The following is a 60,948-nucleotide window of genomic DNA, read 5'->3' on the forward strand; positions in this document are numbered from 1 at the left end:
TTTTATATTTAAACTAGAGTTTATCTATGCCTACCCGCACAAGCATCCTTTCTATCTTTAGGACTAGGGGGATAGAAGGAAAAAAAGAAATAATAAAGTTGTACGTATGTTATTTAAAAATAAAGGACTAAAGAAGTAAAAGAGAAAATATAATAAAATCAAAAGTATTTTATTGAAAGAAAAAAAAGGAGAAGAGAAAAGACAATATATAAAATTGAAATTTGAGAGAGTATTCTTAAAAAGAATAGAAGAGGAAAGATAATAAACTTGGAGGTGCATTCTTAGAAAGGGGGAGAGAATAGAAAGTAAAATTGAAAAGTATCATTGAGATTTATTGTAAGATTAAATCTCAATCTCTCTTTATGAGATGATAGATATTTAGATTTGAAACAATGAGGAACAATCATCTTGTTTTATTATACAGATTATTATGGTGCTCAACAGGCATATCTCCAAATAACTGCATTATTCATTGAATTGATGTTGTATTGAAGAGTCACATCACTAAAAGGAAGAAAAAAAAAAATCATTAGATCAGCTAAACAAAACCCATGATCAAACCGCATACTTATGCGACAAGGAATTTCGCTACTTTACGACGGTTAGAGTTATTGCCGTCATTTACCAGGGCTTCCAGCCTTCTCTTCTCAAGAGGGAAGAAGGTGAGTCCTCACGACCGCGTTAAATCTGCAGCAGCATATACCACCACGGTTGGTCCCAAGCTTTTCCTTATTGTAAAATTCCCATGGGCAACATCATTGGACACGAATTTTAAGGAAATTTGTAACGAATATCATCCCATGTCAGCTGGTTTGTTTGATGCATCCTATACATGCCATTTTTTTACTATCGTGGACCCAACCTTATGATAGGTGGTCCTGAAGCCCATGATTAGAAAAGAGGGACAAAACAAGAGGACATCCTTGACACCATTCAATTTGTAAGGAGGATTCCCTTTTTATTTCTATTTAGATATAGGATTTCTTGATTTAGTTTCCTTTTTATTATTTGTTATTTAGCTCTTTGGATCTCTCCTATACTGTAACCAGTGTTGCTTAAAATAGAAAGGCACATTTTCAATTGGCCTTAGTCCTATCTCACTACATTAGAGACAGCAGTAGATGAGAAAGAGAGGTTGATACTCATAGTTGCTTTAAGATAACAAAGAATATAATGCGTTTTATAACTTGAAGTTGGATAGTGATAGTTGCATGCACGAGTTGATGCACATGATTGACAATAAAACTGATGTTAGGACATACACTACGTGAAAAAGGGATAAATTCAATGCTAAAGTCTGTCGAATAACATCAAATTTGCTTGTATTTAATCAAATTTAACGAATCTTGATGTCAAATTTACCCTTTCTTTCACGTAGTGATATCATGGTTAAGGATTGTAAGCCCCCAACAACACTATGGTGCGAATTAAACACCCAAGTTGAGGGGAAGAGATCCTCAATGGTATTCATTTCCTATTGTACCTTGTGGTACTTTTTAGATGGTTGTGAGGGTGCTACATCTAAAAAATAGTAAAATCTAACCGTTTAAATAAGAAAGTTCATTGTCTATCCATGTTCAAAGTCTTTGATCAAGTCAAAGAAATTTATTTTCATTTATGGTCTTGTTCGGCAACCAACATTAGAGACTCAATGCCTTTGTCCTATATGAGTTAGAAGTTTCGGAATGGGTTGATTTTTTGTAAGGATGATCTCTATAATGAGGATATCATCTTCACAAAAAATAGTCCCATCAAAACTTTTTAACCCCAAGTGGTTTAGAATTGTGGATTATTGATTTTTTTACCACTAATTTGTAAACTATTTTTTATGGGGTTAGAAGTTTCAAATAACTCAAGACGAAACTTTTAAATCATATAAGACAAAATTTAACTCCCTAAATCCAAAACTTTATATATAGGGAATGCTAATATCCAATACCTCATGGGGATGTTACTATTGTCCAACACATTTTTTTTCCAATGATACCTCCTCGTCGTTTTGTTTCTTAGTGAATAAGACAAGGACAAGCTAGCCTTTTACACAATAAATACATTTATTATACCATTAATAAATACATTTATTATGTTGACATTGATTGTCAAATAATTACAACAAAAAAGATACATAATTCATAATACTTAAATACTTATAACATTTATTATATAAACAAATATTTATTATGTAAAAGATCAATACACTCTTGTCTTTTTTACTGAAAGATAAAATAAGTGGGGTATTATTGAAAAAAAAAGAAGTGTTGAACAATGCCAATGCTAACGTCCCTATGAAATACACCCTTTGTGGTAGGCCAACAAATCTTTTTCCTCCATTCAATGCAGTCCAAAGCTATATTCCATTATTGAAAATATCAGTCCTAGGGTAATCTTTAGTTATGATTCAAATTTTTTTTTTTTTTTTTTCATCCTAAGCTTGGTGAAAGGTCTACAACTCTATGCCCTTATCTCTTGTAACTATTTTCTTTAATTCAATTACATTGTTCACTAAGCAATGAAAAGAAGAGGTGATTTAGACATACCCCTCAGTGTTTTACTGGATATTTGAAAATGCCCCTTTTATTTCAAATTGATGACATACCCTTTTGATCATGGTCTTCCATGAAAGACTAATAGAAAATAACTAAATTCTATCACCTTCAAACTCTAGCCAAAAACCACCTACTTTCCTCCCAAAAATCTGCTCTCTCCAAACTTTTCAACCTCTCGGGTGAATTCTTTTATAATCTCTTCGACCTCATTTTTAGTCCAGATTCTTCAACCTTCTTGCCTAGAACCATTTATCTTTCTACAAAAATAGTGCAGCCATCAACTTCTCCAAAAATCTTATCTTGTTCTTGAGATTTGAAGGTTTAGAGAGATGGAATTTTGAGGTTGAATTCAATAAATAGATATCACAAATATGAATTCCAAGACATTGATGTCCTAGAATGAACACGTAAAGTTGGATGGATATCTACCTAAGACTAGAAATTACTTTGAAGCAGGTAGCCCCCTTTAAAATTTTGAAGGAATCCTCTTCCTTGGATTACATGTGACGTTTACAAGGAGGTATCCCAAATATTGATAAAAAAAAAATTAGGGATTTGAATTAAATACAAAAGTCACGGCAATGTGAAAAAAGCCTAGATTAGATAGTCCAAGACTGTCGAATTTCATAAAATTTGATCGAGTAAGGCGTCGAATTTTTCATTGTTAATTTTTTTTTCAACGGAAACGAAACCATCAAATTAATGGGGGATGAGAGAAATTTTATGACTATAAGCCGTTAACTTGGGGAACAGCAAAATTTTCAACGGCCATGGACCGTCGAAATTCAATTTCTAAAATTTCTAGGCTTTGACCCGTTGAATTTTCTAGATAAAATTTTCAATTTTCACGTCATAGTGCGAAGAGAATTCCTTCAAATTTTGAAACGGGTTGGCTGCTTCAAAGTCAGACTCCCCAAGAAACTTGGATCTCCACTTGTATCAATAATGAAAGTCCTGTGTTTTTGGATTCATTACAACTATATATGTCAAGCCACAAACTTGTTTGTTGTTCGATTCACATAGTAGGTTGTGGGAAATAATGAATCCACTGTTTTGGTCTATATTAGAGATATCCCACGCTTTGGTAAATATTAAAGATACCCTTGTATTTGGCTTTGGTAAAATTAAATTAGGGATACATCCCCTTTGTTTTGAATTAGGTCATCTTCTGTGAGACCATCATAAATCGTAAGTGATCCAAAGGTTCAATATGATTGGGGTTAGTTCTAGTGTGGCAAACAGTTGATTCAAATTCGGAACGACCAGCGTGATAACATTGTAGACAACTATAACCCCTTGAAAATACATGAATGTATAATTTTCAAGAGGATACGTGTCACTATCAAATGAAAAGGTGTACATTAATGGTTCCACCTCAGAGCATCACATCTACTTGTATACAAGGTTGGATTGTTGCATTCGTCCCTTCCTTTTCAGTTATAAGTGCCTTACTCTGTGTTTGGATTGAGAGAAAGGAAGGGAAGGGAAGGGAAGGGAAAATAGCACCCTTTCTCCTGTTTGGATTATTAAGTGGGGAGGGAAGAGAAGAAAAATGGAGGGAAGGGAAGGGAAAAAAGTAAGAAATTTGTTCCCTCCGAAAATGGAGAGACGCGGAGGGAAGAGAAGAGAGTGACTTTTCTATTCCAAATTTACCCTCATTCTTTTTAAAATTTCCAAAACTTATTTATATGGACAGACCAAGAGTAGAGGTGCAAGATGAAGGACTCGGTAATTGGTATGTGGACTTGGATTGGTGATAAAGCTGTGATTGAGGATTCAGTGGTCATGGGTGTTGATATTTACCAAGTAAGTCTACTATTTTATTTTTAATTTTTAATTTTTTTCCTTTTGCATATTTGTCCTGTCTTTGTTCTCATCTTTGTGTTTCTTCAACAGACAGATGACATACAAATAAGCAATGGGATGGAGGGGAATGTCATCCTTGTCCCCATTGGTATTGGAGAAGAGTCTCGCATAAGGAAAGCCATAGTAGATAAGAATGCAAGGATTGGCAAAAATGTTAGGGTACCGAATGATACAAAATAATCTTTGAATTTCTTCGTATAAAAATTCAGCAACTTCATTTTATTCTATATTAAATGAAGTGATCTACTTGATCCAAAATATTTGTTTCGGTGGATATCTAAATAATAACAAAGAGTTGTGACGAATGCACAACCATATATATTTTTCTTCGGGATACACAAGGAAAAAGATCTGTGGTTTTATGCCCTTGCTACATCAGTTGCGTATGATTTACTGCGTGCATTCATCATTATTCAATAACAAATACCCGTTTATGTTTTTCCTGTTTTTCTGTAAATATGTTATAATGTTATTCTCCCTAAAAACAAATACCCAAATGGTATCATTCTTTTTGTAAATCTCATTCTCTGTATTTGCATTTTTAGATCAACATATTTTCTTAATTTGGCTTCCTGACTTTTCATTTTATTTTTTATTTTTTATTTTTTATAATAATGTTTATTCTTAGCTTCTCTTGCGTGTCTAACTAATATCTTGTGTAGCTGATATGGGGTTTCTGTATTTTTGTAGATTATTAATAGAGACAATGTCCAAGAAGGAAACAGGGAAGATTGTGGGTACATTATTAGTGGGGGAATAATTATTGTTCTAAAAAGTGCAGTGATCCCAGATGACAGCATCCTATGATGAAGATAATTTCATTCCTTGCAATTCACGTTATCCTTTGTATTCGTTAGTTAAAATAAGCGAATGTGTAACTATCAAAAAATTAATTTTTTTGGTAGGATTTTAATTCTATATTTTGGGAGCAAGCCAATGTCATCATCCATATGTCATTAGTGAATAATATTATGTCAATAAAGGAAAGTTTTAGATTTCTTTGTATATTGTTTTAATTTCATATTTAACATATCAGATGTTATTTTTGTGCAGATAACAAGCATGCTATGGTTAGTAGGTTAGCATTAGGAAATGGGCAACCCTCTTAAGAATTCCAAGAAACTAAAATTTTGTTAAAGAAAATGAAAAAAGAGATATAACAATAAATATCCACCGCAAAATCCCTTAAAAGTGTCGTTCGACAATAAAAGCCATAACGATAAAGATATCCGTTGTAGTAATGAAGTTGACAATTTTGAAAAATTGTTGTATTCTATAATAAAAATGTTGAACTTGACACTGTAAAAATGATTCAGATTTATTTGTTTTTTTTATTGTTTTTTGACTTCAATAGTATATATATATGTCATAGTTGTGAAAATTAAGAATATATCATTCTCCATTTCTAAGTTACAATAGAGTACTGTAGGAAATTATTGCAATCATTATTTAAAAACGTAAGTATGTGAAGAAGGGCAGAAAAATGTAGTTTGGATATTTCAAAAACATTATAACAAAATATATCGTTGTAGAAGAGTTAAATGACCAGGATCATATGTTCCCTCACGAGTCATTCAAAAGTGTAACTAGAAATATCCATCTCTAATATAAGGGATTTCTACGTGTTTCCTTAGGACACTTGTTAACAAAATCCTTATATTAGAGAGATTCTATTGTCACACCAACTTTTGCTTAGGATGTTCTTAGTAAAAGTGGGTGTGGCAATAGAAACTCTCATTTGTAAGCATTCAAATGAAAGGTACCCCTCAAATTGATCTTGAACGTTTGGTCGTTTATATTTTGTATCATTGTATAAGTAGAATTTTGTTTTTTAGATTATGAAGGGTATAATAGTCATTTGACAATAATAATTTCTCTTCTCTTCTCTTATGAATTCTAACCAAACAAGAGAAACTTGATTTTTTTCTCTTCTCTTCTCTTTTAATCTAAACAGGGTGAAGAGAAATTAGTCTTCTCTTCCCTTCCCTTAATGAGTTTCTCTTCCCTTCCCTTCCCTCAATCCAAACACAGCGTTAGAGACTAAAATAAAGAAGTCCACATCTTAAGTACTATCAGATGACAAGTACTTTGGAAAAACAACACGGAGTTCCCAAATAAGTCATATGTGGACCACAGACCGAGGACCACCTATCTACATTGATTGTTGATCGCATCTCCATGTGAAAATAAAAAACTCGCCAACGCCACATGAATGTAGAGTATATATAAGAATCGTGATAATCTGACTACCCCCCGTGACAAACTCAATGGGCTACTCTAACATGGCAAGTTCGGGCATCGTAGATCTGCACTCACCGGAATACACGGCTGCAATTCCCCATAAAAATTAATTTGGAGGGAATTCCTTTTCAGTTATTTTTGTTTAAAAAATTAAAAAATTAGAGGTATTTGTGTAGGAAATTTCAAGATGTATTTAATGCAGTTTAATGTGTGTCCTAAGAGTAAATGTTAAGACGCATTAAATACACTGAAATAAGCATTTGAGGATATTTTTTTTAGAAAAAGAAATCTGAACGTGGCGGGCAGACCCAACTGATGGGGGTGTTAATAATAGCTCTTTTTATGCATTATTTCCATATTCTATTTATGCCAATTATCTTTAATTGGGGTGTGATAAGTAAAAGTAGAGGTGCTAAAGCAGCTCTCTTTATGTATTTTTTCCATCTTTGTTATGTCTTTGTTTTCTATTTTTATCCTTGTATCCACATTTTGTAAGAAAGAGAAAACCACTATGGGTCCAGCGACAGTAACACAATCCATGTCTCATTTAGTAGCTACCGCTTTGGTTTAGTTTGAATTGATTCACGAGATTTGATGTTGTTTTCTTCTCCTGCGTCGCTGGTCCTTAAAAGCGCTACATCTAGTGTCAGTATTCAAAGAGTTATTTCAAAGATGCCTCGTAAACAAAAAGTTATTTCTAATAAGAATAAGAGTCGTGATAACCTCACTACCTCACGTGGCATATGATTCCCTCGAGATACATATTTTTATGGGAGAGTGAAATTTTGTATCTCGAGACGTATAGATCCATAGTTCCTGAACTTGTCACGTCAGGAGAGTCGATTGAGTGTGCCACGTGAGGTAGTCAAATTATCGCGGTTCTAAGAATATCACACCTCTTAACGTGAAAGTGTATGGGAACCATAGATGCTTTTCATCGAGATACGAGTGAAAAAGCATCTATGATTCCTATCCACTTTCCCGTCAAGAAATGTGATATGAGGTTCCATCTTGAGGTCACTCAAGCTTGATTGTTCTAATAAGAGACCATCTCCATCTTTTTGTACCATAAATTATTAATTTGAAGTCATCACGTTTAACATCAAAAATTACATATATCAAGAAACAATTGAATTAGGAATTTTTTTAATTACAAGTCGTCATCTTGGTTGTAATTAAGCTTTTGGTCTCCAAGTTTAATGCTTTTAGATATTGAGTGCATATTTTGTAGCTTAACCTAATAGGGTAATAAAAAAAAACTGACTTACATGATAGGTGGAAGAGCCGTAGATTTTTTTCCCTTAGGTATGTGTGCAGTTGTGTATCCTGAGAAAAAAAATTCTACTATTCTTGCATGGTACCATTAATTGAGTTTTTGAGTTATTCTGTCAAGTTGAGTTACAAGATCATTACACTTAGATATTTATTCTACGGTCTCTCTAATATATATATATAGGTCCCGTTCAGCAACAAACATTTTGGCAAAACATTTTTCAAAACATGGGTTAGAGGTTTTGGAATGGGCTGATTTTTGGTGAGGATGATCTCTACAGTGAGGAGATCATCCTCACCAAAAATCAGCCCATTCCAAAACTTCTAACCCCAATTTACAAGTTCAAAAATCGTGGACCGTCCATTTCTTGTAAACCATTTTTAATGGGGTTAGAAGTTTTGGAATGGGCTGATTTTTGGTGATGATGATCTCCTCACCGTAGAGATCATCCTCACCAAAAATCAGTCCATTCCAAAACCTCTAACCCATGTTTTGAAAAATGTTTTGCCAAAATGTTTGTTGCTAAACATTTCCCTATACATATATATGTATGGAGCGGTTCGGCAACCCTAAAGTTTGCCAAACATGGTGTCAAACATTTTTTGTAAATTACTTTTGATGAGATTAGAAGTTTTGGAATAGGCTGATTTTTTGTGAGGATGATCTCTGCGGTAAAGAGATCATCCTCACCAAAAATCAGCTCATTTTGAAACGTCTAACCCTAATTTACAAGTTGAAAAATCATGAATCATCCAATTTTTGTAAATCACTTTTGATGGGGTTAGAAGTCTTGGAATAGGCTGATTTTTGGTGAGAATGATCTCCTCATCATAGAGATCATCCTCACAAAAAATCAGCTCATTCCAAAACTTCTAACCCATGTTTTGAAAAATATTTGACACCATATTTGACAAACTTTAGGGCTGCTGAACCGCCCCATACATACATATATATATATATATATATATATAGGGTAGCGTTCAAGGGCAAACTTTTTAGCAAACTTTTTGGCAAAACATTTTTCAAAACATAGGTTAGTGGTTTTGGAATGGGCTGATTTTTGGTGAGGATGATCTCTACGGTGAGGAGATCATCCTCACCAAAAATCAGCCCATTCCAAAACTTCTAACCCCATCAAAAACAGTTTACAAAAAATGGACGGTCCACGATTTTTCAGCTTGTAAACATGGGTTAGAAGTTTTGGAATGGGCTGATTTTTGGTGAAGATGATCTCCTCAGTGAGGAGATCATCCTCACCAAAAATCAGCCCATTCCAAAACCTCTAACTCATGTTTTGAAAAATGTTTTGCCAAAAAGTTGGCCATTGAACGCCCCCCATATATATATATATATAATATATATATATTATATATATATATATCTATATATATATATATATATATATATATATATATTTTGGTATACAGATCATAACACTAAGGGGGTGTTTGTTTACCGCTGATTTCAGCACTTAATGCTGAATGCAATTCAGCTTCAGCAATCAGTACGTTTGTTTACTCCACATGTTCAGCACTTATTGCTGAAAAATAAGTGATAAGCATTAAGTGAAGTTGGATCACTTAATTATTTTGCTGAAGCAGTAAGCACCGGTCTTTTTCAACACGGACAAGTATACCCTTATACTTGAAATGATATTACCTTTTATGTCCTATGAATAATGCTATAAGCACCCCACAAATTAATAAGGCAACCCACACCAATATTATCTCTCCTATTTTCTCTCTCATCTATGTATTTAAATAATATTAATTCAAATTAAATAATAATATTAATTCAAATAAAAAAATAATATTAATTAAAATTAAATAATATTAATTTAAATTAAAAAATAATTTTAATTCAAATAAAAATAATAATATTAATTCAAATTAAATAATATTAATTTAAATTAAAAAATAATTTTAATTCAAATTAAAAAATAATATTAATTCAAATTAAATAATATTAATTTAAATTAAAAAATAATATTAATTCAAATTAAAGAGAGAAAATTTTGACCCTTAAAGGGTCGAAATTTTCTCTCTCCTTCACGCATTTAAATAATATTAAATATTTCAAAAAAATAAAAGAGGAGAGAGAAATTTCCTCTTTCCTTTTTATTTTTTTGGAATATTTAATATTTAATATTTACCGAAATATTTATATTTAATATTCTCTCTCTTTAATTTGAATTAAAAAAATTTAAAATTTACTTTTTAAATGATGTGGAGGAGAGAGAATTTGTTTGGCTAGATTCCCAAAACGAATTTCATTAAATTTAGTATTTTTTTAATAAACAAATTTTATTTTTGAATTTTATTAATAATTTCTCCTTAAACATACAATTGTTGAAAATGGTAATATAGTCAATTTACTAGTTTTCAGCATTAAGTAACAAACAGATTTACGTGATTACAGTGCTTAATTTAAATCAGTTCAGCACAATTCAGATCGGTAAACAAACAACAATTTCAGTACTTAAATTCAGCGCTTATACAGTTTCAGCAATTATAAGCATTCAGCACTTATTTGTTCAGTTTAACAAACAGCACCTAACTTGGAAATTTGTCCACTTTGGAACCTTGAGAGTGGGTACAATAGTTGGAAGCTTCTGAACTTTTTCTTTTTGGGGACCAAAAGTTGCTTTAGTAGGGTCAAATCCCCGATATGATTAGGGAAGTACAAATTACCAATTACCCAAAAATGGAACCAAAAAATTGAAATTAAACCCCAACTGAAAAGTTTCGGTCCGAGTTCAATTTTGACTTGTGCTAACCGGACCAAACTTAAATCGAAATAAGATCCGAAAATCGAAACGAAAACCGAATTGATATAATATGTTTATTTTAATTGTTCTTCACAAGTTCTTAGTTGGTAAATTGGTAAGACGTTTGATTCTGTCACATCTTAGGTTCCAACTCCTTTGAAACCCACACCGGAACCGAAGAATACCTGAAAAATTGGTTTGGTCTCTGTTTCGGTTCTAGCCATTGTATGAAAACCCAAACCGAACGGTTTGATTTTGGTTTCAGTCTTACCCAGACTAAACCCAGAAATTCGAGTCGGTTCAGGTATAACCGAATGTACATCCCTACATATAATTTCTTCAACCAGATAGAAAAGGTAATCCTAATCTAAGAATCCAAATATATATTTGAACTTAAAAATATTACTTAGCAATCATTCCTAATATATATATAAACTATAGCTATCTTCCTATTTCTAGATGGATAGCTGTTCGTTGGGTGAAACCTCCTATTTCTAGATGGATAGCTGTTCGTTGGGTGAAACCTTCTGCAGGGTCCATAAATTTTAATATTGATGGTTCTTGCCTTGGAAATCCAGGTCCATCCGGAGCTGGATTCATCATTAGAGCTGAGAATGGTACATTGTTGCAAGCAGGTTGCAGGTTTCTTGGTCTTGCAACCAACAATGTAACGGGATTCTCAGCCCTTTATAATGGTGTTTGCATGATTTTACCCTATAGCAGGAACATCATCATTGAATCAGATTCTTTGATCTTGGTTAATGCTCTTATAGGTGGATGTTTTCCTTGGGTGCCAATAATTTTTCTCTGTTTAAGTATATCAAATGGGACATTCGACATATTTTTAGAGAGGCTAATTTTGTAGCAGATGCTCTTGCTTCCTATGCTTCTTCTACTTTTGATTCTGTACATACTCTCCCGTTTATGGTTCGCAAGGCTCTTATGGGTGATCTCTTGAATCTCCCAAGTCCTAGGCGAGTCCATACTTTGTAATTTTCCTTTTCTAATTCAATTCAATTGCTTCGAAAAAATAAAAAATAAAAAAAACTAATCTTTATATTCTAAATATATCAATCTTCATCACAACCTTCCATTTGTGATGATATACATAGACAACGAAATAATGTATCTAATGCACCTTAACACGATGCATCTCATTTGCTAACACCCGCTTAATATTGCAAGTAAGCATTGTCATAAAGTGTTTTGCTGATATCCACAAATTCAAATCATATCATCTTCCAAAGCTAAAGGACTAATATCCAATCCATCAACACTCCAATAAGTATTATTGAAGAAAAAAAAAATCTCAAGCCCACCAAACAATACAGATTAGGATCTAGAAGAAAGTAGCAGCAAATGAAGAGACAATTAATGTTTATGCAGTCATACAATGCCACTCTTACATAAGACCTGGCTGGGGTTGAAGATCTAACCATTGGAAATTTATGCCAAAGATTCGGAGCCCACCAGTGCCAAATAAAACTAGCCCTAAAATGGAAACATGACTAATAAAAAACACTTACTATCAATTAAACCAAGTGTTACAAACTATAACAGCATGTTTTTCTTTTCTTTTCTTTTTGTCGGCATGTTATATGAAACAAGAGCAATACAAATTAATACATCCTGCGAGTGCAACATTGCAGGTGGACCTGCATTCAATTAACCAGCCAAAAAGCATAATAACGCACACGAAAGCATGGTTCATGCATACAGGCAGCACAAAAAAAAGTTAAAGCAATATATCATGAACTAAGTTCACAAGTTCAACTACAATTTTGTACGAGGTAAAGCTGATTAATTTGGCATAGATAACCTAACTCCTATTCTTGTGTCGCTAACTTTTTTTTTTTTTTCCATTTAAGATCTTTGTAAATATAATTTTTATTTTTCCTCAAATCCTAATGCTGTGTTTTTGGATTGAGAGAAAGAGGGGTAGAGAAGTGAAAATAAATGAGATTGTCTCCATTTCTCTTGTTGGATTGTTAAGTGGGGGAGAGAAGAGAAAAAACAAGGTGAGTTTTCTTTCTCTCCATGGTGGAGAGATTTGGAGAGAAACCTTTTAAAATTATTTTATAATTTCAACTCTGCCCCTAAATCTATTTTAAGAAATTTTAAATTTAAAAGCTATCCCAATTTCTCTCCAGTCAATCCAAACATGGTGGAGAGAAACTGAGTTTCTCTTCTCTCCATTTCTTTCAATCCAAACATAGTATATGGATGGTGTTCAACCGTGGGTTGAAGGTTAGAAAAGTGCCGGTACATAGGAGTAGACTAATCTAAACTGTGGGTTGATACTAGGGATTCTCAAGAAAAATGTATCTCTAAAATAGTTATATTAATTAATCCCTAAAAATAATAAATTATCTCCACGAAAATTTTGTTTTTCTCTATATTTCATCCTTCTCTTTTATGAAGAGCTGGAAGCTGTCTTAAAGAAGCATCCTTTTTCTTTCTTTTTTTACTTGGAGCGCTTCTGCTCCAACGAGTTTTACTCTCCTTTGGGGCCAGAAACTCTCCGCTATCCAAACAGAGCTCTAATAATTATGTTCACACATATCAAAGTCATGATACAGTCTACATGTGACACATGGTTTTACTTACATTAGACCTTAATCAACGTTTGAGCCGCTAAATCAAACTTACAATTGAAATTTGGAAAGTCCAGGGGGACTTTTATTTTCACTGTGATTGTCACTGCGTTGAGATATGATAGCCATATATGTTTCCTCGAGATACGATTATATGGCATATACAGTTACATGCGCACCTCCTCGTCAGAAATGTGAGAATGGCAGTAAATCCTAATGTCACCGTAGCATTACTCTTGAAATTTACTCTAGATGTTTTTTTTAGGGTATTTTAGGTCATTTTTTTTAGTGTCTCATAGAAGATAGGTCAAGGACTCACCACCTTCATTCACACACTCAGAAAATGCCATTTATGAATTCGGTGAAAACGGTCCCTATTTAAAACCTTGAGGCTGGTATTTGTGACAGACCTAGTGCAATAGGAATAGGAAGGTAGATTGCGAAGAAATATATGGATGAGTTAGGTATTAGAAAAGGTGCATGGACCCATGAAGAGGATTCACAGCTGAGGCAATGCATCGCCAAGTATGGAGAAGGGAAGTGGAATCTAGTACCTCAACGATCAGGCAAGTTTCTTTTTTTTCATTTCCATTAATATTAATACATATAGTTATATTTAAAAAAAAAAGTTTAATTATTACTATTGTTTCATTATCTTTGAATTTTGAAGGTCTGAATCGGTGTCGTAAGAGCTGTAGACTGAGATGGCTGAACTATCTCCATCCAGACATCAAGCGAGGAAATTTCGGAGAAGATGAGATCGACCTTATCGTCAGGCTTCATAAGCTCTTGGGAAATAAGCAAGTTGATCTAATTAAAGCTCTTATAAACTCTCCAATTATAAGACCATTATCAATTAATTAATTTATCAAGTTTTAATCAACATCTATTTGATCCCTTCCATGGAGGGTCGGTTGTGTAACATTCTAGAAAAACTCACAACCATTTCAATGGGTAGTTATGCATTTTTCTTCTAAGGATAATAAGGTTGCTGATGCTCTTTCTTCTGAAGCAGTTCGAAACTATTATTATTATAATCTTGTTGACTTTTTATGATAGGTTAGTAGTATAATATATATAGTTTTAAAACTCATTGACTCGGCTCAGAACTGGGGTCGAGTTGATTTGGCGTCAAATCTGGATGGAACCAATTACTTGTCAAATAGAAAGAAGCGGTTTGTCGAATAGGTTGAGACTGCTCAAGAATTATTTGGCTAAATATTGTAGTTCCAAAGATCTTAAGATCAATGATACAAGGCCTTTTACCCAGAATCAGGGAACACTTGAAAATTTCTAGGCGCTCTAAAGCCAGGCAAGTTAATTCCATTTCACTTTAATTCAAAAAATGTTTATTAAACTTTTGGAAATAATAATTTTTATTTTTTCAATAGGCCAGTAAAGTGGTTAGTAGTCAATGTGAAAGTGAGTTTAACGAGATTTAAACTTAGGTGGTGACATCAATACTCCACCCGTAGTTACCAACTTTGCTAAGTTGGCACATTCATAGTTTTTTGGAATAATTTACAGTGGAGAAGATAACTCAGTCTCTAGTAATTTTTAAGGCCTCAATCAATGTCAGTATATAGGAGTTATAGGTTGAGATGGCTGAACTATTTCCATCCCAATATCAAATGAGGAAATAGACCTATTGAGCTAGATAAGTTCTTGGCCGATAGGTAAGATGAAAATGTAGCATACTAGCACTAAGACTTTTCAGTTGTTAACTGGGGCAGAGCCAGGATTTGGTCTACGTGTGGGCAATTAAGACTCTTACAAATTTTAAAATTTCTTGTGGGGACAATAATGGCAGAATTTTTTTTCCGGCCGTTGTTATCAATAGCAGTATCATATATAAGCCCTTACAATTTTTAATAATTCTTGTGGGGGCAAGTGTCCCCATTGCTGCCACTGTAAATCTGCCTATGGTTGTAAATAAGATCACTAATTTCGATATAAAATTAATCTTTTTCTTCTATCATGCAATTTTCAGTAATTAGATCAATCTATACTCTTAAATTAGTTGATTTTTCCTTTTCAGATGGTCATTAATCGCTGGTAGAATTCCTGGTCGCACTGCCAATGACATAAAGAACTATTGGAACTCTCATATAAGCAAGAAATTAGCTACCCATGACAAGGAAGGGAAGCCCAAACTTAAACAACATGAAATCATAAGGCCACAAGCTCATAATCTCGTGGGCAAGTCAATTCGGTTAAGCAATACTCTACAAGTTTCGGGAAGCCAACAACAACAACAACTATCACCACCATTGTCTCTGCTGCCACTATCACCACGAGCAGAACATTCCACGCAAGAGCCTGTGGTGGACCATACCATATGGCTGAACAATATACTTCTTAATGATCAGGAGATGGATGAGGGAATTAACTCAAGAATTGAAGATAACGTGTTAATGGGTGAAAACAATGGTTTATTTGTTGATGGAGGCCAATGGGATGACATTCTAGACATGAACCTTTGGGATTAGAATATTGTACTTATAAGTGAGACTATCTTGTTCCGTGTATGTTGCATGTTGAATTTCTTATTGTCATAAGTCTGATTAATGGATGTCGTTTAATTTAAGATCAATTAGAAAATATTTAGTGTATGTCGGCCTCTATTAACATAGCCAATGATCCGATAGTTGATTAGACAATGGGACAATTTAGTTATTGCAGGGAAAATGCTGAAGCGACCATGCAATTGACTGCCTTTGACACTGTGACACTGTGCCGACATAGATGGGTTTACGAAAGCATAGATGCTTTTCATCAAGATACTAGTGAAAAGCATCAATGGTTCTATGAGTACCTCGATGTCAGAAGTACTGTGAAATGCAGTGAACTCCAGCGCGATTCATAATATTGCGCCCTACGTTGAAAGCAAGCTTTACCATGGTTTTACAATTTTTTGAGTGAACTTAAAACTTGACTCAATTTGATTTTGAGGCGTCTCAATCCTCAAACTTAATGGAGCAAATTCGTTGAGTCTACTTAGAAAATGAGCGAGTTGGCTAGTTAACTGGCTAAGTCAGCTAGAAAGTGCGAATCGGGTCAAAATCTCGACTCAACCGGCTTATTTTATTATACATTATATTTTTGTGAACAACAAAATATAAATATTTTTATCCATTATAATTTTTATTTGATTTGTCCAAGTCAACTTGCAAGTTTTCATGAGGTATACACCCACCAAGCATTGTGTTTTCGGATTCATTGCTACTCTATCGACCCAAGGAAGTGTTCGCTCTTCGAATCATATGATAGGCCGTGGAAAATAATGAATTCACTGTTTTGGCCAATATTAGTGATATCCCACATATTAATTAAGAGTGGCAATCAAGAACAGTGTCCCGTACCTAAACAAGGTCAGGTGGCACCTCATTTCATGCCACATGTCACTTTTTAGGATTCACTAATCATATGGATATGTAGTCCATCCCTTGGTGAACCGATGATCGAAAATAATAGTGTTTGATAACTTGTATCCACTAGATCTAAGCTCTTAAAAAAAAGTTAAAATCCAATGATCAGAAATCATTCTTAAGATGATGCTATAATCAATGGATTCACATCACCAATCAAACTGATGTTTTGTGTATAGGTTAAGTAAGGGATAGACCACATATCCTTATGGTTAGTGAGTCCCAAAAAAAATGCCATGTGGCATAAAAATGAGATGACACCTGACCTTGGTTAGGTATGGGGCATCGTTCTGGATCTCTACTCTTTAATTTATATTAAAGATACTCGTATGGATGATTTTAGTAAAATTAAATTAGGGATACATCCCCTTTGTTTTAAATTTGATGATGTACCTTTTGAGCTAGGTCATCTTCTATGAGACTATCATAAATCATAACTGATCAAAGGTCCAGTATAAATCGGGTAAGTTCTAGTGTAGCAAACAGCCAAACAGTGAACCCAAATTCGAGCCGCCCAGCCAGATAACATTGGAGACTACGCTAACCCCTTGGAGATACATCAATGAATGATTTTTGAGAGGACATGCATGTGTCCAACCCCACCCCCAATAAATCGTAAGTGGACCACGGACCGAAGGACCACCTATCTTTGTTCATCGCATCTCCATGTGACAATAAAAAAAACTTATAAACTTCATTTCTTTTAAAGACATTTTTTTTTATCGTTGGATTTAATTATTAAATTTGGAAATTCGATGATTGTCCATTTTAGAATTCAAGATCTGGGACAAAAAAAAATTAGATTTTAATTTTTTAGGATTTTTTTTTTAATAATTTTTTTTTGTGAATTCAATCTAGACCTTGAAAATGATGAAAAATGATGGATACCTTTTGACATGTTAAAGATTAATTGGTTTGAAAAAAAATAAAGGTCATTGGTTGAGGTTGAAGATAAGGGATTTTTTATACGATTCAAAGATAAAAATCTAGGGTTGAAGACGAATGTACTTGTGTTTGATTAAAAATCAAGGGTTTTGCAACCATTTTCTTCTTCTTTTTTCTTAATAAAAAAATTAATTTATCCAAATATCTGATAATTCATTCGGATGCAAATTCGAATATTAGTTAGTGATATCCGATTGGATTCGAATTCAAATTCGAATATCGCCATTTTTTTTTATTCAAATTCGGATATAACACTATCCAATCGAATACCTATCAGTTGACAACCGTACACCCACATAGGTGGGAGTTATAACTCCTTTAAAAATGTGAGTTGAGGATTTTCTTGGGTTGCAACTCAATGAAATTGATGATCCAAATAACAAATTAGAATTTTAAAATGGGAGTTGTAACTCCAACTCCCACCAACTATCATTTCCAAACACACCATTGATGTTTATGCAATCGGATTATGCTAATCTTTTATAAGACTTGATTGGGGTTAGAAATTTACTTCATTGCCCAACATGACTCAATAATAATAACCCTAATATGGAAACGTGACTAACAATAATATTTACTAGAATTTTCCAGTTAAGATCTCATTTGTAAAGACAGCAATGCGGAAGTGAACATTTTGTTTACGTCAAAATAACAGCAATGCAGAAGTGATGAAGCGATTACGAGAGAGCCATATAATTCCAACTTCACACCTAATAATATTATTATGAATAATGATGAATGCACGCAGTCTTGTCATACAGCTAACTTGACAAGGGCACATAACTGCACATCTTTTTCCTGTGTATGCCCATAAAAATGATGTATGATTCTATGCCTTGCCCCTTCAGCCGTGTATCAAGATCGCGCACGTGCATTCATGCCAATTCTATTATTATAGAAAGTTGTAGAAGAAATGGACTGGTGCATTCATTTGTCCTTTTTTATGAGATATTTGCTTTAAAAATTAAATTCCTTTACGAACCCATAACATCTATTGCGAGAGTTAGCTCATAAGTCTGTAAGACTTCCTGCCACATAATTTTGAAGTTGAGATAAAATTATTAAAGTCACGAGAACCTGACACGCAAAAATGACTTGACGTGGCTGCACACAAACCATAGATTTTTTCATAGACTTTTTTTTTGGGGATACAAAAGGAAAAAGGAAAAAAGATCTATGGTTCTGTACACATACCTCGTAAATGGCGTCAGTGGTGCAGAGTCAGGTTATCAATAGTCAATTATTAAACATAGGATCTGCAACTTGGGTCCCCAACTTGCCCCCAAAAGATAAGGGACTAGGCTCTATTATTGAGTCTGCAAACACTAACAAAATTAACCATAGGAGTTTACCGTCAGTCTATAGGGCAATCCATCTCTTCAAAGTTTGCGCGAGGGGGTTAAGCCAAGCCTAGCTCAAGTCCACCCTTTGACCCTAATTAAATTTACACTACAATAAAACTATAAAAAAGAATATTATGTGTAACGGGCTTAGATGAGTGGTTTCTTTTTTCCTTTTATTTCCTTTACTATAATTTGAAGTTGAACCCATGCCCTCAAAGATACGTAAGGCATGTCAACCAATGAGCTATGAATTTAAGTCCAATAAGTTGTTCATAATAGAGCGATTTTAGTGTTTTAAAATCCGAATGGGACCATAGTCCAATCGATACCTTTTTTCTTTTTTTTTTTCTATAATTTTTTTCAAAAATTAAAAAAGAATTGCTAGCAACTTTACTTATTACACCCCAATTTCTAAAATTATTTATCATTCCCAATTAAATATTAAAACACACTATTCAAACTTTACAAAACTCAAATTATTAATCAACATAACAACCACCCACTTGAGAAGTTTTTACAATTAGGATTTGGCTCATGTAAAATCCTAAACCTGAAAGTAGAAATCAAAGAGCGACACTGTTACATCCCAACTTTTACTATTCCCAATCATGCATTTCTTATTTTATTTTTAGTTGAGGTGTAATAAGTAAAAGTTGGAATGACAATAGCAGCTCTCAACCTTCAAACCCCTCAAATAATAGTGTTGAGGAAGACCTTAGCTCAAGGAGCTTGTCATCAATTTCAAAATAAAGGGGCACCTCAAATATTCATCAAAACATCGAGGTATGCTTTAAAATCCCCTATAAATTTTGAGCTTACTCTTTCATAAATCTAATCGGTCAAACTGATTGAACTAGGAGGATTGTAAAATTTTGCATTGCAAAAATCAACCAAGTACACAAAATACTTTTGCAGTAAATCACCTGTTGGCCACTAAGAAACAGTAAATTTTGTTTTGCACTTTGAAATATTTTAAAGAGCAAAGCATTTTCAAATTGATCGATTTGTGCCTCATCTCAAATATATATCAAATGCAGTTAATATTAACGGCTATTAAAATAATAAATGAAGGATATGCAAGCTAGCTAGAAGATGAACTTTGTCAGACTCACTCTTCAAAACCTTCGATGCTTTATGAAAACCCTAATAAGTCAGCACATCCTTTAAAAGCTCAGACACTAATTATTAGAACCAATATCCAACCCATCAACACTCTAGTACATATTGTCAAAACACGCTTTAGCAAATTTTGGAGCGATGAGCAGAAAATGTATTTCTAGCGATAGGCTTGCTCGTCTTCATTTCAACTTTGTAAATTAAGGGGGTTTTCCCCCATGTACAGCTTCATTAATCAATAGAATAATGTTAAAGTGACCTCAGGCTTATTGCACTTCTTGACATGAAAATGTACGGGAACTGTAGATGCTTTTCATCGTGTCATTCGAATGAAAAAACATCTATAGCTCATATTCACTTTCACGTGAAGAAATGCGATATGAGATTACAGCCTGAGGTCACTCCAGCACGACTCTTACTAATATATAACGGGAAAAACAAAAACAAAAACAGAAACAAAAAAAAAAAAAAAGTGGATTTTGAGGTACAGCAGACCAAAGCTGGACCTCATATTCTTGGGTAGAGGACCCCAAGGAATTCTATATAGCACGCAAATGTGTGTGCAATATTGGGAAGATTTTGTGAAGCAAAATATCTACTAAGTGGGCCGCAATTCCAAATGGTTGAATATTTTCCTAGAATATGTTAATCTTCCACGTTTATTTGGAGACAGTCTGTAACGTTCCAATCCACATGTTTAATTGTAGCAATGTTTAAAAAGTAGGACCAGTTATTGACTAATGATTGATCAGATCAATCCAAAATAATTTGACGGACGGGTCCATGCAATCCGACGTAAAAGTGAATACTAAGTACTTTTTATTTCTTTCTAAACACAGTCATCCTTAACTTCAACATTTTGAGTAAAAACAAATTATCCTACTCTTTTAGTTTGAACTTTAGATTGTATCCACATAAACTTCAATGAATTAAAAAAAAAAAAAAAAAAATTACCTCCTTGGGCAAAGGACAATTAGTAATTGACACCCCCTACGCCCCCATACGCATAATCATAAATCTTTTTCTTGTGTATCATAAGGCAAAAGATTTACGATTCTGTCATGGTGGTGTAGGGGGGCTTATGTTAGAGGGGAGGGGGAGTCATATTATCACGACTCTTGGTAATTCTATATGACTTGCAAAGGGGGCATAAGTTTGATAACCTACCTGATCTAACCATTGAAAATTTTTGTCAAAGATTCAACATTCTATATGACATGCAAAGGGGACATAACCGCATAAGTCGGATAGCCTACCTAATCAGAGACGAAGATCTAACCATTGAAAATTAATGGGTCAAAGATTTAGCACCAACCCAATGGTAATAAGGTGGTTCTATTTGCACACACTCCAAGATGGCTAATTATACCCTCCTTAAGGTTGTGTTTGGATTGAGAGAAATTGAGAGAAGAGGAAAGAAGGGAAGACAAAATAAATGAGTTTCTCTCCATTTCTCTTGTTTGGGTTGTTAAATGGGGAAAGAAGAGAAAAGAATTGGAGAGAAGAGGAGAGAAAAAAATGTGGGTTTTCTTTCTTTCCAAAAGTGGAAAGAAAATGTAAGAAATGAAAAGAAACCCTTTTAAAATATTTTATAATACCAACTCTGCCCTTAGATCTCTTTCAAGATATTTTAAAATTTCAAAATTGTCTCAAGTTCTCTCTTGTCAATCCAAACCTGATGGAGAGAAATTGAATTTCTCCTCTTCTCTTCCCTTCCCTTCTCTTCTCTCCACTTCTCTCAATCCAAAACAGCCTAAGTAAAAAATGTAAAAAGGAAATTCTATAATTTTACCCTTTTGTGTTTACTCATTGCACCCACCACAACCTATAAAACAAAAACCTACTTCTCTTTTCATATTTATCTCATTTTGAATTTTGTGAGAGATTGAATCAATGGAGATTAGAATTTTTTTTAAAAAAATTCAAGTTATCTTATTTATTTCATTTTTCGTATTTAATCACCAAAGAAGATGAAAAAAAAATCACTATTAAAACCTCCAAAACAAAGATTTTGATTCAAACTCGAGATTTTTTTTTTAAAGATTTTGTTTAGTATGTGAGATTGAATATGTTTTAGCAAATTCAGTGAGGCAACTACTAAATGTTAATAAATAGGTTCACTAAGTATCTACGAAACATAACTTTCTACCGAACAAAACTCTCATGTAAATGACTTCAACTCAATTGGGGGTGTTGGGATAAGAAAAACAAGTAAGATTAAAACTTAAAACCCTCATTTGAACCTTTCTAGATGCAAAGAATAATAAATGAAAGAGAGGAGGAGAAGAAATGGATTCAGTACCTTTTGATTGATGCAATGAGCAATAGATGTTAAAACAGATTTATCAAGTGTGTGCAATTAGATATTTTACTTTTTGACAGGTATCTCAAGAAAGTGAGTACAATTAGCCATCTTGGTGTGTGTAAATAGAACCACCCATAGTAATAACCCTAAAATGGACTAACATCTACTAGGAAACAAAATTTACAAACTAGAATAGCTTTCCTTTCCTCGTTATCAGCAATGTCATGTAACACGAGCAATACAAATAGATGCCAGCAAGTACAACATAACAGGGACCTGGATTCAATTAGCCAGCCAATGATCATAACAGAGCACATGGCAGCAATGGTTTAGTACGAAAAAACTTAAGCAATCATAAACTAACTTTACAAGTTCTACAGGTTAAACCTGCTTTGCGATATGATAACCTTACCCCTATTCTTTTGAGAACATAATAATACTGAGCAAATATCAGAATTTTGGTGCAGCTCAGACGGTATTTATAATGGGGTGATAAACCACAATAGAAGACAACCAATCAGTCCTTGTAACAAAGGGTTATCCTCTAAGATCAACCCTAACCTTTGAGATACTGCTAGATAAGAAAACAGTATTATAGCTGCTCAATATCCACCTCACTATTAATATCAACATCCCTCGACTCTAAATCCACCTCTTCCACATCCACATCTTCATCTTCACCCTCGTACTGCACCACACAAAATCAAAAATGAATAAAAGTTAACAAACAGTGGAATCACTCAGTTAGTAAAGATCAAACAAGAAGATGAAAGCCCCTACTAATTTCAAGGTCAATCAGAAATGAGGAAATAATTAGTTGGTAACTCAGCAATGCCACAAAAAAAAAAAAAAAAACACTATAAACCTGGTTGTAAGCATTTTTGGGCAGTGGTGGAGGTGGGGGCAAAAGATATGGCAAGATAGTCTTCTCTTCCACCACCTCAATCACATCAATGAGTTCATCAATTGCATGAGCAGCCATACTGGTTGATGGCAACACATGTCCTGATTCCAAACCTCTGACCTGGACATTTCAAGAGAAGTTGCTAAAGCTTTTTAATAACTTCATCCAAAAAATAAATAAATAAGAAAGCGAGACCAAAACAGAAGACTATAGAGAACATAGGTATAAGAGGAGTTTGCAAAGAGAATGATTTATATTACGAAAGAATAAATTAATGATTTAACACCCAAGATACCTTTTCTACAGTGGAAAGGCTAGAAGTATTCTTTCTTCGCTTGATGTTGTCCTCATTTGCCAGAGGCCTATGACCATTACTTCCAATCAGGATTTTGTTCACTGCAACTGCTTCCTTGCCGTTATTGTCTGACTGAGTGGTGGGTCCATCGCAAGGAACAAGCTTCTCTAATCTAGTTGTTCCAGACAGATTTTTTCTTAAAATTGCTGGGATAATATGAAGTACGTTATTAACAATGGATGTGGTTTGCTTCCATTCATGACAGTTGCAACCAAACAAATACACAAGTAACACCAATAATTGAAACAAAACCGGGAATTTAAACAAAATTATTATGATTGTGTAGTATTATGGATGCAACCTAATAATTCACAAGTAACACCAATAATTTAAAGAAAATTAGTGACCGGGAAAGAAAATTTATCACCAAAGAGGAGGGGGAAGGGTGAGAAAGCTACTTTAATCAAAAGCATATTGGCTGGCCTGTCAATCTATTTTCTTTCTCTGTTCAGCATGCCAAAGAGTTTTACCAAACACCTAGAAAATCTTTGACTCCCAAAATGAAAGTTATTATGGAGATCTCTTCCACTCATGGTTTTTAAACTCGGTTTCGCGTCTTGTCTCGTCTTGTCCAGGCCCGATACCGAGTTGTCTCGGACGAGTTTTCCGATACGTTTGAGACATCTCGTGAGACAAATCAAAAAAATGAACGTGAGTCCTAAATCTCGGTCAAAAAATGACTTTGTGAGTTGGTCTCGTTCGGCTCCGATACCGAGTTAACTCGGGCAATACGTCTCAGTCTCAGATGAGTTTAAAAACCATGCTTCCACTTGAGGTGTCCTAGTCAATTTGGAAAGAAAGAAATGATCAGATTTTTTAAAAACAAGGGAATTTCATGATGAAGATTTAAGACACTGATGTATATGTAGTCTCTATTACGGATCGATTTCAAGGATTCTCGACACAACAAATTTGTTTCTAGATGAGATTAGTCAGTTAAGAGGTGATCATTGTTGTCTTTTGTCGACCCCAGGGTTTGTGGGGCTCTCACTAGCCCTTTTCCACATTGTAGTATTGGACCTATTTGCACCTTATAAAATTCCCCTTTCTCAGTTATCTCCAATTGTTTGAAGCAGCACTTTGGGGTCCACCATTTTAATTGGCCACCAAATAATGAAGTAGAAGAGTTGAATAATTGGAACTTTTGAACAAAAAAGTTACACCAGAATATAATTTCAAAATAATAACAAAGTTAATTACTAAAACACTTTCTAGGTGTTACCTGGTTTAACTTCTTCACTAGCTCCTAGACCAATCCGAGGTCTTTTATTGCTTGGAGAAGCATGATTCTGCAACTCCATTCTTAGGCCAATCCCCTTATCATCGTTATGCTCTCCATCACTAGCAATATTCATGCTGGAATCTTCTTCATTAGCACTGGATCTAGAAGCATCAGAAGCAAGCTGATCTCCCAACCTTTGAAGTCGAGCTTGTGACCTTCTCATGTATGTCCATATCAATAAATTAATTCAGAAAATGAATTGGACAAAAAGACTATCATGACCATAAATGTATGCATAGGTTACTGGATTACCAAATCTAGTATAGAAACTTGCCTCTTTAATTCCTCTTGTGCCCGTAAGTAACGACTGTGTGCTTTGATGAACTTCTTAATTTTTGAAGTAATCCTGAAAAATGTTGTGTCAAGGAAAGGAAAGAGAAAATTACATTTTTCACGGAAAATGTTTAGAAAGAACAATAATTTATAATGAGCAAAAGGAACAGGAAAACTTCATGTTATACTGGGGAATACCTTCTACAATCTTCTTGCTCTTTACTTAATTTGGTCGCAAGCTCCTCATTTTTAGAAGCAAGACTGTCAGCTTCTTGGACTTTCTCCTCTAGGTAGGTCTTTAAACAGAAACATAAAATCCGAATAAGTGGCAATTATATTGACTCAGAAATTTGGACTAAAGGTTTAAACCTTTTCTCATACTTAAGACATCGAATAACAAGAAATGTTTGCTTTCATAGCCAAGACAAACTAATTTAGAGTTCTCGCATCCTTTGCAATCAATCAGGAGTGGCCCTTCTTGCAGTTTGATGTGAAGATTGCAGTTTGATGTGAAGAATGTCTTCTTGCATGATGAATTTGAAAAAAAATGTGTATATGATATCAACTCTTGGTTTAAATGTTCTTCTGTTGAAGGGAAAGTGTGCAAACCAAATAAGACATTGTATGACTTCAAATAGCCACCTAGAACATGGTTTGAAAGGTTTCACACACACAGTGGGGAATGGTGAGGAATGGCTTCAAGCAAAGAAAGGTGGACCACATATTATCCATTAAGCACACCAACAAGAAAGTTACCGCATTTATAGTATATGTAGATGGCATTATAGTGACTGGGAATGATCAAAAGGTCAATCGGTGAAGGGGTTTGAGAATAAAGACCTAGGTCAACTAAAGTGCTTTCTTGGGATTGAAGTTGTCATATCCAAGAAGGATATTTTCATTTCACAACAGAATCATGTTCTTGGTCTTTTGTAGGAAACATGTGCAAACTATGTGATGCTCCCATTGAATCGAATCATAATCTTAGTGAAGCTAACAGTGATCACAACATTAGATGCAGAGAGATATCAGATACTTGTAGGCCGCCTTATCTATCTCTCCCTAACTCATCCGACACAGCTACCAGCCAAAGCAAATAATTGAATGAAACTATGTTTTCTAACAAATATGAGAAATGCCTGATCTATGGCTATTAAAACAAAAAACATCTCATAATCTAAGCAAGTCCTTCTTTTCCCAGTTAGTCAATAATTCAAAACTCTAGCCAACGTTCCTCTTTTGTGCTTTTCCTCCTCTTGATGAGAATTTAGTTACCCCACCAACCCACAGGCTTACACGATTTCACAAAACCCTTATCGCTTAGCTTTCGACTTTTTGGGAATATATTGGCTGATGAATTAGTCGTTGCTGTTCTTGTTTCTTTAGTACCTTCAGTGGTTCCTATACCTGTCATGTTCCTTGGATTATTTACAAGTGGGATTCAAGCTCTTATTTTTGCAACTTTAGCCGCGGCTTATATAGGCGAATCCATGGAAGGTCATCATTGATAAGTTTTTTTTTTTTTTTTTTATCCCAACACAATGCATTTGCATTTAGTGTGGTAATTCGGTTTATGTATGCACCGACGACAAAACACTAGGATGTTGCATAGATAATCCTCAAGTACTTAAAGTCCACCATTGAAATTACATAGATGCAAAATGGGTAGGAGCATTGTCAAATCAGTGTTCCACTTCACGGTATCGCATGTTTATGGGGCCAATTTTGTGATCAGAGGGGTTAAAAAATAGACTATGGTTGCAAGGTCAAACACAGAAGCTGGGTTTAGGTCTATGGATCATAGAGTGTGCAAGCTTTGTTGGATTCAAAAATTATTGGCCGAATGGAGCCTTCAACTCATAGGTACATGAATCTATACTGCGGGAACAATACAACAATCAAAATTAAATATAAGCTGAAACAACATGATAGAACCAAACACATTGAGGTGGTCCAAGACATTTCATCAAAGAGAAGCTGAAATCTGGTTACATCTGTACTCCATTTGTGAATACTAGAGATTAGGTTGATATTTTGACTAAAGGACTCAGTAATTCACAGTTCTATGGCATTGTTAGCAAGCTAGGCATGATTAATATCTACGCATCAATTTAAGGGGGAGTGTGGAAATGCTCATATAGGGGTATGAGTATACTAATGGCACTCCTGTAAATAGTTAACATTTCATGTGTATTTCTCAAATGTATTAAATGCATAATATGTGAGTGAGTGATAGACTCAATTAACTCTTTCTCCAAAAATCTCTTCTTCTTCATCATCCTCTCCAAAACCCTAACCCTATACCTCACAAATCAATTAGAACCACTGCTTTATAGTTGAGGCATTAAAAACTTTGAAACCTGAAAGTATAATACTATAAATGTGGTTTAATTTTAATTTTATTTTGACGAGTTTGCAACTAAGATTTGAATATGAAATTTTGTAGTGTGAAATTATGAATTTTGTTATAAGAATTTTTTCTTTCCCATCCTTTTTTATTTTTTGAAAATTTTCCCTGGCGTTATCTGTTAATGGAGTTTTTGTTATTTATTTATTTACATGTCTAATTATATTAAATGCATGTTCCCAGCTCACACCTCAACGCTTTGACTAGTAAGCCACCTCACCTCAAGCATTAATTTTAAAAGGATAATGCTGAAGTAACATTTTGGCGGACATCACGGAGGACATTTCTAATGTGGAAGTGTGTAGGAGCCATAGATGCTTTTCATCGAGATCTCACTCGTATCGCGATGAAAAACATCTATGGTTCCTACACATTTTCACGTCAGAAATGTCCCCCATGATGTCTCCCACAACGTTACTCCAGCATGACTCATTTTAAAAACACCGACATTTATGACAATTTTGCATGAGCAAAACCTTGCAATAACATAGTTGTGACAAAGCAAAGATTCAGGTAGTTGCAGATATGAACACATTTGCAAGAGCAGAAGACATGGAATTAAATAGAATTGAACAGAGGAACAGGAGGGTTCTGTAGGCTGATCCAAAATAATGGAATAAGGCTTTGAGGAGGATGATGATTGCATGAGACTTGCCTCAAGCCTCAGGCTTTGGCTAGCAATAGGGAATGGTCTTGAATATTGGAACCACTTAGTATATAACATTTTCGCATAAGGTACAAACACAAACTAGCAACAAGTCTCGTTCTTTTTTTTTTCCAAAAAAAATTCGAACAGCTCATATTCAGCTACAGCTGCCACAAAGAAACATTAAACTCACCTCCAGTTGACATTTATGACCATCAAGAGTGTCAATATCCAACTGTACTTGCTTTAACTACATTGTGTTTCAAACAAAAAAGATATAATGTGAGTCACAGACGCACAATGATAATTAATAATATGAAAGCATCTTTTCAGGAAGAGGAGCACCCCAGTATTACATTGCAAGGAGAAAATTAATTCAAACCTGCTCTTCAAAAACATTTTTAGCGTTATAGGATGTGACCTTCCTTTCTTTGACTCCATCAGTACCATCTGAGATCTTGAGACTTCCTGAAATATCACTCTGTCCATCTAAATGCTGACTCTTCTTATGTCTTCTTTCACTATAAATTAAACCATAGAATCAAATATGAGAACAAAAATGAAGCAGACACCACCAGAAAGAGATGAATCGGAAGACCCTAACAAAATCACAGCCATCGCAAACATGTTTCTAGAGTTATAATTGCAACTCTTGAAATTCGCCTAAGATAGACTTGTTACCACGGATAGGTTGATTTGTTATATACTAATAACAGCAACTGAAGTTTTATGACTCAAAAGTATTTTGTCTCTGAAACATTTAAGTTGAATGAATATCCTTTCTATGATAAGATGAATGAAAGCTTTGCCATTGAGAGCGAAATTTGAACCAACACAGCACACATACATTTTTGGTGACACAATGATAAGGCCCTAAAAAAACAAAACAACACTAATGCATATACAAGAAAATTGTGTCCAACCAGTATGAGTTTATAGTATAAGCACATAAAAGTATGTTACTAATTACAGAATGACTAGCCTATGCAAATAAGCAACTCCTACATAACTCAAATATCCAATCTCTGAAAAACAGTCCTGATCATAAAAGCCATCATCAACTATTCAATTCTAGTTTTTGTCACTCAATTCTCAAAAGGAATCACTGAATCACAAGATCACTAAGCTCCTAAGTTGAAAGAGCCAAAAGTCAATCTAGACTTCCACCTCAAATCCTGTGACATTAGAGCAACTTAAGGAAACCTATGTAACAAGGACACGGACATTTGTGTCAGTGTCTAGCACGTATACACATGGGTGATATTATAAATTTTCCTTTTAGCTATATTTAACTCAAACATTTCTTTAGGAAAAAATAAGGAAAGAGATATGAAAAATAAAGAAAACATTTATATACACCATAACATAACAAAAGTAAATTTTTAAACTCACTCCATGGTTGTGTTTGACAACTTTATAAATTAGTGTGCGGAGAATAAATTTAATCCTCTTTTAGAAGTCATTTTTTATGATTAAAAACATTGAAATAAAAGGTCTCACTGGCTAACATGTTATTGCGTGTCGGGGTGTATTAGTGATCCATTGTGCACCAGACAAGCACAAGTACCCTCGGATGCTTTGCAATCCTCAGTGAGTAATCCAATTCTAACTTGAACCAGTGAAAAATTGTCACAAATTTGATGAAGACTGAAAAATAGGAGGTTATAACTTGGTATTGGTATAGTCTGGGATCTAAACCCTGATTTGCATTTCCTTAATATTTTATGCACGGTATGATATTCCAAGATGACAAGGGGTGTTCATATTGTTCTCAGCTATGTATCATCCTTAAAGGAAAACAACATTCTTGCAAACAAATTTAAGCTTTATGGTAGATATCTTTAAAATAGAAGTTTAAATAAAAGATTTATCTATTAAATAATTACATAATGTATCCATCAAATGATAATAATAATTGCATCATGTCAAAAACTGGTAGGAGCTTTAAAGATATCATGTTAGTTAGTTTACCTCCTTTTCCCTGGGGACCTTGAACGACTATATCCTGCAAATTAAATATAAATAGAAAAGACCCAACAAAAAAAGATTAGGAAGAACCCATCAAGAAAACGAAAATAGGATCGACACTCTATGAATTCTAGGAATACAACATTTGTAAAGTTTATTTGAAATAACTCTTGTATAATAACTAATAAACAGGAAAAAGAGATTAACTGATCGTGACTTGTTTGAAGATGCATTAGTTTCAAGCCATTCATTATGAAACAATAATCATTAAAAAAAAATGTACCACTATCATGTAAAACATTTACCCCTATCATAAAGAATTTGCTTCTGTCCATGAACCGCATGCCGGCCTCTTGTATCTCTTGCCGGAGAATATCTTCTCTGGGGAGAATGCCTTCTGTCAAGCTTATCCCTCAAGTCGTTATCTCTATATTCTCTCCGATCTGCAATGAATAAAAATAGAAAAATATTTCAAATGGAGAAGAGGAGGTTTATGTCTCTTTTTCTAAGTCGAAAGCCAAGTGGAGGAACTACCGATGACGTTTAAAAGATTTGAGCTTACCATGCCCTGGAACAATATGAGAAACTTACTAATGAATATAAATATGCCTCCTTGCCAGTTCCAAAGGGGCCATGAAAATCATCGCCCTCATTAAAAAAAGAACAGATATGGCTATACTCGTGTTTTGAGCTTATATCACAGAGAAAACCCTTCGAATATCAAAGAAGCAATTAATAGAATATAGTCGATACGCCTGCCTTCTTGATAATAAGAAAGATAATAAAATCGCAACCGTAGAAGTTTTCCCTGGTGCCATAATTAGGTATAATAATAATAGCATCTCCCATGCAATAAAGTTGGTCTCTGTTAACCATATCTTCCCATAATAATCTGCACTATTTCTCCACATAAGAAATCCATTGTCCATATTAGTAACAGAGGAACTCATAAATGGGATGATTACCATGTGCTCCACCATATATGAACTGCAGGACTTACTAAAAGAAATATTCGGATATTCACTGAACCTGCTTATGATCTAAAATGTCATGGACCATCAATTAGTTTGAAGAAAAATAACTCCAATGCACCTTTATATAAGCCTCCTCTGTTTCATATAAGCATTATCACAACAACCAAAATGAGAAGTTTGCCAGGGAAACATGTCACAAACACTAACAAGAAACACCAGCCAGCATAGTCCTAAGAACGAGTAAAAGATATTAATGTTCAACCTAATATTAACTTAGACTACTTAGTAGTTACAAATGGAATAACCATATTGCAGATTAATACTAGATGTTTCATTGGAAAATATTTGGATGATAACTTTGACCATTAACCCAAGCAATTGGGACCCTTTCCATGTACATTCTGTAATATATTTCACCTGTTCAGACCACAGGTCCCAACTTCTGCAGATTGTTCCCAAATGCAGATATTTAAAAACAGAAAATGGTGTTCAATCACTTAATTATCTTGAACGAGATTAAATAAAGGCACATAATTCCATCCATCCAATTATAAACATACAAAAAAAAGGACAGGGACAGGAATCACGGAAAAAGTTAGACGAATGGTTTATTGGAGAGTTAACCACCACATTCATGAAATTTGAAATTCAACTCATTATTTTATTTTAGTTGTTTAGATAAATGCTAAAAAAAGTATTTTTACCAAAAGCCAACATTTTTCATGTCAGACAACTTCCACAGTTTATGGGTATCCAAACTTAGTCTGACTAATCCCATGAACACACCTGTCACCACTTCCAACACGTGCATCGTGTACTTGACCTTTTAAAGAACCAGGGTGGTGGCCAACAAGGGGTGAAGTGATTCATACTCAGGACCTTTGCTTCATGAGGCATTGTCCTGACCATCTCACCAACCCCTTTATTATGCATTGAGATGTTTGATTTATATATGTTTTGAGCTGTAACATGCAACTTTCGTGCTTATATTTTAATATGTTCAGTAAATGTTTCATGACTAATGACCTAAGAGGAATGCAAGCCCCTCGCTAGAAGTGTAGCGGTTAACAAACGCTCTCAAAAAATTTGTTGTTTCAAAATTTATGTGTAAAACTGATGAACCAATGGCATGATGCCCTAAATACAGAAATTTATTATTGTGAATTGTGACCAATGAGATTTTGGGTCTGTATTTGATTGTTGAATACACATAATGTTCACATTAGTACAAAATTTGTGAATTTTCCCACATTTCTATAAATATAATCCTATCAAAAATTCATATAATAAAAAAACAAAGAGCTCACTTGGATTCCCTTTATTTGAAACAAAATCGAAACTAAAGACGACCTTTCTTAGATTATGAAGGAAGAAAGATATATTTTACCATTAGAAGAACCAGAGAACCTCCGAAGCTCCGCATCTCCATGGGCAAAAGAGCAGCTCTGACGCGGACAGTGACCTCTCTGATATAATACGCAAAGCTTTGTCTTGTAGAGCTTTCGTTCCACCATTGTTGATAGATACAATAACCAAATGAAGCAAAATCGAATAGTCGAATAAAATATCAAAATACTAGATCGATTACAGTTGAAATACAAACATTTACGAAACCCTAGATCGGTTTGATGAGATCCAAAACTGATTGTTAGACGAACTCGATGAAGATGAACCCTTAAAACGCAGTAATAAGAGCGGCAAATCAATAGCTCCGGGAGAGAAAATAGCACTTCGCGCTAGCTAATCCACATAGAATCGAGATCCTGTAGTCTCGCGAGTTCGAAGCATGGCACCCTCGGTTGAGTCGGTTCCATGGTTTTTAAACTCATCCGAGACCGAGACGTATTGTCCGAATTAACTCGGCATCTTAGCTGAACGAGACCAACTCACAAAGTATTTTGAAACGACTGCGTATCATGAGATAAACGAGTCGTCTTGGACGATATTTTTCAATATCTCAGGCGATACAAACGAGACAGCGTAGAAAATGATTAACGTCTTGTAGAAAATGATTAACTCTCGAATTAAACGGGACGTATCGGATGAGATTTTTAAAATCTCATCCAAGTTAATCGAGACAAACGAGGATAAATCTCAACCCTCTATTTTTTCACCTCCCAAATTGATTTTTTTTAATTTTATATTTTTTTAGATTCATTTTTTAATAGGAATCATTTCTGAATTTTTTCAGAAATTTTCAAAAATTTTAAATAGTTAAAAACCATTGTCTCAATGTTGAACAAAACAACTCGAACGAGACAAGACAAGACAAGATACCGAGTTTAAAAGCCATTTGATTTCGTTAATTAGTTGTCGTCACTCGACCGTCAATTAGAAGAAAACGTCTGCCGTTAAAGTTATGTACCCAATTAATTTTATAGTGTTGATATCCTAACTAGAAAGTCTTCACTTGGTCAATACTCAACTGAAGTGGCATGGACACAGAATCGTAGATCTCTCTCCTTGGGATACACATCAATATTTAATGGTTACACATCATAAGAATTGGGGCTAATTACCATTTCTAATGCTGAATATGACAAAATTCTGGGTACAGTAGACTACTCATTTTAATTCCCAAAACATATTTTCATTGGAGCGAGTTCGCTGGTAGGTATTTTAATTTAAAGTGGTGATCTTATTGATAAAAAGTGACGAACTTGCTGATAATTCCCAGCTATCTCATCATTAAAAATAAGGATATCTATCTTTCAATTTATGAGATCACCATTTTTTTTTATCAATGAGTTCGTCACTCTTTTTATTAGTGAAATCGTCATTTTAAAATTTATCGAAGAATTCGTTACTTTTTTCTTTTTTTACAAGCGAGATCGTCACTTTAAATTAGAATACCTTCAAGTGAACTAACTCAAACCATGGTTTGGGAATTAAAATGAGCAGTTTTTGCAGAAGTTGCACACATGCTAGGAAAAAAAACACACTAAGAATTATGAGAGTTTCTTTTCCAGCACTAAATTTTACTAAGAGAACCTCAATTCCTATATTATACTTATACCAACAAATACAGGGTTTAAATGGTATGAATTTTATCTGAAATCTAAGGGATCCGAATCTGAATTTAACAGGTTTGGTTTCATCAAGTATATCTAAATTAAAATATGGTTTGGATATGGGTTGATGTCCCTTGACCCGAGTCGGATTCGGATTGGATATAGTTTCATCTCTATATTCGTCAAGACCCGAATGATGTATTACTTTGCATGTTGTATTCTTATATTTGATAAATCATCTTTCATCAATCAATAATGATTAGATGTAGTAGGCAAGGCCTCTCTCCAAAATATAGAGGTCTTAAATTCAAGTCACATTTTAACAATTTTATTTAAAAGTAAAATGTAAAATTATTCGGATATGGTCTTAACTAGTATGATTTGAATCAGATCTAGATTCACTCGTATCCGACCTGTTTTAAGCCCTAAACAAATACCCACATATCTTGAGGTGTTCTTAATAAAATTTGGTGTGACAATAAAAATTCTCTTTAATTTAGTTTGAGAGAAGTGAAGAGAAGAGAAACTCATTAAGAGAAGGAAAGAGAAGAGAATATAAACTCAATTTCTCTCTATCATGTTTAGATTGAAAAGAGAGAACTTGGGACAACTTTGGAAGTTCACAATATTTTAAAAAGGTTTCTCTCCACTTTTGGATAGAGAAAAAACTCTACTTTTTTTCTCTCCTCTTCTCTCCAATTCTTTTCTCTTCTCTCCCACTTAACAATCCAAACAAGATAAATGGGGAGAAATTCATTTGTTTTCTCTTCTTTTCTCTCCATTTCTCTCAATCCAAACACAGCATAAATTTATAGGTGGTACCATACCCTCCACGTATCGGTCAATATTTGAGACACCCCTCCCTAGATGACATGCCTGCTTTGACGTGAGTCTACTCCAATAGACTTAAATACCTCATCTTTAACTTGTACCAGGAACCCTCTTATTATTCTCCTTAAAATCAGTTGTCTTCATGAATTATATTTAATCCATTCAATCTTATCCTCAATCCATCGTTTTCAAGTCTTACAAAGCCTCGCCGGGCTTAAATAGATTACAAAATTAGCAATCCAACACCAAAACCCTCTACAGATCTCATTGAAAAAGTTATATATGACTCCACTTTGGCATGTTTATTTAGGTTTGTTAAATGGACTCGAGATGTGAAATGAAAACATTGATGCCAATAAAAGGAGCCACAGAAAAATCTCCTGAAAATGCAGAGAAATGGAACATTAAGCATACAGGAAAATAATAAGAGGGGATATTTAGACAAAATTGATTAAATATTAAATGTGGTACATTTTAAATCCAAAATGCCCTTGAGATCATTTGATCCCTTAATAAAAGAAAAAAAATGCACGATGCACCTTTCATTTCTTCTTCCCCTTCTTCACCTTCTTCCCCTTTATAGGTTTGGAATTACAGTAAGTCTTATTACATGCGTTGATGATGCAAAGTACATGGGGGTCATCTTTCGGTATTTCCTTCAGCAATTTTTTCGCGCCTTTATTGTCTCCTGAAGCCAAACGGACTTGATACATCCTGCAAAAGCATTCAAAGAATCCAAATCAGCGAGAGAGGGAGAAAAAATTGTTTCGTGCATCCCGTTGCAAAATAAGGGAAATATTACAAGCATTGTCAATTATGAGATAAAATCTAGCAAAGCCTTGTTCACTTCTGTGAAATTTTTACCAGATTTATCAAGAAGCCTTGTAGTTGATCACAATTCATCAAGCCTAAATATATAAGCTCCATGTAGAGTTCTGTGGCTTTGCTGAGTTTTAAATAAACTGAAAAAACAATACATAAAACCAACCATAGAAAACATTCACTAACCTTAAGTAAGTAAGTACATTGAAGGGAAGGCCAGCTTTCTGATATTCTTCAGAAATTGACGAAGCACGAAGCGAATCCTTGGCAGTTATACAAGCATTGAGGAGAAAATCTAGACTAGTCCGGGAAGGACGAAGCTTGAGCTCATCCTTTATAGCTTGAAGCACATCCAATCCAAACTCTAAAGAAATGGGTTCCGTCTCCGAAATTTGGCAAAATACCTATCCACAATGGTAGAAAGGAAACCACAAATCAATTATAAAGCCTTGTGCAATTAAATGTACATATGCTAAGAAATCTTAAATGAATAAATCTAACAAAAATACAATTAATAATACTACTAAATAAAACCTGAGTCAAAATGGTTTTCCAAACCACTTTTCGAGAGAACATCACCAGATGACATCTCTCTCCCCTTTTTGAGAAGAGTCGTGCTGGAGTAACATTGAAATTGACATCGTCTCACACATTGGTATGCACAGAACCATAGATGCTTTCACCTGTATCTTGATGAAAAGCATCTTTGGTTCTGTACATACATCCACATTAGCAATGTGTGAAACGATGTCAATTTCAATGTTACTTCTTCATTTTCCTTTTGATAATTGTACTACATGTCTCCTTCAAACCTATGATCGAGACTAACTAGATGAGATCACCAGAATCCAGAACTGATCAGCTTCTCTTGAAGTTCTTGATAATATGGTGCTCTGAGGGTGGCTAATGGTGATGCTAGACCACAGGCCTGAAAATTGGGAAAGCCCAAAGGTAGATGTCCACATTGGGCCTTGAGTGAAGCCCACTAGAAAAGTACGTACATTTGGTCAGGAAATTTTTTCTGTCCAAAAGGTTAAATTTTTCTAGTTATTAACATTAGATTATAGGTTACCATCATCTGAGACTCATACAAATAATGAAAGAAATAACAGCATCAATATTTGACAATACCAATGATAATAGAAAAGTATATAAAGTGTAATATCCAATCTTTTCTACATCCATGATCATAGCTGACAGCAAAAAATTGTTGCTTAATAGAATTTCTCATTGATAGAACAAGGAATAGAAAAGCATGTAAAGTGCCACAGAGAGAGAGATCATAACCTGATCAAAAACGGCATATATAGACATCTCATCTTTGTACTTGAGTTGTTTGAGTAAGTCAATAGCATAACTAAATAGAAGAAAGAATAGACGTAAGGGAAATGGAAAAATGTAAAAGAAAGGTTACAAGAAACAAAATAATATGCATCGGGAACCTTAGATGTCTGTGTCTAATACAATATAAAACAACTCTTCTACAGCCATCAAACCAAAAGTCATGCTCATTCAGCTCCCCAAGTAGCTGAAGCAATCTATCAAGTTCTCCTTCAGATTGAAGGTGCTCCTGTGGGGCAAAAACCAGGAAAGCCAAAAAAATAAGATGTCACAGTGTGCCCACCAAACAATACAATAAGAATTCATGAGAAACAAAAGCTCACGATGAGGCTTATAATGGCCTTGGGCTCCAGATGGCCTCCAGTTTTCTTGATTCCTTCATGTACTTCAAGTGCATCTGACATTTGCCCACATGATGCTAGTGCTGATACAAGTGAGCTCTTAATCTCATTTATGTTCTTTACTACAATCCCTTGGTCCAAGACCACCTATAATAAATAACAATTACTTTAACATCTTCATAGATAATGCCATAAAATCAACCAAAAGCTGCCATACAAGGCAACAAGCCCAAATCATATGAAAGGAAAAGCTTAGTTTCCTGCATTTTTTGCAAGGCCATGCTTGCAGGCGGTTTCAGCTGAGATAGGAACGAAATACCAACCCTGAAACATTGAATATTTCGGATTGTCTCAAAATGTCTTCGAATGTTTCGGTTAAGACCATCTCGGTTTTTGTCCGGACGAAAACTTTTCCTCAAGATGAGATTCTAATCCTTGCCTAAAATGAAGTCTGCACATTCCTATATTTCTACCATAATGAAAAATAACCTACAAGTTCAATAAACATGATCCGAACATAGAATCATCCTCACTTTAGTATCTTCATAGATAATAACATAGAATCATCATCACAAATGATCTATATTTATACCCTGGTAACTGAACATTTTATACCAGATCAAAATATATTTACTTGTTGCTTAGTGTGGGAAAAAAAGTAACTAAGTCATTTCACACAACCATTATTTAATTGACCTATAATTGTCTTCATTAAAGAGTTTCTTCTCTTACGGGAATTTTCATGTACTACAGGCCCATAAATAAATTGCATTGATAAATAATTCTTTACAATATAACTTTCAAGTACTCCAAGGGTAAGTACCAGGAATAAATATACCTGTTTTGCCTTCTCAAACTGCCCACAATTTACATATGCATTTATAAGTGCCATATAAACATGCTTGGTAGCTTGAACTCCAGAACATTGCAATTCTTCATGATACTGCAAGAGTTGAACAATCAAAATTTCTCAGTATGGTGCCTACATCATTCAATGCTTTGTGAGATTTTTACTAATAAAAAATATCTGTCAGAAGGGAAAAAAAGCACTATCAGTGCAAGGAATTGCCTAACCATTGAGCCTTCTCTATGTGATGTGTGTATGTGCATAGTAACCAAGTTCAGATTCAGCATCATTTGGTGGAGGGATAAATTTGGATAAATCCGAGAAAATTTCATAACAAAATGGAGAAAATTTCGGGGATAATACAGATGATGTTTTTAGGGTTTCTCCCCAAAATCCCGTCAACTTCAACCTCCATCAAAACCCTATCTTGATCTTGATATTTGAAGGTTGAAGAAGATAGAATCTGGAGGTTAAAGAGTGGTGGTAACAATGGGGTGGGGAGGTGATTAATCGGTGGGTCCTTTATTCGAAGAATACCCAAATTGTTAAACCTTTAGACCACTCATTTCCACACTATTATACCTTTAGAAGTAGAAGCTAAAGTCAACTATGTTACACCAACATTAGATGAGAAACTGCGACAAATATATAAAAATAAGAGGATAAACATTACCAACATAGAAATTCTGAATTGAAAAAAAAAATGGGTTGTACATAAAAAATTCATCCCAAATTGAAGTCTATTGACAACATACCTTAATAATATCCTCTTCACAGTCACAGTTGCATATTAAACAGCTGAAAGTCTGAGAATCTGGTTTTACATCTGCACGCTTCATTTGGTTGAGAACCATCAACGCCCCACTGACATTTTTCTGGAAAAAATATGATCAAAAGGCCAACCGATTAAAACAGATAATCGGCAATAATAGGGCAATCATAAGCTGATAATATAGCTCTTCCACAGATAAAGGTGAGCAGAATGTTGAACATGAAAAAGGGTCTATTTTCATTATAAATATGGTAGAGTTGCAGTTTTCATTCTAAAATTACAGAATTAACAACATATGGAATGTTTAATAATATGACCATAACATTTAGATTTATATTAGGCCCACTTTTAGATTTATTGAGAGTGCAAAAGAAAAAAATAGTAGAAAAAACTTCTATGGAAGAGAAGATGTGCATGCTTAGTCTTTTTCTAACATTTAGTAGGCTGAAGCACGTAGCCCATTGTATCAAAGGTTATCTTTGTACCTCTAAAGCCCTAATAGTTAAATGTTAAAATTAAAAAAAAATTTAAAAAAAAAAAAAAGGATCCCACTAACCTTGAAAGGGATTTATTTAACTAGCAATGGTAATTCTCTCTCCAGATTATTTTCTAGATTGTTTGTCTTACAAAACCAATATATAAAATACAACCATCATTGTACCAGGAAAGATGTGATTTTTGGGAAAAGCATTACAGAAAAATCTTGATGGATTAGTAAAAGGGGCACAAGGGTAAGAATAAGGCAAAATGGAAATTGCATGGATATTTGGAGTGGTAGAGGGATCGATGGTAGAGATTAGAGAGTCTTAGAATTCAAAGATCCATAATTAATGAAAAGAAAAAAAAGATAAATATCAAATCAGATTCAAAATACCTATTTTACAGAAAGCGCTACCAAGATGAAACAGATAAGAAGCTGAAATCATTAGGAAAACATTTTTATTGTGAAAGCTATTGCCAAAACCTATAAAAATCAGGTCAAACAGGTATTTAGAACTCCAAAAAAAAGATCTTTGAAACCAATTAAAAGTAAAAGACATGGAAAAATTCAATTAATAAAACATCTAAAGCTGTAAGAAGATGAAAATGGAAGCAATAAAATAGGAAAACTGAAACCACATTCAAATTAAATTTTGGATGATGAAATCTACTCCCAAAACATCAAAAGGTAGAGTGAAGATTCAAGCTCAAACAATCAAAAAATAAAATCAAACCCATTTTAAAAGCTATTTTTAAGATAAATCTACTTTTGAAATCTCTAGCAAGTGTATAAATATGAAGATGAGAACACAGAAGGCCAAAAAAAATTAAAAAATCAAGGATGAAACTGTTTGTAAACATCTAAACATCTAAAAATCATAGAAAAATGAAACTTCAAATAGAAAAACTAGTACTTTCAAAAGTAGATCTCATTGGATAAAATTACAACTAATGCATACTTTTAAAATGAACTTATGATGAAAATATGACTAAAACCTGATTGAAAACAACATTCAAAGGCAGGGGAAGCTCAAGTGACCCTGTTTGAGACTATCAAAGAATATCCCAATTTTAAAAATAGTGTTTTGGATGAATATCTGTGAGAAAAATGAGATAATTGTGGCAGACGAGACAAAGATGGAGTGGTTTAGAGAGAGAAATGGGATTCATTTTCTCCGTTTTTGGCGATTCAAAAACACGTAAGGGACCTGCTTTTTCAATTTATATTCAAGTAGTAGTAAGCCTAGGACAAACACTAAAAAGGTGAATTAGCAAATCCAACCCTAGGGTCGTGTAGTGTGTCTAACAAAAACGACCTCTATGAGTGATTTATTAGGATAGGAGACTTCAGAGAAACGTAACAACAAGAGCATCTCAAAAAATTGCACATCACTTACCTCTCTAAAATATCCGGCCATTATAGCGTTGTACATGTTTGCCGTGGGCATCAAATCCATTTTTTTCAGATCTATTAGCATTTTGTATGCACCTTCAAACTGCAATGGAAAAATAAATAAAGAACATGTATAACAGGAATATTACAATCTCAAACGATTTGATATAACAATAATCAAAATAGCATATTCATTTAGCTCAACTATAATCATACGTATCATGCATGCCCTTGGCCCAAATAACTTCAAGAAAAAAATAAGAACTAAGCATTCTAGATGGAAAACAGAAGTCCACGATTTGCATCACAGTGGTAAGTATGTCGAAACTTACATCCTTCATTCTCACGCACAAATTTATCATGCTCCTGAAGGTCTCCCCATTTGGCTTCAAGTTATGGCGACATATCACAGAATAGATTGGGTGAAGCTTAGGATGAAAAAAGCAGAAGTAAAATCAGAAAATTAGTATGTTACCAAGTTTCACAGGAATAAAATAAAAATAAAAAGCCCATTGCATAGGGCTTAGTATTGGAATGTGCCACGAAATATATACAAAACAAAGTTTCCCTGCACATTATCAATCCATTGGAACAAACAGCCTATTTTTCAAGATCATGAACCGTGTAGATATGGAAAAGAATACAAGTGAGCAAATCTTTGGTATAACTAAAATGCAACAATGATTGAATTCAAACCCAAACAGAACATGGCCAAAAACGTAATCAGAAGCTAGACATAATGACAGATTACAAATTGCAACTTGTTAAAAATTATATCACACTAGAAATGTTTAAAACTCAACTAAACCCACTAGACCTGGTATTACACGAGTGAATCTTTGCCAATTCATGCATAAACCAAAATGACCATATGCAAACAAAATAGTGAATGTATGAGTCCATATACAAAGATTTCAAAGAGAATCCATCATACCCAACCCTCCCCATTCTCAAGATTCATCTGTTTTTTTAATGGGTAAGCTGGACTTGAACCCACAACCTCAAAGTTGCTTTGCATGTGTCAAACCAGCTGAGCTATGGATCTAAGCCCCTCAAGATTCATCTTTGTTGCTCAATAATAGAGGCTGCTTGCTAGAAAAATACAAAACAGGTGCAAACAGGTCTTATGCATGAAATTAATCGTATGAAGAGGATAGGAAAACCTAATGCACCACCTAAGAAATAAATTTAAATGAACAAAATGATTTATGTTGCTACTCACGCCTGGGTTCAATGCCTTCACTCATTAATTACTAACCATTAACCCGCTTTCTTCTCGGGCACGCGGGGGGGGGGGGGGGGGGGGGGGGGCAAGTGCCCCCATTACAAGTGGGGCTGCATTGATCTACTACATGGGGAAAGAAATGCCTTGATGGTATTTAACCTAGGAGAGCTTATAATATTTGATTAAGGACTGGAAGAAAAAACCAAACAGGGAAATAAACTGAATTCTTTACAGTACAATAACCGAAATTGCCACCATCAACAAATGCACATGAGGCGCATGCCTCTAAAAACAAGAGTTTAAAAAGGGTTTTAAAACTATGAGGCTTACAGCTTTTTCAAAGACTCAATATATGAGATGTAAATCCAATTGATATGTGATGTGCCAGAAAATGTTAACACGATAACCATAAGCTAGAATCATGTGAAGAACAGTAAATTAGATTTAGAAGGAATTAAACATACTAAATCAAGCTCACAGTTCTCCTCAATTGCATGTAAAATGGGGTTGAAAATTTCAATAGATGGAGCCAAACCCATTTGACACATTTGATTAACTATATCAAGGGCTTCATGAACCTGCAAAAGAATCGAGGGGGACAAGCTCAAAGTTAACTTAGTTAGAGAATATGAGGAAATAGAACAAATGATAGAACCCCGAAACTTTACAAGATAAGACACATGATACAACTAAATCTTTACAAGATAAGTTTCAGTCTTACAGGAGGGGCAAGGTTTGCTGTATAAGAAGTCCTTTTTTTGTGAGTTGGGAGGAGGGGTTTTGTAAGATCGACTTGAACCCAAAAATTCAAACTTCAGTTGGACTATGTCAACCAATTGAATTATGGGTTCAAGCCCTTATAGACTAAGAAGTCCATACTTGGTTTAAAAAGTTAAACCAAAACCCAAAAGAATCCTCGGTCTAAGGTAGATCACTTGGTCTTAAGGAAACGAAAGCACTACCATGTTGCTGTCTTTTCTTCCTTGTCTTGAATAAAATAAAGAATTTATTATAGCTGTTACAAATGTACGAGGAGATGAATGGAAATCATTGAGTTAAAAAGTTACTAAATGGTTGAGAACAAAGGTGCATAGGCTTAATTATCTTCTCTGTACCCAAGAATAGAATTTGTCCGATCAACAAGTACTATGTTCACATCTAAAGATTTCGGCAGTGATGATAGCAGTGTCAACGGTCATTGTGCAATGGTGGTACATGGTGGCAATGCTGGTTGTGTTGGAGTGGAATGGCAGTAATGCAATGATGGTTGTGGTGGCCATGGAGATGATGTGGTAGTAATGGTGGCGGGAGTGACAATGTGGTGGGCAGAGGTGTAGTGGAGGTGGTGGTGGTGATGACGACGTGGACTTATACTGGTAGCAGTAGTGGCAACGTGGTCCCAATGGTAGTACCGGCAGCGGCTGCAGTAGTGGTGGTTGTGGCCAAAGTGATGATGGTTACGGCTGCGGTGATGGTGATAGAAGCAAAGCGTGGTGGCAATGGTAGTGGGGAGGTAGAGAGAGACCAAAGGTGCAAAAATGTGTGCTTTTCCACGTTTGTAAAGATGAAAAGAGGTGTGCCTTTCCACGAAACAAACGCATGAATTTCTTTTGTCTTGAAAATTTGCATTTCCTATCAATAAAAAAAAAATTGTATTTCCTAACACAAACAGAGACTTGTCCTAAGTTGACATTCTAATCACTTCATCGCAGCAAGTTGCACAGGAGACTCACTGCTTATTAGCTTTTTATTTATATAATATGATCCTAGAATATAATTGTAACTGTGACTAGTAAGATAAATAAGAGGCTGTTGCCAAGTCAATTCAATAAAAAAAAAAGTATTTGGGCACCACACAATTGCCATTGCAGTAGGAATTTTCTCATGATTTTTTATGCTGCCAATTATACTACAAATTTTTCAATAAAGCAATTGTTATGCACATTTTGAAAGAGAAGTATGAACGTATTATAAGATTAAAATGAGAATCGTACCAATGTTAAGGAAGTATTCAAACTTATAAATACTTTTAAAAAGTGGTCATACATTTTCACATCATGATCATCATAGAAGAACAGAAAATTGTCATTTCCAACAACTTATAAGGGAAGAGAAACGTCAGGCTAGTAAATTTCATCTCGTCAATAGGATCATACCTCAAATGAATCACAACAGTAGGTAATGAGTTTCTCGTATGATGTGGATGAAGGGGCCACTTCAAGCTTCTCATGCAAGTTTTTGAATTTTACGATGACATCCTCAACCTTCAATGTCCAATATGTGGCATGTGAGGAAAAATAACACGTAGAAATTAGATAGCAAAGTCAGAATGCTTGAAAAACTTTTGTAGTTATAAACATCTTGAATGAGGCAGATACATCATATGACTTCAATTGTTAAAGTTTGAAATCCTATATGAAAGTTCACAAGAAGCTTGTTGTTGTCCAACCTTAGCAACCACAGCAAGGCAAAATTATGAAACAACAAACGTCAACCATGTGATAAAGTTTCTAACATCACAAAAACAAACCCAATCCAGTAAATGTTAACATTATTTTTTCTAGTTGTGAATCTGTAAGTGACAACCACATAGCAGACATTGTATCCATGTTGATGTCCCATCGGCTGATGAAATAGTAAATTAAGCATTAACTTTCTTCTTTAACAATTAGAGATAACATGCTCCAATCTTACTCGCACACACACAGATTGCACAATTCATGTGACTCCTAATTTTTGGCAAAAAAAGCTTACACTGGCATCCAACCTGTTGTAACCGTTCTCTACTGCAGCAACTTTGGTACTTCCATACCAACAATGAACTTAAGAAAATACAAACTGTAGTACATGTAGTCTAGCTGTTTAGATCTTGCTTTTACCTACTTCATAGAGGTTTTCTTCCAATTGAGATTTTGAATGCCATTTTAATGTTTAAGGCTGTGAATCATTGTCAGTTGGTTCATTGCTATGAGATTATGGTCTGGTGATTCATTACTTAATCTAACGTAATATTGAATTGGAATTTTTTTTTTTTTTGTTGATGAACTGGACCAGAATTAACATGTTCATTAGATGGCTTAGGATTACAGCTCAAATTTTCTGTATGGTACAGTATTGATTTTCACCATTTTGGAGAATCAAAACCTATCTTGATTTGATATACTACAACCCATCATTTGCATCCTTCTTGAATATAATATTTCTAGAATGCATTTAAGAAAATTCAACACAAATAGTTAATGCAACAGGTTCAAATGCCAAACAAGAAAAAACTGCAATCAAGATCCATAATAACGCTAAATGAATACATCCTCTTTATCTTAGCAGATGTGCTTCACACAACAATAGGCTCAAGGAAGTTACCAGTATTGTTCATGAGAGGTTCCTCACCACTAAATTTGGTATGCTAATAGCATAGTTATAGATGATATGTGAAATATTTTCTGCTCCAACTTCTGCATTAACCAAGATAACTATATTGTTATACATATACAGCACGCATTTCTAAAGAAAAAATGCATGCTTAGTGTTAGGCATTAGTGCAGTCATCAGATCTTAGCTATGCTCAAGAACTACAATGACAGGATTGGCAATGGTAATCAACTAGAGAGGCCATTGTCTCAGTAGACTGCCATTTCTAATCCTGTCATAGTAGTTCTTGAGCTGACCCACCCTGGGTCTCAAGAACTTGAATTGTGTCAAATCTGATCCCAAAAAAAAAATAAAAAATCAAAGGATTTTGGATTGGATCAAACTGATCCAAAACAACAAGTGAATTTTGGAAGGGGTCAAATCATAACGGACTGGTTTCAGACTTGTCAAATTGGTCTGGATCACTATATGATCAAAAGAATTTGGGGTGGGACCAAAACTGATTTAGTATTGATCCACTCAACTCGATCCATTAACAACCCTAACTTAGACAAAGGGGAAAATAACTTGTTCTCCTAAAGCATATTCAACTAAACATCCTTCCTGAAGAGAAAAATTTGACACTTGTTTCATATTATAGACCCTACATGTAACATCCTACAGTAGCAAACTAGCAATCAATAGCATAGAATGTAAGATGGCAAGCATCAATAAAGGGAACAATACATCCTTTTTGAGCATACATCATTCCTAGAATGACCAAATTAGTATTAACAATAATAATGCACATACCAGTGATTTTGAATGCTAAAATGAACTTCTCCACGATGTTTTCCAATGATAGCCTCCCTAAGGACTTGAAGATACTTAAAACATAGTCCATTGATGAAACTCTAGTAATGTCTACAACCTGTAACAATTGCAAAAGCTCCTTCTTCCTGTCATTTTCGCACAGTGCTAACAAATAACTTTCTGCCAAAGGAATCAATTCTTGTGAGATATCCAATTATGTCTAAGGGAAAGCTATAACACTATATAATTACTCATAAATTGTAAAAGTGGTTCCTAGTCAATATATGCAACATCAAAACTCGTATTCCACAAAAATCATCTAGTGTGATAAATTCCAACTTAAGTAAAACCACAATACAATTTAAATTATAAAATTCATATAAAACAGAAGTATGAAGATTCCACATAGTGCAAAACAGTACCTGCAAGGTTTAATCTGTCCCCATCACAATCAACCCCTACTGAATTGCACAGCTCCTGAACTTTATCGTCATTGCCAACACTAATCCAAAGCAGCATTTCATAATAACCTAATCTTGAAAGTGTACCAGGATTCTTATCACTGATAACACTAGTGAAGAAATGGAATTCTTCTTCCATTCCCATGTCAATTAAATACATGAGGAACAGGCCATATGTTTCTTCTTCTAGTTGGAAACCCTGTTCTTTCATTTCTATAAAGAGTTGAAAAGCCTTGTGAATGTAGTCCAACGAAACGTCTTCATCTTGAGTCATCCTAGCCTTCTCTATGCAAAGTCCTATCAACACATTGTATTCTTTCACACCAGTTTCTCGTCCCAATTTACCAAAGACCTCAAGTGTGGTAATTGTACCCAATCTATCCCCACACATTGTTACTAAACGTTCAAAACGACGAGTCTGGGTCTTTTTGAAAATCCACTTTTGTTTTCTTTCACGTGATATCCCCTTCCGATGCTGTGATATACGGGTTTGAGAAGTATTTGAGAACCATGGTATGTCTAATATTTTCTCCAGGGATTTCTCCTCGTTAGGATCTTCTAAAGCAGGTAAGCTACGTGACCCCAAATCTTTACTTCCACTACCTGAGAATGAAAGAATATGAGCCAATATAGATTTATTTTCGTTTTTGCTAGATATAAGTATAAAAAGGTGAAAATTAAGCACTTGAAGCTGATGTTCAGCCACACAAGCACATCTTTTTGTAATAAGAAGGTGAAAGGTAACATGGGCTATCACTGTAAATTTATTGTGTTGTTAAGATACAGTTATCTCATGAGAGTCCGATTTATAAGGAGGAACACTCCTCGTAACATGATACAGAGTTTTTTGTTTTTGATTCAAGCCCCTTATTTTTCGTTAATATTTTGAGACACCTCCTTGGAGACATCACGTGTCATCTAAGGGAGAGGGTTCCACCAAAATTTGAAGCGGTCTGGCTGCTTCAAAGCTTTTTTGCATCTTACTACATTGTGAATGAAAATGCTGAACGTCCATCAAATATACAACCATGTTGTTTGGTCACAAGAAAGACACCCTTATCAATGCCTCACCCATCTCTACCATATATCGCACGAGTAGCCTATCAACAACAATCCTTTAAATTCAAAATTCAAAATTTTAAAAAAAAATTCAAAATTTAAACTTTGGCATGATTCTTGATGGATTTTTGATATAAAAAAAAACAAAACAAAAGACTAAAGGAAGTCATCCTCATTTAGCCAAGTGGCAGAGGCAAACAAACTGAAACTTGCCAATGGAGGAGAAAGCCATTAGTCATGCAACCTCGGCCTCCATTAATCAAAACCCGTTTTTTTGTCCAAGATTGTAGAGGATATGTGTGAAGTGAGAAATAAACTAATTCGAGACAATGTTAATGTAAGGAAATCGTTTATGATAGAAGAGACATTGTTAATGTAATTTGAGACACTTTTTTTCCAGATAAAGAAGTGCCCAATACTTCAACACATTTAACGGAAAAAACATACCGCATAATAAAGAAGATATTGCCTTCAATAGCTCCTGCTCCGAACCCTCTACATGGAAATAAAAAAAGATGAAAACCTGAAATCAACTATTATCGAATCTGTGATAAAAAATAAAAAAATAAAACATAATAAAAACAAACAAGTACCAGTTAATTACCTGGACGATGCAACGAGATCTGCGACGTCGAACTCTCTATTGTCGATTTGCTTGCGATTCTCGAAGTGGATTTCTTCGAGTGAGATGCAGCTTTGGATGAAACCCTAGATGATTTAAGGAAAGATTGTGAGGTGGGAATGTTGTGGTGCGAGGAGTCGAGTGGGGGGACGAGTTCTTTTAGGGTTTTTATATCCACTTTTGTTGATTTCGAAGCTGAGTTTTTGGAGGTATTTTTTGCAACCGAAAGCAAGATAGAACTCAGTTGTTTGTTATTAGATCCGCGCATTTGATTTTCAGGTCGTTTCAGCTGTTTGAGGATTGAAGAGTGGAGAGACAAAAAACAGCTCTCTTTCCCTCTATGTTTGTAGCTTTGATGGATCAAATGGCTCGTTCCCGCTAACCACTATAACTTGAGAGTTGAGAAGCTCATAACGGAAGCAACCACTCGGTTGGGAAATCAAAAAGAGCTGAGCCGAAGCCGTTCTATAATGAAAGGGACAATTAGTTGTTGCACCTTTGGGAATTGGGAGGGACTTGTTTCTAAAATCCACCCCCACTTTTTGGCGGTATATTGATAATCCAATCATTGGATGGAAAAAAAAAATTTACGATTAAATGTTTTTAGTAGACAATCTTTGTTTCAAAGACCTGTCTCTAATTTAATCTTTAAAATTTTAAAATATTATTTAAATTATATTAAATAATTTATTTTATAAACAATATATTTGTGAATTAAAGATTATATTAATTTTATAAAATTAAGATTGAAATATATGAAGGATATAATTGATATCAAATTTAAATATAATAGGAATTATATCAAAATGAATATTTTTTAGGGGGGAATTGGTAAGTTTTTTATTAATGAGTTTAGTAACTCAATGCTAGTAGAATTTGAACTCAAGTCTTTGATATCATCACTTAATGACTTTACCAATTAAACTTGTTGATATCTGTAAAATAAATGATGTTAAATGTAGTTGAAATACTCGAGTGGATCCTCAAATTAGGGTATTTAGAATAGAAAACTTTTTAGAACACCTTTGAAGCATAAATTTCATCTTACTCTTAATGCCTCTTTCCCTCCCACGTACTGCATCGAGTAGATTCCCTATGATGAAACAAAGATGTATGGAATTCATTTAACATCATTGGTCTTAAGAGCCTAGGCGATCCTCTTCACCCACATGCACCAAATAATTTCTGTGATAAATCCTAAAGGGTGGGTAACCACTAAGGGGGAATTGGAACTCTCTTTCTCTCTCTCCCCTTCCCCACCCACAACTCATAATCTCTCTTGCCCTCAGCCCATAGCTTACAAAAACTTCCCCACAAAATCCCTAAAAAATTGGAATTGCAATAATCAAATGTATCCTCAGGCATGTGATGTGTATTTTAATTTATAGGATTTTGTTAACGTGAGTCTTGAGCAGGGGCATATTTATAGTGGGGGCTATGGGGGCACTTGTCCCCATAAGAGTTTTCAAATTGTATGGATTAATATGCTATTACAATAGATTTTAGTTGTAGATAAAGAAATCAATCACTATTGCTCTTACAAATTACTTTTTTTTTTTTTCACTCTTAATGGTGTCCCCACAACTATTTTTTGTCACTTTTAATTGTCCTTACACAATTTTTTCTACTCTTGGTTACTCTCATATTAGCAAAATCCTGACCCCACCCTTGGTCATGAGGGTATGTGTTAAAGTACAATAAATAGGCTTCAAAAATTAAATTTTGTACTAAAAATTTCCTTAAAATTTTTATATTTTATCAAAACACTTTCGTGTTATAATTTTCAAAGTGTATTTATTGCACTTCAAAGTGGGACTCCTATAATGAACATTTGTGTGTTTCACATCTACTTCTAATCTCAAAGTGTATTTATTGCACTTCAAAGTGGGACTCCTATAATGAACATTTGTGTGTTTCACATCTACTTCTAATCTCTCTCTTTGGGAGCGAAGAAGAGTCAATATAAATCAAGGTCTTAACACCATTCTCGTAGTTAGACATGTGGCATTTTTAATTTGTTTCATATCCTTATATTTTTGTAAAATTTAAAATATATCCTTAAAAATGTCACAAGTGATCCAATGGAGAGGTTTGCTTCAAAATTTTGAACTAAGACACGGACAGATTCAAAAATATTAATTTTGTGGACCATCCCATTCATCCTTGATCATGTTTGGAGGGTTGGTGGACTTGAAAATAACAAATCCAATTTAAGTTCGAGTGAAATTATATTCCTGATCCTATCCTACCTAGTTGTTCAAGACGTTGACTCTTAAAGTACAGTCAAATACAGTGACACGAATGTATTAAAGGAAAATGTTTGGATGTCCAAATAGTTTAACTAATTAAATAAGGGGGTACATAAAAAAAACCAAAAAACATTTTCTTAGTTCTTCAACCATTGAAACATCGAGAAGCACGTAACAGAGACAGAGAGAACTATGGATGGAGTAAAGGATCCATGATTCGCTTGTCTCGCCCAGTGAACCTTCTCAACTCGCTCGACTCGAACCGATTTACTGTATTATTTACTCGTCCGGATCTGACTCCCAATTCAAGATATTTCGCCGGAATTTCTCCCATCTCACGCCAACGTAACTCTTAATCAATCAACCATCGATCCAATAATTGCTGGAAAATCCAACAATTCACTACGGAAATGGAAACCGACGGAAAATCTTTGCCGAAACCTGACACCTTCGTCCCAGAGGACTTTGTCCACGTTCACAATTCCAACTCACCAGAGATCCCCATCGATAAACCGGAACAAAACTCCGCCTCTGAAACATCACAAAACCCTAACCCTAGATTTGAAGGTTTTGTCGAAAAAGTTGATACTGATGGTTTTCCTAGCGATAATATCTCTGCAACTTATGAAACTGAAGGTTTTAAAGCTGCATCAATGGAGGCAGAAGGGAAGAAGGTTGTTCCAGAAGAGCTAGCGAAGAGTGTCGTCTTCTTGGAGTGCGAATCGTACGCGGAGGGTGGTTCTTGTGATGTTTACTTAGTTGGAACTGCTCATGTTTCGCAGGTATTTCGATTTATTTATTTTAATTCGAGAATTTTGATTCACAGTGGAAAGTTAGGATATTGGGTTCATCATCTGAACGAGAATTCAACAAAGTTTTGATCTTTTCTAAAAGATTCTAAAAGAAAAACCATTTTAGCATTTAAATTAAGAACCATTTCTAGGTGAAAACGATACCATTTAGGTTATTGGTTCACCACCTGAATGACAATTCCATAAAGTTTCGATTTTTGTTGTTGTTGAAAAAAACTAATTTAGAACCATTTCTTGTTGACAACAAAAAAATTGGGGTGGTTTGATCTTTCAGAAACCAAAAACTACAACAAACCTGCTTCTTTGTTGGTTTCCTTTTAAAATTCTTTAAAAGTTCAACATGATACATTGAGCTTTCATGATCTTCGCCGTTAAACTTTGGAAAATTCAAGATTTATATATTTTTTCTTTCAAGACTGCATGATACAACTGCACATTGGGGTAATGGGTTCAATTACAGCTTTACCAACATAAAAAAGGAGAACAATGTGATAGAGAAGCTATTTGTGGTCCTTATTTCTATTTTTGTGTCTGCAGGAATCCTGCAGAGAAGTTCAAGCTGTCATCAGTTACTTGAAACCACAGGTGCTTCCCTCTTGAAACTCAAAAAACACTTGATTGATGGATGGATCATTTAGCAGGTTAGCTGCCTGTTTCAAAATGTTATACTGTTGAGTTTCATGTTTCCAATTGACAATGCAACTAATATGGATTTCTCAATGATTGTTTGCTGTTGGCAGGTTGTTTTCTTGGAGTTGTGCTCTAGACGAGTGGCTATATTGATCCCTCAAAATTTACAGGCATGGTTATATCTATTGTCTTCCCTATTTTATTGATGTTCACTTATTGACTAAATAAAAAGGCTGGGCAGGTTATAAGTTTTATAGCCAATTTACCTTTATAGGTTGATCAAATGGATGATGGAAATGAAGTTTTCTGCTTATATTTATTAGAGAATTGGAGATCATTATGTTGGGATGTGGTGTGTTAATCATTCGGTATTTCTTTCTCTGTGGAGTGTATTTTCTTCTAGTCAACTTCAACATTTTTTTAGGAGGAAAAAGAGAGGCTCCTAAGATCCCCATCATACTCATGAAATATCTCTGTCATGTCAGTTCAATGATGCAAAACCTGACCCCAAACCCAGAAAGTCTTGTATATCCCTTGCTTATGTGATCAAATCCAGAGGTTCTAGAGAAACCTGGATGACATGAGGATTTTTGGGGTTGCTAAAACCAGCAGGAAACTCGATTCAATCAATAATTGTGTGGTTAAAATCAAAAGAACCATGAAATAACAAAAAATATTTATTTGCTTCTTGTCGTATTTCTTTGACAAGTTTCACTTCTGTGTATGATGCCAATCTAGAAGTTGTTTTTGAGCTTAGCTGAAAAGAATGTCTTTCTTGTTTCAACACCTTTTTATTTCATTTATCAATCACCATGATAGCATGACTACATGTCTTTTGCTGTCATTTCATATGTATATGGTTACAAACTTACAATTATCTTCAGTTGGCTGGTGTTGTATATTAAACCATCATGGATACATATACCAAAAAATTACCTTAATACTTTCTCTGACTGGTTGTTCATATTTCTTATTATAATCTTTTGTATTCCATCTCGGACATATTACTTATATTTCTTGATTATTTTTATTCTGAATTTTCTGCCTTAGATTTTATCTTCATGAAAAAATGTACTAATTTTTAATTCAACAGGTACCAACTATGAGAGAAATGGTAGATATGTGGAGAAAAAAGAATATGAACGCTTTTGGAATTCTTTACAGCTGGTTTCTTGCCAAGGCATGCTCTTTATTGGCTACAACACTTCTATTGTTAATTTTCTCAAAACTCACTAGTTTCATATTTCCCTCTCTTCCGTTCAACTACATAGTTTCTCAATCTATAAGTCCTGTGCTTAACATCTGATCGTTTACATGTCTTCTTGTTAGGTTGCTAATAAGCTTGAGGTTTTACCTGGTTCTGAGTTCCGTGTAGCATTTGAAGAAGCAATGAAGTATGGTGGAAAAGTGATACTGGGTGATCGTCCTGTTCAAGTAAGAAAAACTTTGCCCTTTTTAGTATTTTGGTTTCTGGAGAAAACTATTAAGAGTGCAGTACTGAAGATTACAATACTGATTAGGGCTTGATATAGTGGATAGGGTTCCATATTAATCATGTTTGTACTGTCAACTGGAATAGATTACGTTAAAGAGGACATGGGGAAAAATGACGCTGTGGCACAAGGCAAAATTTCTATTCAGTATACTTTTTCAAGCGGTATTTTTACCAAGCCCCGAGGATCTGAACAAAATGGTAAAGCCCTCATGTCACTGATATATAGTTTTGTCCCTTGGTATCTGTTTCATGTTACTTTTTGGATTAAGACATCCATATTATATTTATGAAATTATTTTATCTGCATTTTGGGATGATTGTAACTTGACTACAACAATTTTCAGCTGAAGGAAATGGATGATGTTGACATGTTAACTCTTGTGATTCAAGAGATGAGCAAGGAATTCCCCACTCTGATGGAGACCCTTCTCAAAGAACGAGATCTGTTAGTATTCTTTTGTTGCCCCCTCCCACGCACACACCCACACACAGATACATACATACATACAATATATATATATATATATATATATATATATATATATATATATAGGGAAATGTTCAGCACCCTAAGTTTTACCACACACTTTAACAAACGTTTTTTGTCCTACATGGGTTAGAAGTTTTGGAATGGGCTGATTTTTGGTGAGGATGATCTCTATGATTAGAAGATCATCCTTCCCAAAAATCAGCCCATTCTGAAATGTTTAGCCCCATGTTTACACGTTGAAAAATCGTGGACCGACCATTTTTTGTAAACCATTTTTGATGAGGTTAGAAGTTTTGGAATGAGCTGATTTTTGGTGAGGATGATCTCCTCACCGTAGAGATCATCCTCACCAAAAATCAGCCCATTCCAAAACTTCTAACCCATGTAAGACAAAACACATTTGTTAAAATGTGTGGTAAAGCTTAGGGTGCTGAACGGGACCCATATATATACATATACATATACATATATATATATATATATATATATATATATATATAGATAGAGAGAGAGAGAGAGAGGGTCGGGTTCCGTAGACAAACTTTTAGGCAAAGTGTTTTGTCCTATATGGGGCTAAAAGTTTCGGAATGGCTTGATTTTTTGTGAGGATGATCTTTATGGTGAGGAAATCATCTCCACAAAAAATCAGCCCATTCTAAACTTTCTAATTCTAGTTATAAGTTAAAGAATCATGGACCGTCAATTTTTTACCGTTAGTTTGTAACCACTTTTCATGAGGTTAGAAGCTTCGGAATTGGTTGGTTTTTGGTGAGGATGATCTCCTCACCATAGAGATCACAAAAAATCAGCCCATTCCGAAACTTTTTAGCATAAGACAAAACTTTGTCTAGAACGTTGTCTACAATTTTGTCTACCGAACGCTGTCCATATATTATATAGGGAAATGTTCAGCACCCTAAGTTTTACCACACACTTTAACAAACGCGTTTTGTCCTACATGGGTTAGAAGTTTTGGAATGGGCTGATTTTTGGTGAGGATGATCTCTATGGTGAGGAGATCATCCTCACCAAAAATCAGCTCATTCCAAAACTTCTAACCCCATCAAAAATGATTTACAAAAAATGGACGGTCCACGATTTTTCAACGTGTAAACATGGGGCTAAACATTTCGGAATGGGCTGATTTTTGGAGGATGATCTTCTAATCATAGAGATCATCCTCCCAAAAAATCAGCCCATTTCAAAACTTCTAACCCATGTAGGACAAAAAACGTTTGTTAAAGTGTGTGGTAAACTTAGGGTGCTGAACATTTCCCATATATATATATATATATATATATATATATATATATATGGGTAGCGATCCATGGCCAACAGTTTGGCAAACATTTTGGCAAACACATTTTTCAAAACATGGGTTAGAGGTCTTGGAATGGGCTGATTTTTGGTGAGGATGATCTCTACGGTGAGGAGATCATCCTCACCAAAAATCAGCTCATTCCAAAACTTCTAACCTCATCAAAATGGTTACAAAAAATGGACGGTTCACGATTTTTCAACTTGTAAAATGGGGCTAGAAGTTTTGGAATGAGCTGATTTTTGGTGAGGATGATCTCCTCACCGTAGAGATCATCCTCACCAAAAATCAGCCCATTCTGAAATGTTTAGCCCCATGTTTACACGTTGAAAAATCGTGGACCGACCATTTTTTGTAAACCATTTTTGATGAGGTTAGAAGTTTTGGAATGAGCTGATTTTTGGTGAGGATGATCTCCTCACCATAGAGATCATCCTCACCAAAAATCAGCCCATCCAAAACTTCTAACCCATGTAAGACAAAACACATTTGTTAAAATGTGTGGTAAAGCTTAGGGTGCTGAACGGGACCCATATATATACATATACATATACATATATATATATATATATATATATATATATATATATAGATAGAGAGAGAGAGAGAGAGGGTCGGGTTCCGTAGACAAACTTTTAGGCAAAGTGTTTTGTCCTATATGGGGCTAAAAGTTTTGGAATGGCCTGATTTTTTGTGAGGATGATCTTTATGGTGAGGAAATCATCTCCACAAAAAATCAGCCCATTCTAAAATTTCTAACCCTAGTTTATAAGTTGAAGAATCGTGGACCGTCAATTTTTTACCGTTAGTTTGTAATCACTTTTCATGAGGTTAGAAGCTTCGGAATTGGTTGATTTTTGGTGAGAATGATCTCCTCACCATAGAGATCACAAAAAATCAGCCCATTCAGAAACTTTTTAGCATAAGACAAAACTTTGTCTAGAACGTTGTCTACAATTTTGTCTACCGAACGCTGTCCATATATATATATAGGGAAATGTTCAGCACCCTAAGTTTTACCACACACTTTAACAAACGCGTTTTGTCCTACATGGGTTAGAAGTTTCGGAATGGGCTGATTTTTGGTGAGGATGATCTCTATGGTGAGGAGATCATCCTCACCAAAAATCAGCTCATTCCAAAACTTCTAACCCCATCAAAAATGATTTACAAAAAATGGACGGTCCACGATTTTTCAACGTGTAAACATGGGGCTAAACATTTCGGAATGGGCTGATTTTTGGGGAGGATGATCTTCTAATCATAGAGATCATCCTCCCAAAAAATCAGCCCATTTCAAAACTTCTAACCCATGTAGGACAAAAAACGTTTGTTAAAGTGTGTGGTAAACTTAGGGTGCTGAACATTTCCCATATATATATATATATATATATATATATATATATATATGGGTAGCGATCCATGGCCAACAGTTTGGCAAACATTTTGGCAAACACATTTTTCAAAACATGGGTTAGAGGTCTTGGAATGGGCTGATTTTTGGTGAGGATGATCTCTACGGTGAGGAGATCATCCTCACCAAAAATCAGCTCATTCCAAAACTTCTAACCTCATCAAAATGGTTTACAAAAAATGGACGGTTCACGATTTTTCAACTTGTAAAATGGGGCTAGAAGTTTTGGAATGAGCTGATTTTTGGTGAGGATGATCTCCTCACCGTAGAGATCATCCTCACCAAAAATCAGCCCATTCCAAGACCTCTAACCCATGTTTTGAAAAAGTGTTTGCCAAAATGTTTGCCAAACTGTTGGCCACGGATAGGGACCCTATATATATATATAGTGATTTTCGTGAAAATGTTTTAGCTTATTGTAAAAAAGATGGCTGCAAGCCTCAATTGAGAACTTTCTGTGTTCTTCTGAAATATCAAATGAAAAATTTTGGTTTTTTCAAAGAGTTTTTTAGTTGAATGATATGACAGACTGTTTCTCCGTCTTCTGAAACCTGAGTGATTTTTATGGAAGAAGTACCTGATAATGTATATAATTTAGGGGCCTTAGGTTTACCCAATTTTTTTTCAGATTAATATGGCTATAGGAATTAATTAAAAACTCAACAAAAGCCAGTAAGCTGCCCTTTTGGTTAGGCCTGCTGGTAAGGGGAGAGATTCCTTCTTGTTCGTTCAGTCTGGTGCTCGTTCCAAAACCCCATCCAGGCGGTACTTCTCAGTCTAGCGCCCCTATCTATGACGGGATCAAAGAAAGAAGAAAACTAACCCAACTCCATTTATATTAAGATCCATCGAAAATGGAATCCTTAAGAGAAATCCTTTAAATTCCGAGATAATTTGGACCGCAGATGCAAGAGAGCTTTCGTGTCGGAGAATGATTTTATGGATCTCCTTCTCCTTGCCTTAAAAAGCCTCCTATTTCTCTCTTTCCAAAGGCATCATAAAATTAAGAAGCGAAATATAAGGAATATATCACAATAAAACAAGGCTGGAAAATACAATCATAATATCACAACATTCAACCATTTGAAGTAACCAACACAAGATCAATACCTAATGTGTATTGAATTCTACTGATGTTTGATCCATAAGTGTGATATAATGAGTTAGTACCATGTTTTCATCTTAATTTTACCATTCCTGGTATATTGAGTTATACCTTTCTACAGTGGTCCTCTAAACTTCTCTAGTTACCTAAATTTTTGCCAAACTTCCCTGATTAGTTTTGTATATCTTTGAAGTTTTTAAAGGCTTTGTTGTTTTTGGCCATAACCTTATAATGGTATGTGCCCCCTGATGACGAAAGGTTATGAAGGATTTTTTGTTCTGATCTTCTTTGGCAAGCTTGGTCATGGAATTTTTTCTTTTTTTTTAAATCTTGAATAGTACTGAATTTTACAATATTACAAGAGGGTTTCAATTGCCACGCCAACTTTTTCTACCACCACCCCAAATGTGTGCTAATTCGTTGGTGATTTACATTATTACATATTTGTTGTGGTGTTAGCAAAAGTTGGTGTGGTAATAAAAGATCTCTTATTACAAGCTGGTCCAATTATAGACATACTTTAAAAATATATATATTTATATCCTAATGATTCAGTTAAGTGTGTTATAAACCAGATTTAATTCACCCAGAGCCATGACAAATGCACCACTAAACTTTTCAAAAAAGGAAAAAAAAAAAAAAAACATACACCACTACCACCACCACAAACATGTACTCGTGCATTCAAATGTACATGTACATGTATATGTCAGCCTAGATACATGTGTTGTTGGGAAATTTGTTTCAATTAACTGAAAATATGGTAACCTACTTTTATCTAGGGAACCTGAGAGGTGTAATTGTGTAAAGAGAGCCACCAAATTGCTAACCAAAGAAACGTCTGTTAATGCTAGATCAGTTTTGATATTAATTTGTTACTCTGTTATAGTTTGTATCACCTATCTGTCTCATATCCCACAGGATCTTTGTTTCCCATTATTATTATTATTATTTTTTTAAATAAAAAATTATTTGTTTGTTTCTAAAACTTTGGAGTATATTTAGGTACATGTCTTCCACTTTATTAAGAGTGGCCAGTGAACATACTTCAGTTGTTGCTGTTGTTGGGAAGGGACACCTACAAGGAATTAAGAAACACTGGAAGCAGCCCATTGAGGTAATAACCATTTCTTTACCGAGGAGCTCTTAGGTTCTACTTAACTAAACCCCAGAGACAGGATTTTTTTAATAGACGTAATTCGACGACTTCCAAAAATTGAGCCAAAAACACCTTAAGTTTTTGTCCCAGAATAATAAGATATTTCAAGAACAAAAGCCCGTGGACACGTGCCTATTGACTACACATAAAGTCTAGATTGGGTGATCATTAACACCTGTACTATGGTCATATTTTCCCTCTGCCCGAAACATCGTGGCAGATTGAATAGCTGCAATGACTTTCATTTTTTGTTGTAGGATGTTATAGCCTAAGCCACAACAGATATTGCCCTTCTTTTCCGGATATGTGTATCCCTCAAGTGGGATAATTCTAGCAGTGCTTTTGAGTGAAACTCTCTTTCGGTTTCGAATATGTTTAGTTGTTGATGGCTTGATGCTCTGGCATTTTTTCCTCAACGTGTTTTTCAGGTGAAGGATCTTCTGGAAATTCCTGAGAGGAAGTCCGGTGTTTCTGCTGTTAGGATCCTCACAACCCTTGGTGTTGCAGTTGCTGGTGCAGCCATGGTTTATGGTATCTTTCTCAAAGTCAGGAGGTAACTTGTTAAAAGTTGTGCTTTCAAGGGAAAAGCCATCAAATTATTGATGCTTCTTTATCAAATAAAATTATATAGTTTCATATTTACGCAGTTCTTGGTCATTTGGAAAATATGTCGTCCAGCAACAAAGACGTTAAATTTCTTGTAAATGCTGTTGTTTCAATGAGAGAGTGTTTCCCGGCTTTACCATCCTGTTCAAACTCCCAATGCTCTTAGCCTAAAACCCTTAGCATACCCTCATTACTGTATCTGTAGTATACATCTCATACTGGTCTCTACCATCAACTTGTGGCACACCTCACATTGTCATTCAGGTGGTAATGCAAAAAACTGCAAGAAAAAGTAGAACAGGTTCTGAAATTTCTGACGATCGTTGAATGGATTTGTGTACATGATCGGAACAATAATGTTCAAATTGGATTTTTGATGTTGGGTTGTTGTTAGGGCTGATGGATCGGATCAATGTCAATCGAAACCATAATGATAAGAGTTGAAATGGATCCTAATATTAACCTATATGGATTGGAACTTGATCTACTACTGTAATTTGATTACTTTCTGGATCAGGCTCTCTTCATTTTGATCCAGTTCCAATCTGATACTTATTTTAGGTCCTTATCATATCTAAATGAAATCTTAACAAACAATTCGACATAGAATTGATGAGATAAAAGAATTGGGTCGTTGGATCGGATATGGACCTGATTAATTTTTATCGTCCTTTCAGGTCTTAACATTTGGATCCAAATGTGATACGATTAACAATCGAAGCCTAATGGATCTGCATGATCAATCTAGTGACAATTTGATATGATATCTATTTGAATACTAAATCAACAATCCAAATTTCAAGTTAGAGCCTTGGATGAGGCCCAGCTCAGCCAATTAGCAACCCATATAATATTGTGGAATCGAAAGGCCAATCAGTATACCGAGTGCATCAAGTGTTAACCTCATATATTCTCCCTTTCCAAATATGGTAAGAAATTGAGAAGCATGTATATATTCTCCCTTTCCAAATATGGTAAGAAATTAAGAAGCATATAAGAATAATATATTTTAGTAGGTTTAATTTATTTTCTTTCGTACGTATAGCATAAATTTCAACAACAACAAAA

The 60,948-nt window shown here is 34.6% G+C and overlaps 4 protein-coding genes and 1 long non-coding RNA gene across 7 annotated transcripts; 3 read left to right on the forward strand and 2 right to left on the reverse strand.

Annotated features, from left to right (window-relative positions):
- Positions 1-4,406: 4,406 nt before the first annotated feature.
- On the forward strand, positions 4,407-5,411 carry LOC147411494 (uncharacterized). Its single transcript, XR_015181267.1, has 2 exons — positions 4,407-4,571; positions 5,103-5,411. It is a non-coding gene; the product is annotated as an uncharacterized LOC147411494 (long non-coding RNA).
- An 8,327-nt stretch (positions 5,412-13,738) lies between these two features.
- Positions 13,739-15,776, forward strand: LOC147411495 (transcription factor MYB114-like). Its single transcript, XM_086432146.1, has 3 exons — positions 13,739-13,853; positions 13,958-14,087; positions 15,326-15,776. The coding sequence occupies exons 1-3, from the start codon at positions 13,739-13,741 to the stop codon at positions 15,774-15,776; spliced, it is 696 nt and encodes a 231-aa protein (XP_086288272.1).
- Positions 15,777-22,603: 6,827 nt separating this feature from the next.
- Positions 22,604-33,030, reverse strand: LOC147411496 (Zinc finger C-x8-C-x5-C-x3-H type family protein). The gene is made up of 11 exons (XM_086449189.1): positions 32,621-33,030; positions 30,565-30,702; positions 30,263-30,296; positions 28,674-28,812; positions 28,485-28,541; positions 25,437-25,534; positions 25,240-25,311; positions 24,906-25,120; positions 23,624-23,829; positions 23,290-23,448; positions 22,604-23,112 (listed from the first exon to the last, which is right to left on the reverse strand). Exons 1-11 carry the CDS (start codon positions 32,745-32,747, stop codon positions 23,017-23,019), a joined length of 1,341 nt encoding a protein of 446 aa, XP_086305315.1. The 5' UTR covers positions 32,748-33,030; the 3' UTR covers positions 22,604-23,016.
- A 2,481-nt stretch (positions 33,031-35,511) lies between these two features.
- LOC147411497 (Tetratricopeptide repeat (TPR)-like superfamily protein) lies at positions 35,512-49,087 on the reverse strand. Its single transcript, XM_086449199.1, has 16 exons — positions 48,585-49,087; positions 48,428-48,475; positions 46,883-47,524; positions 46,461-46,640; positions 45,687-45,751; positions 44,453-44,560; positions 42,761-42,874; positions 41,404-41,499; positions 41,076-41,174; positions 39,182-39,301; positions 38,418-38,522; positions 37,562-37,726; positions 37,340-37,467; positions 37,185-37,254; positions 36,084-36,301; positions 35,512-35,789 (listed from the first exon to the last, which is right to left on the reverse strand). The coding sequence occupies exons 1-16, from the start codon at positions 48,868-48,870 to the stop codon at positions 35,618-35,620; spliced, it is 2,616 nt and encodes an 871-aa protein (XP_086305325.1). The 5' UTR covers positions 48,871-49,087; the 3' UTR covers positions 35,512-35,617.
- Positions 49,088-51,003: 1,916 nt separating this feature from the next.
- On the forward strand, positions 51,004-60,694 carry LOC147411498 (uncharacterized). Of its 3 annotated transcripts, none has more exons than XM_086449222.1 (10): positions 51,004-51,633; positions 52,201-52,248; positions 52,404-52,463; positions 53,387-53,473; positions 53,623-53,727; positions 53,873-53,986; positions 54,133-54,233; positions 59,121-59,232; positions 59,703-59,827; positions 60,558-60,694. In XM_086449222.1, the coding sequence occupies exons 1-10, from the start codon at positions 51,262-51,264 to the stop codon at positions 60,562-60,564; spliced, it is 1,131 nt and encodes a 376-aa protein (XP_086305348.1). In that variant the 5' UTR covers positions 51,004-51,261; the 3' UTR covers positions 60,565-60,694. The 3 variants fall into 3 exon arrangements, with proteins under 3 accessions (XP_086305348.1, XP_086305339.1, XP_086305356.1); XM_086449213.1 differs by lacking the exon at positions 60,558-60,694 and adding an exon at positions 59,922-60,022; XM_086449230.1 differs by lacking the exon at positions 60,558-60,694 and having other exon boundaries at positions 51,005-51,633; positions 59,703-60,022.
- The last annotated feature ends 254 nt before the right edge of the window (positions 60,695-60,948 follow it).

The sequence above is a fragment of the Akebia trifoliata genome, chromosome 1, assembly GCF_017979445.1.
Source record: "Akebia trifoliata isolate Shusen 1 chromosome 1, ASM1797944v1, whole genome shotgun sequence".
Lineage (NCBI taxonomy): Eukaryota > Viridiplantae > Streptophyta > Magnoliopsida > Ranunculales > Lardizabalaceae > Akebia > Akebia trifoliata.

Bases quoted from the DNA above. Each gene is read 5' to 3' on its own strand.
- LOC147411495 (XM_086432146.1), top strand. From the start codon at position 13,739: ATGGATGAGTTAGGTATTAGAAAAGGTGCATGGACCCATGAAGAGGAT. The intron at 13,854-13,957 runs GCAAGTTTCTTT...TGAATTTTGAAG, and splicing joins TCTAGTACCTCAACGATCAG to GTCTGAATCGGTGTCGTAAG. The intron at 14,088-15,325 runs GCAAGTTGATCT...TTTCCTTTTCAG, and splicing joins CATAAGCTCTTGGGAAATAA to ATGGTCATTAATCGCTGGTA.
- LOC147411496 (XM_086449189.1), bottom strand. From the start codon at position 32,747: ATGGTGGAACGAAAGCTCTACAAGACAAAGCTTTGCGTATTATATCAG. The intron at 28,542-28,673 runs GTTTGAATTAAT...AACACAATGTAG, and splicing joins AAAATGTTTTTGAAGAGCAG to TTAAAGCAAGTACAGTTGGA. The intron at 23,830-24,905 runs GTAACACCTAGA...ATATTATCCCAG, and splicing joins TAGTGAAGAAGTTAAACCAG to CAATTTTAAGAAAAAATCTG.
- LOC147411497 (XM_086449199.1), bottom strand. From the start codon at position 48,870: ATGCGCGGATCTAATAACAAACAACTGAGTTCTATCTTGCTTTCGGTT. The intron at 39,302-41,075 runs GTAAGTGATGTG...TATTTTTTCCAG, and splicing joins TGGCCGGATATTTTAGAGAG to AAAAATGTCAGTGGGGCGTT. The intron at 36,302-37,184 runs GTTATGATCTCT...CATTGTGGATAG, and splicing joins TATATGCCGTTTTTGATCAG to GTATTTTGCCAAATTTCGGA.
- LOC147411498 (XM_086449213.1), top strand. From the start codon at position 51,262: ATGGAAACCGACGGAAAATCTTTGCCGAAACCTGACACCTTCGTCCCA. The intron at 52,249-52,403 runs GTGCTTCCCTCT...TGCTGTTGGCAG, and splicing joins TCAGTTACTTGAAACCACAG to GTTGTTTTCTTGGAGTTGTG. The intron at 53,474-53,622 runs GCATGCTCTTTA...TCTTCTTGTTAG, and splicing joins ACAGCTGGTTTCTTGCCAAG to GTTGCTAATAAGCTTGAGGT.